The 72089-nt window shown below is 44.8% G+C and overlaps 1 protein-coding gene across 2 annotated transcripts; it reads right to left on the bottom strand.

Moving 5' to 3' along the window:
- Positions 1–11900: 11900 nt before the first annotated feature.
- SERBP1 (SERPINE1 mRNA binding protein 1) lies at positions 11901–59288 on the bottom strand. Of its 2 annotated transcripts, none has more exons than XM_029618810.1 (8): positions 58903–59288; positions 49108–49324; positions 42202–42345; positions 41983–42054; positions 41091–41165; positions 24680–24857; positions 13333–13506; positions 11901–12310 (listed from the first exon to the last, which is right to left on the bottom strand). In XM_029618810.1, exons 1-8 carry the CDS (start codon positions 59159–59161, stop codon positions 12254–12256), a joined length of 1176 nt encoding a protein of 391 aa, XP_029474670.1. In that variant the 5' UTR covers positions 59162–59288; the 3' UTR covers positions 11901–12253. The 2 variants fall into 2 exon arrangements, with proteins under 2 accessions (XP_029474670.1, XP_029474669.1); XM_029618809.1 differs by having other exon boundaries at positions 41983–42069; positions 58903–59287.
- Between the last annotated feature and the right edge of the window lie 12801 nt (positions 59289–72089).

The following is a 72089-nucleotide window of genomic DNA, read 5'->3' as shown; positions in this document are numbered from 1 at the left end:
CTGCTCCTTCCATCGTGAAGAACAAACAAGCGGTCCTGTCTTGCGCACTGGTTCTGAAACTTCCAGATACCGCACCAAATGCCTACTTACATTTAAATGGCAGGGGAGGCGGTATTCTTCCATGTCCTTGTGCCTATTTAGGGATGGCAACGAAATGGACCGATTCAAATGAAACTCAGAGACTACTTTGGCAAGAAGGATGGAACGGTACAAAGTTGTAATGCTTCTGGAGTCATCTGGAAGGATAGTTCCCGACACATGTAGTTCAGACATGTGACAAGCCGAGCATATCGCCACCAGGTACACCGTTTTCAGGGTTAACAAGCACAAAGAAAGACTGCACAGCAGCCGAAAACGAGGGCCCTGCCAAAAATCCAATATTAGATTAAGATTCCATAAGGAAACTGGTAACCATAGGGGTGGCCAGAGGCCACCCCTATGTCCGGATGCACCGACAGGCAGGTTCCATTCACTTCACCCCTGAAACAGGAGCGCGCTGCTACCTGGAACGTCAAGGAGTTAAGGCCCAACCCTTTATTCAAGCCATCCTGTAAAAATTCGAGAACCAGTGGAATTTTGACCGTCCGAGGGGGGCAACACTGCGTTCCTCGCACCAGGCCTCAAATACTCACCAGAACTGCACATTCGCTAAGGATGTAGAGAACTTCCACGCACAGAGCAAGGTGGTAATTACTGCCACCGAATATCCACGCTTCATCAGGTGAGCCCTCTCAATGGCCAAACCGTAAGACAGAATCGAGTCGGATCCTCATGAAGGACCAGACTTTGCTGGAACAGGTCCCTGTGCAGTGGGAGGCACAGGGAGGTCTCCACCAGGAGTCTACGCATGTCTGCATACCATGGACGCTTGGGCCAATCCGGAGCTACTAGGACTAATCCCCTGTGGTGTTCCATCCTGCGAATGACCCTGCCCAGCAGGGGCCACGGAGGGAAGGCATATAGTAAATCCTCTTCTGGTCAGGACTGAACTAGGGCGTCTATCCCCAGGGACCTCTGATCTCTTCTGCGACTGAAAAATCGTGGAACCTTAGCATTGTGAAGGTTCCCGTTAATTGACTTGTGGCTCACAGGTCAATTGACGGGAGGCCCCAGCAATCTACCAGAAGCGGAAAGGCTCTGGCCGACCACGCCCATTTTCCTGGATCCAGACTACCCCTGCTTAGAAAGTCTGCTCAGACATTGTCTTTTCCTCCAATGTGGGAGGCTGAGATCATCTGTAGATGTAATTCCACCTATTCCATAAGGAGATTTATCTCCAGTGACACTTGCTGGCTCTTGGTTCCCCCCGGCGGTTGATGTAGGCTACCATTGTTACGTTGTCTGACATTACATGGACCACCTAACCCTGAAGTATGTGGCTGAACTGTAGACACGCCAATCTGACCACCCGGGCTTCCAGGTGGTTTATGTTCCAGAGTGCCTCTTCCTTGGTCCAACAGCCCTGGGCCGTCAGTTCCTGACAGTGAGCTCCCCAACCCCGGAGGCCTGCATCTATCGTAAGGACCAGCCAGTTTGGCGGGGACAGGCTTACACCCTTGCCCAGGTGAACTTCCTGTAGCCACCACTGGAGCTGAGAGCATACTTCCATCGGTAGGTGGAGGTGAATCGAATAGTCTTGAGACTGCAGGCTCCAAACATGACAGCAGGGAGCATCGAAGTGGTAGCATGTGTGCCCTCGCCCATGGTACCACTTCCAGGGTTGACGCCATCAAACCAAGGATCTGACGATAGCTCCACACCTTGGGGCATTATCAACTTCCTTATCCGGGATGGCAAGAGGAAGACCTTGCCCTACTTTGTGTCGAACCAGACTCCCAGATATTCCAAGGACTGGGAGGGCTTGAGACTGCTTTTGTCCATGATTACAACCCCAACCAGGCTCCTGAAGCAGGGATGTCACCCGGAGATTCTCTTCCAATGACTTCACCCGGATCAACCAGTTGTCAAAGTACGGGTGCACCAGGATTCCCTCTTTCCTCATTGCCACTGCTACCACCACCATAATCTTGGAAAATGTTCTGGGGGTAGTGGCCAGAGCGAAGGGCAGCGCCCGGAACTGTTAATGGCGGCCCAGTACCACAAAGCGGATACGCTGATGTTCTTGCCGGATTGGAATATGAAGGAAGGCCTCGGAAAGGTCCAGGGAGGTTAAGAACTCTCCCGGTTATACAACCAGTATCACTGAGCGCAGAGTTTCCATGCAGAAATGAATTACTCATAGGTGTCTGTTGATACTAGAGGTCCAAGATGAGGTGAAAGGAACCCTCCCTTCTTGAGTACAATGAAATAGATGGAATAATGCCCCGTATTTTCCTGGGGCGCAGGTACTGGAATTATAGCTCACAAATTGAGAAGCCATATCAAAGGTAGACTACCGCCTACTTCTTGTGCTGGGCATGGCAAGACATCATAAATATGTCCTGAGGAGTGCTGTGGAACTCCAGCACCTATTCTTTTTGTATGTCATCCAATAGCCATTTGTCTGACGTGATCTCGACCCACCGCTGGTAGAAGAGGGATAGTTTATCTCCTATCGCCTCGTTCTGTGGATGGGTTGGAAAAATTTCAAAGGGGAGTTCGGGCCAAACCCAATCCTGCTCCTCTCTCTTGGGCTGTCTACTCCGAAAGGACAGAGACCTCCCCAAGGAGAGAGACCTCTGAAATGTCAAGTTTCGGTAGGGCCAAAAGCATTGGGACCCCTGGATAGATCCCTCATAGGCAAGGGGCGCTGTAACTGCTTTCTCTTATCCGGTAGCTGGGGCACTGGAGATTCACCCCACTTACTGGCCAGCTTTTCCAATTCACTTCCGAAGAGGAGTTACCCCTTAAAGGGCATCTTTGTGAAGTTTGCCTTAGAGGTCGCGTCTGCTGACCAATTTTGCAGGCATAGCTGTCTTCTGGCTGCTACCACCGAGGCCACTCCTCTGGCCGAGGTACGGACTAGGTCAAAGCCCACATCAGCTAAAAAGGCAGCGGCGAGCTCCATAGCTTCTCTGGAATATGCCCCTGAATCATCCACCTCTCTAGAGAAGAGCGGCATGAGTCACCAGGGCACAACAGGAAGCAATCTGTAAAGTCATTGCTGTCACGTCAAAGGCTTGCTTAAGGATGGACTCCATCCGCCTATCATGTATATCCTTTAAGGCCGCTCCTCCCTCAAATGGGATAGTTCGCTTTAAAACAGCTCAGACCAGTGCATGCACTTTAGGGAAATGCAGGTGTTCTCTCAACGCTGGATCCAGTGGGTAGAGCTTCTAATGCTCAACCACCTTCAAAATTTGCTTCAGGGGCATCCCATTCCAGGTCAGTTAACTCCTGTATGGCTTCCAGCACCAGAAAATAGCAAGAGGCCTTCTGTAGAGACACCAGAATGGGATTCTTCTTTGGTTCTGTCACAGAGTCTGCCCCAGGAACTCCCAGTGTCTTCAGGGTCTAGGAAACCAGGGCTGGCAATTCATCTCTATGGAAAAAATGCAATATGTTCCGATTTGACTCCAAACCTGGTGGGATTTCCCCATCTTCCAAAGAATCTGGATCCCCTTCGTCCATGCCGTCTGGGTCCCTGCCAGGGACACCCTTGGTGAGAATAGGCATGTCTCGAGGCATGGAAAAGGGAGGCCCCGCCGGCTGTGGTTCCATCTGGACAGGGGCAAGTGGAGCAGACTGCACCTGTACGAAGGCTTGAAAATATTCCACCCAAGGCCGCCGGGTCCATGCTTAGTCCATGAGGTACTGGGGTGGGCACCATTTGATTTCCCTCTCCCATGGAAGACCCAGCCCTGGGATTACTCAGATTGGGGGTACTTCCAGTTAAAGTTGTAGCTGACCCATCCTCAGAGTGGGAGGATCTGGGCATAGTAAAGTCTGGGGAGGCCAACACGCCCTGGACCTCCTCACAGTGCTGACAAAAGTAAGAATCAAGGTCACAGAGAATGGCACATATTTCTTTGCTGCCGGAGCCATTAGGGACAGTAACTGTGTTCAGGCAGCTTGCACTTAAAATTTTGTTAACTGATTTCGGGTGCCGATGCGGGCTGCAGAGGCACACGCACAGCCCATGCACCTGGCCTTACCTAAATTCTGCGCCTAGAGATGTGCGCGTACGGAAGCGCACTATGTTGTGCATGTTCGGATGCTCACATTACGCACACAGTACATGCGCAAAGCTGGCATACACCGCACGTACAGACGCTCTATGGAGGGGGCAATAGAAGATGCACAAAAATGCATGCAAGATGGCGCTGCTGAGGCCTACCATGTGGTATGCTGATTGAGCCTAAAGCCCACTTCCCCTTACCCAAACAAGATCAGGTACAGCGCACCAAGCAAAGAGACTAGAGCTGCAAGTCTTACCGAAACCCATCCAACGTCTCTGAATTGGAAGAAATCTATTTTTTTTTTTTACACACTTATCTGGGCTCAGCTCTTACTGGCTGTGTACAGATGATCTCAGGCTGCAGGGCGAGAGGGCTTTGGCAGTCAACGCTGCGCTCTGCATCCTGCACCCATTGCCTTTCAGCTGCTTCAGAAGCAAAGTTCATGCCAGGAACAGTCTACCAGTCAGCAGAGTTGCTTACCTGTAACAGGTGTTCTCCCAGGATAGCAGGATGTTAGTCCTCACATGTGGGTGATGTCACTGGATGGAGCCCTGTCACAGAAAACTTTTCTGTCAAAGTTTCTAGAAAGCTTTGACTGACACTGGCACATAGAGTGCACTGAGCATGCCAGCTTGCCATTATCCCTGTGTCCACAGGGGTCTCCCTTCAGTCTCGTGTGCAGTAAAAAGTGCAAGCGAAAAATAAAATAATAAAATGTATGTGGACCCAACTCCGCGGGGTGGTACCTGAGAATGTCAGTGAGTCCGTGATATGAGACTGACCTGTGAGCAGGCGAATTGGTTACTGGTGTGATAGGTTGAGAAGTATGGGAAACCATACTTGTCGTGGTCAGGACGTGGGTCTGAGAAACCCATCCTGTTGTAGCATAATGAAAGTTTTGGCTATGAGAGGCATCAAAAGAGACACATATAAGAGGCCTTTGTTGCAGAGCTAGTAAAGGCATCCATGGGAACGCATTCCAATACGTATGTAGGGAGTAGAATCTGTCCACCGTATGGTTTGATTCTGACACAGAGGGCAAGGTCGGTTGACCTCAGCGCTAGACTACTTTGCTCGCTACACATGTAGTCAGAGACCATTCGAGAGGATGGAAACATCTATGGAGAAGGGCTGCCAGTGCGTTTGGTAAATCTGTTAGACAAATGGCCCAGGAATGCATGGTGTGTGCAAGGGCCGCAGACTAGAGCTGCGCAGCTTCCTGTCAGAGCAGCTAAGAGGTTGTGCATGGTTGTGTGTTGGAATACCACATTGCCACTATGTTGTCTGTGTCCACAAAGGTTTGTTGCAGAGGCAGTATTTTAAGGCATAACTCATGGCTTGAAGCTCCAGGAAGTTGATGTGAAACTCTGTCTGGAGTGGAATAGACATGTCTTGGGTTGGAAAGATGTGGATTCGAACACTTCAACCCTAAGTAAATGCGATCGTGACCAGGATCATCTGAGGATTTGGGTCTAGATCGGTAATATGTATCAGGGACGAAAGCTGTTGAACAGCTTAGAGCTACTGATAATTGAAAATCCACTGAATGTTACTCATAGCCAATCTGGGCATATGAGTAAAGTGGATAGTGAAAAAACCCCATGGCCCATCAATGAAAGAATTGAGGGGCTGAGGCTATGATGCATGCACGCAGAGAAGTGTAGGAATTTGACAGTATGTCTGCGTGGTTGTTGGGCAGGAAGTTCGTTGCGACTGTAGTGTCCAGAACTGCTCTATATGGGATTTATGGTAGTTAAACAGCAATCTCAGGTAGTAGATTCATAGTGAGTTGTGGAGAATTTAGAGCTCCTTGCTTGGATTGACTCCTGTTAGGCAGTTGTCCATTCAAGGAAAAGCGTGAATGATGTTTTACTCAGTAGAGAAACAGCAGTCACTGCTAGGCATTTGGTGAAATACACAAGTTGTCGAAGCTAGTGCGACCGGCAAAACTTGGCATTGGAATATTGTTGACTTACTATGAAGCACATAGAAAGACTAGAGGAGAGAGGCAACCCACTTACTGCGGTAAGGGAAGCACGGTGACGAGACACCATTTTACCTGTCCCTTCTGAAGAAAGTTATTGACATTTCTGAGGTCCAGGATGGGCAGAGAGCATCTGCTTTCTGTTGAAAGAAGGAATAGTGGGATTAAAAACTCCCCCCCACTCCGTGCCTTGTAGCGGGGGGGGAGTACCAGGCCCTGGTACTAAATGGGATGGCCGCTCTGATATCAGGCAAGGTTGAGAGACCAGGTGTCGTCCAACTGGTGGAACTGATGTAATCTGGATATCAGCTGGTCTCCCGTGGGAGCGTGAGCAGTAAAAGTCTTACTCGCATCTGTCTGCTGTGCAAGAAAACGTCGAGAGCTGTCGCCAGGTCTCGAGGTGGGCTTGCAATTGAGGCAGTGTCTGCTGGATCTTGTGTTTAGCAGATCAGCTAATGTAGCTGGGACTTCGGGCCTTAATTAGGAATCAGAAGCCAGAGTAATATCAAGGACGGAGTCCCATGGCTGACAACGGGAGGATGTCTCGATGCAATCCCAAATTATTGGTAGAGAAGTTCTCTTGGTGGCAATAGCGATATGTGACATTAATACGACCTAGAACCTTCCGAAACCATGTGGCCCGATTTAGTGACCAGGCCTCGATGGGATTGTTGCTGAAGCGGGATTAGAGTACTTACCGTCCTTCGTGGTGGATTGCAGAAGGACGAGTCAGTGAATATCAATGGCTTTATGGATTTCAGGAGGCATCGAGGACAGCCTGAGGGACGTAAACGTCCGGCTCAACTCTGTAAGCAGGTATGGTAGCGCAGCCACAGAGACAGGCTAGGCGTTTCTGGTGCTTCAACATTATTTTGTGGTGGCTCAGAACCCGGCACCGGTGTCTGTGGGGAACGCCTCAGAGCACAGGACTCATGAACCCAGACCTGCTGCTTAGCAACTGGCTCAATGAACATTGACGCCGGTGCAGAATGAGTATCCCTCGGAGCTCGGCCTGGTCATTCTCCAGCACAGAGTAAGATACCACAGATGTCCTGGAGTGCGTTGGTGGCGGACGGTCACTGTGCTCAGCCCGGTCTTTCCCCAGCGCAGAGGTGGAAACCCTCGCTGTTTTGGATGGTGAGTGGGGACGGACTGTCAGCATGCCTGTACTGCTCCTGGCACTGTTTAGTGTCCTAGGATGATATGGGGCTTTGGTTAAGAACCCGAAGTATGGAGCATTTTATTTAGTTGAGGGCATTGCGTTTAGGTGCTACACTAGTATTGAAAGTAGCGATTGCAGCATTGAAGGCAGCATCAAGGGTATCGTCAACCTGGGCATCGACATTGGCATCGATGGCACTGACAGAATCGATGCGGGCATCAATGTAGGCCGGATGGCATGGATGGAGGCACAGATCACAATGCAGGTACAGAGGGAATCGATGGAAGCATGGATTAGACAGCGGCCCTGGCGGCAACGGTAACCATGGAGGTCCCTATCTCTCTAGCCCTAATAACCAGGTGGAGGATCGCAGGAGGACACTCGCAGGCTTTGTGGGGCTGAGGATGAAAACATAGGAAGAGGGGAGGCCGCAATTCGGTTGGTAGGCTGGGGAAACAGTGAGGTGACAGGAACAGACCAAAAAAACAGGGCATAGTACTCACCGAGCGCGAAGTGAGACCCGTGTAGGGAAAAATTATTTGTGAAGTAAAATTTCAAGTGTTTCTGTGAGGAAAAGTTGTGAGAAATTTCTCACAGAGCTCCTGAAAGCGATGCTAACTGCAACGCAGAAAAAAGACGACTGAAGGGAGACCCCTGTGGACACAGGGATAATGGGATGCTCAGTGCACTCAGTGTGACAGTGTCAGTCAAAAGCTTTCTAGAAACTTTGACAGAAAAGTTTTCTGGGACAGGGTTCCGTCCAGTGACGTCACCCACATGTGAGGACTATCATCCTGCTTGTCCTGGTAGAACAAGGAATACCTCTGAGGGATCTCAGAAATCACCTCAGGAATTCTCAACTTGGGGGGGGGGGGGGGGGGGAGGGAGGGGCCTTTATGTATCACCGGAGAGTGGGGCTCAATCTTTCTCCAATTTAAAAGTAGAATTTCTTCTTCTAAAGGGTACAGCAATCCTGATAGGGAAAGCTCGTCCACATCTGCTAGGAGTCTGAGAGATACTAAAGGGCTGAGGTCACTGCGAGGGTGTATCTAGGGTGACGTCAGCTTTGAAAACTGACTCCATCTCCATCTGCTAGCAGGGGAGCATATCAAAGCTGACGTCACCCTAGATACATATAGTCATTTATATATATAGTCCATCTGGCTACATGCTAGGAAAGCTTGCTCTGCCTGAAAGGATCATCCATTCTGCATGCAGCTCCCTCCCAGAGTTTACATATGTGAAACCCAGAACAAGTTCTTGGTTTACATTCTGTAAAGCACTATATAAATGTTACATTTACTAACCTATGTTTTACTTCATGTTCACAATTCACCAGGGTGATTAAAAAATAAAATATAGTACAAACTTTACTTGCAATAAATTAGACTTCAACCTTGAAATTGTGAAAGCCAGCAAGTATTCTGACTTCAAATAACTGATTAGTACATGCTTAAAGGTTCAGCTTTAGGCCTATGACCCGCATTTATTAAAACAGTCATGGGTATGCCATTCTCAATGGGCACGAGATTAAAATGTAAAACTCATTACATAGTAGTCTTATCTCTGCAAATACAGCTGCCAACACCATAGCCACACACAGACTTCAAACTTTTAGTTTTTCCAAAAGTGGCCCTCAGAATAGTTTTTATCCTTTTCCAAGAAACCAGTTTTCGCATTTATCTATCAATCTTATTTTTCTTTCTCCAAGAACAGTGGTGCTCATTTTAAAAGATAAACTTTCATGCTCAAACCTGTCACAAAGGCTTCTGACAACAGTTTTTTTTCTTTTCTATGACCTCTAAAATCTCAGTGGTTAGCACAGGATCCTTTACTGGAGAGATTCTCTAAAGCCACGCATTATAATTAGCTAAATTTATACATACAAGAAAAGGCCCTTGGGAAAATAGTTTGCATTTCAAATTTTCTTGCACTACGTCAGAGCATGAGAAGTTAATCTTTAATTCAACATCCACCAATATCAGAGACAGATATTTTCTCACAGTTTTAGTTCACATATAGCATGAACTGGAGGCAAATTTACAACTATCAGAGAGAGCACATGAACCAGCCCTAAAGTACAAGATGAGTTAAAAGTGGAATACATCTTGATATGATACTCAAAATATTGCTCTACATTCTAATGCACTAACAGGAAGAGAAGCAAGGCAGATTGGGCTCTTGGGTTTAAAAGGGGGTGGGTGGGGGCGGAAAGGAAGCATTCCTTGCTGGCCCAGGAATATATAATGGTGGAAGTACTAGTGCAGCAGTAGAAAAGTTACTGTGAAATCAGAAAGGAGAGAACAGTAATAAACCTGTCAAGGTTTCAAGGATTTTCTTAATAATGCTGCTACAGCAGGATTGTTCCTTAAATGGATGATGGGTCCCAGAACAGTTTAACACTGCAGTGCCTCCAAACCACTACAAGTTCAAATTTGCTGCAAGCAAGAAACCAACAGGAGTCTGGGGAAATGAAGACTTAACACAGACCTGGAAAAAACCAAAACAAAAACAAACACAAAAAACTCCCACCTCCGTTTACAGTATAAACTGGTCTCAGAGAAACTGCTTCCCCCTCCTGGGCCTGAAGCTTTGTTCTCCATCAAGCGATCTTGGAAGAGCAGTAAGGAAGCAAAAAACACAATGGCCTGCTTTACAGCACTCTTATTTTAAACTGTTGTGGTCTGTGTGTAAATAGCTTTTAACAGACTTTATTTCCTAGGACACCCGTTCTCAATCCCAGTCTATATAATGGCAACAGCACTGCTACTTTAAATAGATGCTCATGTGATGTAAAATCATTAGCTTCGTCATTTTTTACAATTTAACATTAAAATTCCTATGAAAAGCACATCTACCCTTCCCTCCAGTGTCGAAAGATATCCACTGTCCATATGCATTAAGAGCTGCATTTGATCTTTACTGCCAGAATGTATTCCTGAGTACAGAGTAATTAACCATAAAAGAATAGCAGAACGAAGGTGAACAAGGCAGGAAGTCTGGGTTGTCTTCAAAGTTTTACAAATAAATTCCCCATACACTGTCATCTGATGGCGATTTTACTTTAGGTAACAGTTTCAGTCCATTAGAGGCATGCTAAGTGTTAAGCCAGAAGACACCTTTATAGAAGCAGGGACAATCCCAGAAAAAGCGATCAGATGAAGTGCCTGGTGCCAAGGAAATAGTGTGAGACACTAAGCACCAATCCAAAAACCAATCTCAGTGTAGGAAGATCCAAGCTACAGGTAATCAATGTATTTCGATCCAATGTTGGAAACTTGCCTCCCCCTTGTGGAGACTCTTTTTAATTGATAGTTGAATGCTTGAGTGGATCCACTCCAAATACTAACACTTGTTTACATAAAAAATACTTTCTATAAGGCAAGCCAGCTGAATAACACAACTATAAAAGTTTGCTATTTTGGTACTCAAAAGATCTCGAATACTTTGTTGCCTGTCCTGTACAGCTTTTAAAAAAATAGGGCAATACCATTTTATCCACTAACCTATGTAGTTTAAAGGCTACAAGTATGCTATCAGCTAAAAAGTGTAAAAACATTAAATAAAATGATAATCCTATTCTAACAAGATGAAAACAAAACCCAAGAAATCTTATCAGTTATTCTATTAAGTCCTTTTATGCTCCAAAAGTTGTAATGTTCACAGGGATAAATTAAATATGCTTAAAAATCTTCTGCTGGGTATGGTCTTTACATTCATGCTCACAAAAATAAAAACAAGAGAACTCCTTAAACACATTCATCCAGCTAGTGATCAAAGGCCAGATTCTGCCAATAGAGTTCAGATCCTAAAGAAGCTGGCTTTGCTTTGTATCTCATGCAGATTGTGGTTACTCTTTTCTGAAGCAATCTGTTCCTAGCAGACCAAGGGATCAAATAATTGTCTAATGTCTAACTTGCTCTTTGATTCCCCACCCCCTTTCCAGAAGGGTTGCAGCCAAATGGAACAGCATATAAATCAAGTTTTACTTCCAAGTTGGTAAAACTTGCTGCATGCTAGGGTTTCATTTTTACCTATGAATTTTAAGGATGTCACACAATTATCAGTGCCATTCTTCCCAGCACACATCACCTGAAGCATTTAAAACACAATCCCAAATCTATAGCGGGTGTTACCTATAAACAACTTGCCATAGTTCAGACTGCTTTAACCAACAAAAAAGTGAGTGTTCTAGAGGGAAGACAAAGAATTATAGATGAATGACAGGTATAATGCAATACACAAAGTGAGTGCTCCAGACCTGGCAAGGGTCAGTACATGCAAATAGCTGACTGGGTCCCAATGCGCTTTGAATGTCTTTCAAGTACTGATATCAATTTTGGATAAAGATTAGGCACAGAGAACTACCACCAAACAGCAGAGAAATTAATTTTCCAGACTGAATTGAGGTATCGATCCAAATTAAACTATTCTGTAAAGTTAGTATTGCACACAACTTGCCCAATTAAGTTGAGCTATCCCAACTTACCAAGTGTGGGTATTGACTTGTATAGCAGAAAACAAAGTGTTGTATATATATTTTTTGTAAATTCCTTTTTGTAGTTTTGAAAGAAAACGTCTAAAATCCTTAATGGCAGACAAAAACACAAATGAAGTGAAAGCTTTAACCGGTACACACTGTTCACACCTATATTTCAAGTTTGGAAACGCATATTTTCAAGCAGCAATACAAAAAAGTATCCATGAAGAATGCATAATCTCTGAAAAAATTATGAAAACATCCCTGCTACCATTACATTTCTAAATACAAAACTGACTACCATATTGTTGCTTCTGTGTAGCGAGAGAAGTCCATTTTTAAAACGGATAAAATTCAGTCTTTAGGTGTGAATGGTATGAGTGACAGTCTCTCTCTCTCTCTTTTTTTTTTTTTTTTTAAATTTGTTATAGTTGTTTAGGATCCTTAAGCATGCAAGCCTCGTAGAAGAGGGCCCACCAGGGCACCAGGGTCAGCTTTCGACAACCACTTTAGGAAAGAGCTGGGAAAGCCTCAGGGTCATCTACATCAGGAGCAGAAGCGCTGGACTGAAAAAGAAACAAAGCTGTTAACAGCTCACCAACTAAAAGGACAATGTGAACGAATGTACCCATTACAGAAACTGAGTGCATGTTTTACCGGAATTTGGAGCTTTTACAAATCTACCTTGTGAAACCATGAACAAGCATGAAAACTGAAAATAGAAAGTTGAAACCTAATGCTAGACTAGGCACAGGCTTGGTGTACACTGGCCAAGTATTATGGCAATCCCAATCTAGAATTGTACAGTCGTGCTACTTGTTCATTATATGCATGCCTTGCACCTTGGCTACAAGTGCTTCAATATGCATACAGATATGGTCGCATATTAGTACAACCGAATACTAAGTTAATGCCAAAGTACCTAGAAACTGCATGCTAAATTCAATTCAATTCCATAAAAATATGAGAGAAACGTTTCAGGCACTAACTTTCAGCAAAACAAATGGCATGCAGCAGGCATTTTCAATGCTTAGACAAAACGCAACTACATTAATTTTACATCACACAAAAAGGAACAGTTAATAGTTTTGGTACATCATGACAACTGATGCCCAATAAATACATTAGCTCTGAGAAAGCAAACCTTGACTGTGGCCTGGTTATTGGATCTCTTATACGACAGTTCTAACATACATTACCTTCTCTGATTGTGTAACTCCTTGGTTCATGAGATATCTAGGCCCATATCCCATTTCTATCAGGACAACACAACTGTTGGCACCAACTACAGGAGCATTTGTTGCTGTCAATATTAGTCCCAGGGCTATACACAAATGAACTGAAATAAACCTTCCAACTGATACAGATCTCTCCACAAAGAAGAGTGGCCAATTTATTTTTTCCTGGAATATTAATTACTTTTCAATGAAAGAATATACTCTGGCTGAGGAAGTCTCTCTCAGGCTCCAAGTACTCATCAGACCACAGCTACTGCTGCAGTTATCTAATTTTTTTTCAGGGTCCTTCCTATAAGATATAGGAAAGCCAGAAGCACCAATTCTAGAATTAGGTTGGATCAAATGGTTACCCTGTCAGTTCTGCTCCCACGGCTTGGCCTTCCACCACGCCCTCGACCACCTCTGCCTCCTCTACCACCACGTCCAGGGCGGCCAAGGTCTCCAAAATTGATTTCAAGCTGGGATGTGATGTCGTTTGCCGGCTTACGGAAGTGATGATCCAGATCAGAAGATTCAGCATGAACCTAGCAACAAGGCATATGACAATTAATAAATTTGCTGTTCGAGTGTAAAGCAGAGTTGCTTACCTGAAGCAGGTTTTTTTCTGAGGACAGCAGGATATTAGTCCTCACACGTGGATGACATCATGAGATGGAGCACAGACACAGAAAACATGTCAAAGTTTCTAGAACTCTGACATTTTGAGCATGCCCAGCATACCCTATACAACGTGGGGTCTGTCTCCAGTCTTATAACAAGAATTATATATATAAATGAAAAATTAGGAGAAACCCAATTCTACAGGGTGGTGAGGACTAACATCTGCTGTCCTCAGAGAACACCTGTTACAGGTAAGCAACTCTGTTTTCTCCAAGGACAAGCAGGATGGTAGTCCTCACATGGTTGCATCCCTAGCTACAGGCTGCTCCTTAACACAAAAGGGGACCAACAGATGCCCAATCAGGTGCCAACAGGCACAACAGTACCATTGATAACGAGGGGGGGGGGGAAGAGTATGGACTGGTTAAGATGGAAGTCAGTCACCTTCTTAGGCAAGAACTTAAGATGTGTACGCAAGATCATTCTGCCATGATAAACAGTATAAAGGTGGATAAGTCACTAAGGCCTTGAGCTCGCTAACCCTGGGCGCTGAGGTGACCGCCACCAAAAATATGACCTTCCAGATCAGGTACTTTAGGTCACAAGTGCTCAGCTGAACTAATACCACATTGAGTCCCAAGGTATGGTGGGAGGCATCAACTGAAGCAGGTCCTGTTGTACAGACCGATGAGCGTACCATCTACACCATGGTGGTATATGCCAATTGCACTGAGATGAACTCTGAGTTGTTTTTTAAGCCAACTTCTGATAGGTGTAGAAGGCAATCAAGCAGTTTTTGTGTGCGGCAGGAGAACAGAACTAGGGCCTTCTGCTCACACCACACAGAAAGCCTCCACCTCAATACATAGGACTTTTTCATGGAAGGCTTTCTAGAAGCCACCAGGACCCGAGACACATCCTCAGAGATTGAGTGGTTGCAGAATTAACCTCTCAACTTCCAGGCCGTGAGCAACAGGGCCTGGAGGTTGGGATGCTGCAACTTGCCTTGATCTTGCATGATGAGACCTGAGGAAGCACCGAGACTGATCGTTCTTCGGATGGACAGCTCCTGTAAGAGTGGAAACCAGACCTGTCTCAGCCAATAATAGGCAATGGGGATCACAGTCCCCTTGTCCTTGCAAAACTTCAAGAGAGTCTTTGCCACCAAGGGAATCTGAGGATATGCATACAGAAGACCCTTGCCACAATGACGGGCAAAGTCATCCGAGGCTGGTATGCCATCTGACTGGTACAGAACCTAGGCACCTTCCTGTTGCAAGGGGACACAAACAGATCTATGTCCGGGCTTCCCCAGAGGCAGAATATATGATTTGCTATCCACGGTCCAGGGACCACTCATGGGGTGTGAAGGCATGACTCAGTCTATCCACTACCATGTTCTCTGTTTCGGCCAGGTACATGGCCCTGAGCACAATCCTGTGTAACACAACACACGACCAGATCTGGACCACTTCCTGACACAGAGGTATGAGCCCGTACTCCCTGCTTGTTGACATACCACATAGCCTCCTGATGGAAGGTGTGAGGACTACTCTGTTGGACAGCTGAGCTCTGAAAGCCCATAGCACGTACCTTATTGCCCAAAGCTCCAGGAAGTTGATTTGACAAGAATGTTCCTGAGCGGACCAAAGACCATGGGTACCGAACCCATCTACATGAGCTCACTACACCAGGGTAGATGTATCCGTAGTTAGGACAATTTGAGTAAGAAGACTCCGAAACAAGATCCCCTGTTCCAGATTGGAAAGTATCCGCCACCAGGACAATAAGTCCCAGAGAGACGAGAGAAACATGGACGTTGTGGCCATATGGCCCAAAAGCTTTAACATGTGCCAAGCTGACACGGACTGTTGAATCTCTGCTGTGATGGCAGTCAAAGTGATGGCCCTTTAGCGAGGCAGGAAGGCCTTGGCCTGAGCCCTGTCTAGCAGGGCTCCTATGAAGTCCAATTGAGGTGACAGGCTGAAATGGAACTTCAGTAGTTGATAACAAACCCTAGGAACTCCAACACCCAAATAGTGAAGAACAGGGACTTGATGGCCCCTGCTTGAGATGTGCTCTTTACCGGCAACTGTTTAGATAAAGGAAAACAAGCATCCCCAGCATGCTGAGGGTATGCTGCCACCAACAGCCCGGCATTTTGTGAGGACTCGTAGGGCTGATGCTAGCCCGAACAGTGACACTTGGCACTGGAAGTGCTGTTTTCCCAGCACAAATCGGAGGTACTTCCTGTTACTGGGGAAGATCTTGATGTGAGTATATGCATCCTTTAGATTGAGGGAGCATAGCCAGTCCCCTTGTGGTAAAAGGAGAATCAAGCTGCCCAGGGAAACCATCTTGAACTTTTTTTTTTTTTTTTTTTAGAAATTTGTTCAAGGCCCTTAGATCTAGGATGGCACAGATTTATTCTGTTCTCTTTGGAATCAGCAAGTACCTGGAATAGAATTCCCATCCTTTTTGCTCTGGCCATTAAAAAGGGAGGAGAATTCTGCTATTAGTACTTCCTGATGCACTACTGGCCCCCCCAAAACAGGCTTGGAAGGCAATTTGGTGGGACACTCAATTGGTACTCTTGAAGGATGATGGAGAGAACCCAGTGATCTGAGGTTATACTGGGCCACTGGTTTGCGAAGAATTGCAGCCTGCCCCTGACTGGGAGGGCCCAACGTCCCGGGTACGGGCGAGTGGCCTCACTCCCTATGATCCAGTCAAAACCCCGTCCCCAGAGTTGACTGAGGCATCAGCCAGGGCTTGGGGGTTCACTGCTGCCTGGGTTGGCCGCAAGAGTCCTGATGGTGTTGATGGGAGCGAGGGGGTGGAGGATATCACTATCAGAAGAAAGTCTTCCTCTGTCCCGTTCTCACCGGCCTCCTAGAAGAGGAGGATGGGTCCTGATTGCTGGCAGAGAGTTGTTAGAAGGTTTTCATGGTGGTTCCAGAGCTGGAAACTGCATCCCTGACCCTCTCTCCAAAGAGATTCTCCCCAGTACACAGCACGTTGGCAACTCATTCCTGTACCTCTAGTCGGAGATTCACGACCCGCAGCCATGCCATTGTGTGGGCACCAACTCCTGCTGCAGACCCTCAAAGCAGTCTCGAAATAATCATAAGTTTGCTCAAATATTGTATGCCTTCTGTAAACCGTTATGAAGGAACTGCTCTAAATGACAGTATAAAAAAGCCACTAAACAAACAAACATGTTTTTCGCACTCCAGGCGCTTACGCAACAACCTGAGGGTGTCCACCTCCTGGCACCTGCTTCCAGATGTCCTTCAAGTATTGGCCCATGTAGAGCTGGTAGGAAGCAATGCAGGCAAGGAGCATGCTTCGGGGGCATCACAGCATGAGCAGGTGCATCCCCTTGCCTGGCACCATGCACAGACAGGGACCAGCGCTGATGCTTTTTCAGCTTCCCTCAATGCTCGGCTCGATCTTCCCAGGTGTCGAGGCTGATGAAGAACCAGACGTCCTCGGCCCGGAGGAGACAGACGGCGGTCCATCTTCAGTGCGACTCAGAGGTCCATCAATGCCAGTGCCACTGATGCCGATGGCTTGATCTTCTTCGGCCCACAGAGTTGCTCCATCTTGTTGAGCCAACTATGATGTCCCTTTGGGGTCATTTGTGAGCATAAGTGACAACCCTGGACGTCATGTGATGCCCCCAGGCATAGGACACGTGTCTCATGGGGGTTTGTAATGGACATGGTCCTCTGGCATCGGGGGCATAGACAAAAAACAGAGGTGGCCATGACAGGACGAAATAAAAGGGCCACAAAATCAAAATACTTTGTGACGGGCGCAGATGGCCAGCGAGCACTGAAGCATCACCGCCATGGGGAATAGACCGCGAAAGGAGCCTTACCAGAAATGTCGAAAACCCTGACTAGGAACAGTATGGGGAAGCACCAAGAGGGACCTGGTGAAAACTGTGAAGATAAACTGCGGAAAGCGAGAAGAAAAAAAAAAAAAAAGTTTTCCAAAGGCCAAAAAGCCACAGTGAGCTCACTCACACCGCGATGCTTACAGCTCCGCAGAAAGAGAGACTCTGGAGAGAAACTCTACATGGACACGTGATATAGGGCCATGCTCAGTATGCCAAGTCAAATTTCTAGAAACTTTGACACAAGGTTTCCATGTTAGGGCTCCAACTGATTTCACCCATGTGTGAAGACTACCACCCTGCTTCTCCCCAGAGAAACCAAGCATCCATAAACAGTGAAGTCAAGCTAGATACAGTGAACCTGTTAGTTTAAGTGTATGTATGCATGTACAACAGGGTTTGTTTTAGACTGCTCCACAAAGGAGAAAAGATGGATTTTTAAAATATTCAATTCTTGTTACATTTTAGCGAATTAACTGGTTCTAGATTTTTACAACAATACCACTTTAAGCACTGTATGTGTGTATGAGAGTCTTGAGTACAGAATCTGTAATATGTCCTGGACACAAATTCCAAGGACATGTATTAATAAAAGGTGCTGGAATGGTTTCCCATATTAAAACAAAATAAAGCATCAGTTTTCCTTATAAAAACAATTTACAGAGACCACTATAAAAAAAAAAGAAAAAAAAAAAAGATAAATCCTACTGAAAATATTACTAGCAAAATTCAATAAATATGGCCTCAAATATTTGAAACAAATATCTATTTGTATATAATGTCAGAAATGAGACCAAATAAATGTATGAAGACTTAAGGGAAAAAAAAAAGTTTTGTTTTTCATCCTATCCACCACTTCCTCTGATGACCTGTTCAGACAACATGGGTTCTCTCACTGACCAAAAGCTGTGGTTGTCAGAGGTGGAAAGTCTCCAACCACCTCAATCATTCTTCTGCCAACCGTGATCATATGCCTGACCCCAGTCACCTCTCTGTACTGCAACCTGCTCCCTCTCGATCCATCCTCAACAAATCTGAGGATTTGAATCAAGTTTCTTGTGCCACACAGATGCCAACCCAGAAGAATGGTCTTTAGTCTAAAATATTACAACTTGTAAAACGCACTTGTTTTTCCCCCATAAATGGTGTTTTGAATGTTGTAATAAATACCAAAAAGATTTAATGGAGAAATTACTTACCTGATACTTTTGTTTTCCTTAGTGTAGACAAGATGGACTCAGCATCAATGGGTATTGTGCTCTTCTGCTAGAAGATGGGAGACTGAGTCAGATTTCAAAGCTGATGTCATCCTGGGTACATATACCCCTGCACTGACCTCACTTCCTCAGTATCGTCTTCGAAAAGCCAATGAGGTTATATCTTTGCTTAAATAACTTGCTTAAAACTTGACTGGTTCAACTGATTTCCAGACTGGAGACCGCCAGTGCACTCAACCGATTAACGCCAACACCGGATAACTGTGGGTGTCTTGAACTAGGGGTAGGCCGTGGCTTACTCGTATTTGTTTAGTCTCAAGGTTTGCCATCCGAGGTTCTCCCTTTTCTGGGGCAGCCGTGGGCGGGATGCTGATTCCATCTGTCTACACTAAGGAAAACGAAATTATCAGGTAAGTAATTTCTCCATTTCCTAGCGTGTAGCCAGATGGACGCAGGACCATTGAGATCTACAAAAAGCTACTCCCGAACAGGGTGGGAGGCTGCCCGTGGCCAACTTAGTACTGCCCTTGCAAAAACTGTCCCCTCCCTGGCCTGAACATCCAGGCGGTAGAACCTGGAAAAGGTGTGGAGGACCATGTCGCACCCGACAGATCTTGGCTGGCGACAGCAGCTTGGTTTCCACCCAGGAGACTGCCTGGGCCCTCGTAGAATGAGCCTTAACCTGTAGAGGTAAGGGCGTTCCTGCTTCTATGTAGGCTGCCTTGATTACTTCTTTGATCCAGCGGGCTATGGTCGCCCGCAATGCCGCTTTCCCTTCTTTCTTCCCGTTGTGAAGAACGAACAGATGATCCGTTTTGCGCACAGGTTCAGATCTTTCCAGGTATCGGACCAGAAGTCTGCAGACATTCAGATGGTGAAGGCGGTGCGAGTCTTCAGAGTCCTTATGCTCATCTGGAGATGGTTTGGTACATGTGAAACCACTTTCGGTAAGGAGGAGGGGACAGTGCGCAGTTGTATTGTTCAAGGCGTGAACTTAAGGAATGGTTATCGACAGGATAGTGCCTGAAGTTCGGAGATGCGACAAGCTGAACATATTGCCATCAAGAATGCAGTCTTTAAAGTTAAGAGGCGTAGTGACAGACCATGTGTTGGTCTGAAGGAAGCCCCTGCTAGGAAGTCTAGTACTAGACTGAGATTCCAGAGAGGCACCGGCCACTTTAGGGGTGGTCAGAGTTAACTCCTTTCAGGAAGCGGGATACTTCTGGATGAGTTCACAGTCTGATACCATCCACTTCGGCTCTGAAGCAGGCCAGTGCGGCAACTTGGACTTTGAGGGAGTTGAGTGACAACCCCTTCATTCCGTCCTGCAGGAAGTCCAGGATCATGGGAATTTTGGCTGTCCGTGGGGGGGGGGGGGGGGGGGGGGGGGGATCCTGCAGTCCTCACACCAGGCTTCAAATACTCTCCAGATCCGTATCTAAGACAGGGATGTAGAGAACTTGTGTGCTCGGAGCAGGGTGTCAATCATGGCCTTTGAGTAACAGAGCTTCTTCAGGCTAGTCCTTGCAAGAGCCATACCGTAAGAGAGACTCGAGACAGATCTTAGAGGAGGATCGGGTCATGCTGGAGAAGGTCCCTGAGTGGAGGTATGCACAGAGGGTTCCCCGCAAGTAGTCTTCCCATGTCTGCGTACCATGGTCGTCTTGGCCAGTCCGGAGCAACCAGTAGAACTAGCCCCCTGTGATGCTCTATCTTGCGGATGACCCTGCCCAGTAGTGGCCATGGAGGGAAGGCGTACAGAAGGTCTTCCTCTGGCCAGGTCTGGACGAGAGCGTCGATTCCCTGGGATTGTGGTTCTAGTGAGCGGTTGAAGAACCTGGGAACTTGGGCATTGAGACGGGTTGCCAGTAGATCTTGGCTGGGAGGCCCCAGTGATTTACTATCAGTTGGAAGGCTGTGGTCGACAGTGTCCATTCCCCCAGGTCTAGGCTCTCTCTGCTGAGGTAGTCTGCTGAGACGTTGTCTTTTCCCGAGATGTGGGAGGCCGAGATCCTTTGTAGGTTTATCTCCACCCATGCCATGAGGGGGTCTATTTCCAGAGGCACCTGCTGGCTTTTGGTTCTTCCCTGGCAGTTGATGTAAGCAACTGTTGTCGCATTCTCCGACATTATCCTGATTGATTTGCCAGGGAGTCTGTGGCTGAATCGCAGGCACGCTAGTCTGACTGCTCGTGCTTCCAGGCGGTTTATGTTCCATTCTGCCTCTTTCTTGTTCCATTGTCCCTGGGCGGTCAGTTCCCGATAGTGGGCTCCCCACCCTCATAGGCTCGCATCCGTGGTGAGCAATATCCAGTTTGGTGGGGATAAGCTTACTCCTTTGCTTAGGTGGTCTTCCTGTAGCCACCACTGGAGCTGAGTCCGAACCTCTGCTGGTAGTTGGAGGTGAATTGAGTAGTCCTGGGACAGTGGGTTCCATCATGACAGTAGGGAGCACTGGAGTGGTCGCATATGGGCCCTTGCACACGGGACAACCTCCAGGGTTGATGCCATGAGGCCGAGGACTTGAAGGTAGTCCCATACCTTGGGATGTGCTTTGGTCATCAAGCGTCGCAATTGTGCCATCAGCTTTCTTCTCCTCAGAGAGGGAGAAGAAGATTCTGTTCTGTTTGGTGTCGAATCGGGCCCCCAGGTACTCTAGCAACTGAGAGGGCTGCAGACTGCTCTTGCTCCTGCAGTAGGCTCTTGACTCTGCTGGTCATCTACCGGCTCTCCTCTGGAGATTTCGCCCTGATCAGCCAGCCGTGCAGGTAAGGATGTACCAGTATTCCTTCCTTTCTCAGAGCTGCCACCACGACCACCATAATTTTAGTGAAGGTCCTGGCGACGGTTGCCAGGCCAAAGGGAAGCACCCGGAACTGGTAATGGTGACCCAGCATCGCAAAGCGCAGGAAGCGCTGATGATCCTGATGGACTGGGATGTGAAGATACGCTTCGGAGAGGTCCAGGGAGGTTAGGAACTATCCTGGTTGTACTGCCATTATAATAGAGCGCAGAGTTTCCATGTGGAAGTGTAGTACCCGCAGATAACGGTTGACGTTCTTGAGATCCAGGATGGGCCGCAATGATCCTTCCTTCTTGGGAACGATAAAATAGATGGAATAGTGTCCAGTATTTTGCTGGAGCATGGGCACCGGAATTATTGCCTTCAGACTGAGTAGTCTTGTTAGTGTGGTTTCTACTGCTAGTCTCTTGGAGTGGGAGTGGCAGGGTGAACTCATGAATGTCAAGGGATGCTGCGGAGTTCTAGAGAGTACTCTTCTCGAATGATGTTTAGGACCTATTTGTCAGACGTTATCTCGACTCATCTTTGGTAGAAGAGGGTTATTTGACCACCTATGTTTTCCTCCTGTGGATGGGTCAGCCTCTTCTCATTATGGGGCACGGCTGGAACCTGCCCCTGGTCCTGCTCCCCTCTTGGTCTGTCTGCTCTGAAAGGACTGGGTCCTTCTGGAGGGGCAAGGTGTCTGGGACTGCGTGTTCCTGTAGGGTCTAAAGCGCTGTAATTATCTGCCCTTAGCTCTTCTGGGAGAGGGGCGCCGAGACTTTTATTCCTATCTTCAGGTAATCTAGGCACTGGAGATTCACCCTATTTGTTGGCTAACTTCTCCAATTTGCTTCCAAATAAGAGATCCTTTATAAGGCATTCTCTTGAGATTTGCTTTAGATGTTGCATCCACAGACCAATTTCGTAGCCACAGTTGTCTTCTGGCTGCCACAACAGAGGCAACGCCCCTGGCTGAAGTGCGCACTAGATCTGAGCTTGCGTCAGTGAGGAAGGATGCTGCAGGTTCCATCGATTCTCCGTTATGAGTTCCGGAGGTGTCAGTCTCTCGAGAGGAGCAAACAGGAACGGGCCACCAGTGCGCAGCAGGATGCAATCTGCAGCGTCATTGCTGTTGCATCAAAGGATGGATTCCAATAGTCTGACCTGCGTGTCCTTCAGTGCCTCTCCTCCCTCTACGGGGATCGTTGTTTGCTTTGAGACGGCACAGACCATAGCGTCAACTTTTGGGAAACGCAGGCATTCCTTGGCCGTAGGTTGCAGGGGGTATAAGCCTTTCAATGCCCGCTCCCCTTTAAAGTTGGCCTCCGGGGCATTCCATTCCAGGTCAATCAGTTCCTGGATGGCTTCCATCATTGGAAAGTAGCACAAGGCCTTACGAAGGGACACCAAGATGGGGTGGTTCTTAGGTTCTGCCATATGGTCCGTGCCCGGAATACCCAGCGTCTTTAGGGTCTGAGAAACAAGGGCAGGTAATTCGTTCTTGGGGAAAAAGTGAAGCATGGTTCGGTATGATTCCATCCCTGGAGGGATTTCTCCTTCTTCCAGGGAGTCACTCATCATCTGAGGTGTCTGGATCTGTATTAGGGAAGTTCTTAGTTAGGCGAGACATGTTTCGAGGCATCTGAGCCGGACCGGGAGGATCTAGAGCTCCCGTGGTGGTTGAGCCTGGTGTTGATCCCAGGGAGAGGTGGAGTAGGGGGCCCCCAGAGGCGCGGTCATGCCGTAGATACCTGGATCCTGGGAGCAATTGTCTGTAGGACAATTGCTCCCAGGATCCAGTAGCTATCCAGGATCCAGGATCCTGGATAGCTACTGTCTCCCGACAGTAGCTATCCAGGTTTTGGTTCCCCCTGGGCTTCTTCGCAGTGCTGGCATAGGCAGGACTACAATTCAGGCTGTGCGGCTCTTATGTGGCAAGTAGTGCAAAGGAAGTGTCCCTTGGCCTTCTTGGGCGGCGGTGCCATTGTAATCCATGAGTTTGTGCGCATGGTTATGCGCCAGGGTGCGCCCAGTTGCACGCGCGGGGTGCGAAAGTTGTGTGCACGTTTCAGTTTGTGTGCGTCGCTGTGTGCGCAGCTATGCGTGTGGCTATATTGGGCGCGCACAAGTTAGGCGCATCAGCCTGCCCCGCGCATATCGCTGGTCGAGGAGGGAATATGGCGCAGATGACCCCTCTTGCAAGATGGCACCCCCCCCCCCCAGGGGTCTCCATGTCGGGCTGCTCAACCCGATCGGTGTCCCTTTAAACCTCGCTGGGAGAAATGATCGGTACGGCAATCCGAGCTCTGGAGACTGGAGTCCTCAGTTAAAAGATTTTTACCTTACCCTGGTCTTTGCGCTTACCAGCTGCGTGCCGGGTGGTCTCCAACTGTGGGGGGAGAGGGAAATACCCTTCACCGCCGTGCTTGATTCTGCACCCGCTGCCTTTCAGCCACACTGGGGGCTAAGTCCACGCTGGGAACCGGCTACCGGACCAAGGCTCACTTCTGAAGGATCTCGGAAATCACCTCAGGAATTCTCGACTGGGGGAGGGACCTTAGGTTTCACCACAGGAGAGCAGGGCTCGATCTTCTTAAAGGTAAATTTCTTTCTTCTTGCTGTAAATGTTAACACTATTCTAGTATGTAGTATAGTGTCCGCATCTGCTTAGGAGACGAAGCGATACTGGGGAAGTGAGGTCAGTGCAGGGGTATATGTACCCAGGATGACGTCAGCTTTGAAATCTGACTCCGTCTCCCATCTGCTAGCAGAAGAGCACAAGACTCATTGGTCCTGAGTCCATCTGGCTACATGCTAGGAAACTTTTTTTTTTTTTTTTTTTTTTAAGACATCTAGTGCTATATACAGTAGCAAAGCAGCAGATCTCTTTCAGTCTGACTCCCAAACTTATGCATTCTCCTAAGACTATTTCCCTGATAGCTCAGATGAAAAGTACTTCACAAAAACAAAGAGAAGAAAACCTTTGCTTTGAGAGGTACAATGGGTTTAGGCAACATGGCTAGGTTTTAAAGCTGAAAAACAACAAATAAAGTCTTCAACTTTAAATGAATTAGATATTGCGGCATTTCGCACTGGGAAAATTTTTTGTGGTCACTGCATTCAAATGTACCAATAAAAGACTAGGTATGTATTTTGAAAATGTACAGCCATGAACTCTATGGTTCATTTCCTTACCTCTTCACTCTTAGACTTGTGAAGAACAAAGCCTTTCTTCCACTGCCCATCAGCACCCTCGTTAGGTTTTCGAATGTTAAACTCAACTTTTGCACGGTCCTTATCTTGAATAGCTTTCCATTCATCCAAAGTCATTTCCTTTGGGCCTTCTTCCTTCACCTCTTCTACCTCGTTTTCCCTGAAAACAGAACGAGATGATATAGTATTGGGCAATACTGCTGTATTTACTCAGCTTTGGTAAAACGGCTGCAGCTGAAGAGAACCCATAACCTAAAGCACTGTGCGAAGATTTCATTTTTAGTGTTGTCCTTGAATTCTGTTGACTTATTTATTGCCAGCTCGACAGACCGGTTTTTTTATACATTTTAATATTATATTACATATTAGTCAATATTAAACAGCAAAAGCCAACAAAAACTAATTTGTATATCACAATTAAAGAGATTCATTTACAGCATGTAATAAAACTGTGGAGCAGTAACATGAGGTATGCCACCATTCTACACAGTAAAATAGTAACAGATGACGAAAGATAAAGCTCATTTGGCTTATCTAGTCTACACTATTAAACAAATATCCCAGCTGCCAGCCATAGAAGCTTGACCACTTGTAGACGTTACTCCTTCTCCAAGACAGTTTTTGGGGGGTTTGTTTTTTTTATTTCCTCTTTGGTTCTCTACCATTCTGGGCAGATGCACATGCAAGCTCCCATATTAATGCAACATTCAAGACCCCCCACGCTCTATAGTCTAAACTGCTATCAAAACTAGGCTGCTGCACAAAATTTGCGAGGCTATTGCTTTAAAACATTGAGTTCCCTTTGTCCCTGTGGTCTTGCTGGATGGTACCAGGTCATCAGCAACTGTCAGCATATTGTTTTCTCCTTATCACCTCAACACACCTCTGCTCTTAAGGGAGCAAAGGGTGCGTTACTGCAGTACTAAAACCTCCTAATTTCGTTTCTATCTCTGTCCCCTATCTGTTCCAAGAACGCCTGAATTCTGTCACAGTATGGCCACCTCTTCTAGTAACAGGTTATTCCAGGTTCACGAACCTCTCAAAGTAGTATTTTCACTTTTCCTCCAAGCCTTCCTCTCTACAAATTTCAGATCATGACCCCCATCCGTGAATTTCCTTTTCTATGGAAAAGTTTCATCTTTCCTTACTTTACTGAAGTCTGTCAAACATTTGTATGTTTTTTTATCATATCCTGTCTTTCCCTTTCATCCTGCAAGGATATTTTGAGTGTCTTAAATCTTTTTATACAGTGCATATTACAGGGCTTGTTTTATTTTCATAACCCTCTTCTGAACAGCATCCATTACTTGCAAAGGGCCAATGTAATACAACATGTGCTACATTTTTTGCACAAATTGTATTTTACTCATGCACTAGAAACCCATGGTGCCACAGGATATAAAGAAAACAGGAGTAAGAAAAACATGCTAAAAAGTAAAATTAAACCTTGCATGTTAATTTTTTTTCCTTCAGTCCTGCTGGACCAATCTAAACTAGTGGGAAGGTCCCGCTCCACAGCTGCCAGTCAGAGGATGCACCCGTTATCCCCCCCTTGTGACTATCAGTTGCTGTAACAGTGAGCATGGTCTTAGGCAGTTTCCAGTAATCTTATGTCAAAGCAATGATACAACCACCACCACTCAATTTTAAGGGAAAATTAATCACAAACTACAAAGAAAAAAGGGGAATATTCCTTAATTTCTTTTTGCACTTATGATTGGAAAAAAAAAGTTTATCCTCTATTTTCTGAGGCTATAGAGGGAGTTTGACCTCTACTCTGAGGTGGGAGAGAAGAAAGAAGAGAAAGGAGAAACAAGATCTCTCCGAGGCCAATCACATTCCAGCAGACCCTGTGTTCCTGGGCAGGAACTGGACTATCAGGACTCAAGGAAAGGAAACAAACAGGTATGGTTTAATTTTAAATTCCTTTTTCCTGCTAGACCAGACTAAACTAGTAGGAAGTACTTAAGCTATGTCAATGCCAAACGGGAGAAGACCAAGCTGCTTTAAGAACCCCTACCCTAAAGACTGAGTCTCCTTTGACTCCTACGTCTAGCCTGAAAAACCTTGTAAAGGAACACAAGGATAACCATGCAGTTGACTTGCAAATTTTGTCTAGGGGAATTGCAAACACTTCTTCCCATGATAATACCTGAGCCCTTGTAGAATATGCTCAGAGTTTTGCAGGTTCCTGTGATCCTTTGAGCAGATAAGCAGACAATTGTCTCCTTGATAATTCCAGTTAGCATGGCCTTGAATGCTGCTTCCCCTTTCCTTGGTCCTCCAAAGACAACAATCAGTTTTCTGGAAGATATTTGTGACTTTAAGGTATCTTATTAAGATGCATCTTACACTGAGGAGATGAAATTTCCTGCAATTCTTCCAATTTTTATCTCTGAAGACTGGGAGAGTGGAGGAGAAACCACCTTTTGCTGGAAGGAGGGGATCGCTTCTCTTGAAACCGCTAAATATGGTCCCTGCATGAAAGGACCTGTAGTTCCAAGTTATATCTAGCTGAACAAATAGCGACTAGGAAGGATGCCTTTAAGGAGAGATCCTACAGGAATGCATGTCTTATTGGTTTGAAGGGAGTCCTGGAAGAGCATCCAGTACAAAATTAAGATCGCATGAAGGAACTACTGGTCTGAATGGGGGACAATTTCATTTTACCCCTTTCATATAAGAGACAATGTCTGGATGTGCAGCAGCCTGGCGACTCTTGGTGCCCCTTTAACAGGATTTGGCGGTGACTTGTACCTTTTAAGAGTTAAGAGCCAGGCCCTTATTTAACCCCTTTTGAAGGAAGCTCAGGATATTTACAACACCTGCATTCCAAGGTGACATTTAGAGACCACAAAAAGTCCTCAAACACGTGCCAAATGTGTATGTATGTTAGGGATGGAGATTCTTCGTGCCTTAAACATGGTCACTATACCTACCGAAGAATAGCTTTTCTGAGTAGTCATCCTTTTCAAGGGCCAGGCCATAAGCAAGAATCAATTGGAGTCTTCTATCATGATTGGGCCCTGATGCAGTAGGCCATATACCCTGGGCAGCACTGAAGGAAGATTCTCTACCCTCTTTTACTCAGCCTATGAGTGGCCAGGAAGGAAAAGCATAGAGTAGAACTTCCTATGGCCAGGGTTTGATTGGCACGTCTATCCTGCTGGATCTCCATTCCCCTTCTTCTGCTGAAGAACCTGCCGGTTTTGGCATTTGCTCTGGTCGCCAATAGATCCACCAATGGGAAACCCACCGGTCCACTATCGGTTGGAAAGCTTCTTCACTAAATTCTTACTCCCAGCCTGTTCCTGCTAAGGAAGTCTGCTTGTATGTTTTCTCTTTCTGCAATGTGGATTGCTGATAGGTGCAACAGATTTGGTTCTATCCTTGAAGAGGAGACTTGCTTCTTTTGCTAGTCTCCTTTATTAGCAGCAGGAACTGCTTTAGGGCCAATCTGATAGCTGTTTCTAGTTTGTTTATTAAACAGGCTGATTCTTCCATTGTGTAGCAACCCTGATCTGTCTGAATCAGACAGTGAACCTCTCCATCCAAACGTTATGGTGATCTAATCAGACGGCTCTAATTCCACACCTTTGAGTAGGTTTGCGGTGACTAACCACAGTCTAGACTTTTCTTCACATGCCAAAGCAGGGACAGTTGGTCCAAAAAATCCTTCAAGGGTAAAGAACATTATAATGGGCACATGTGCATCCCAGCTCAAGGGACTAAACTCCAGGATGGATGTCGTAAGTCCCAAAAGTTGAAAATAATGTGGACTCTGGGTCCCTCTCATACCTCAAACATCCAAACACAGATATTCAATCTGAGGATCATCTTGTGGATCAGGTTACCCATCCGATCCTGGTATCGAAGAGTATCCCTAGAAATTCTATGGACTGCAAGGGTGATATGCTGCTCTTTGCATAATTCACCACCCACCCAAGCGTTCTAAGAGCTGGACAACTGCAGCTGTTGCTTGTTGGCTCTCCTAAAAGGACTTAGCCTCAATAAGCCAGTCGTCCAAATAAGAGTGCACCAGGGCCATGTTTGTATAGGGCCACTGCCACCACCACCATTACCTCGGTGAATGTTCTTGGGGCAGTCATAAGCCCAAAGGTAGAGTCTGAAACTAAAAATGCCTGCCCAGAATGCAGAAAATGGTGATACTTTTGATGTGCCTTCCATATAGGAATACAGAAGTAGGCTTCTACTAGATCTAGGGAGGTGAGGAATTCCTCTAACTGATCAGAGTGCTTCCATTCAAAAATGAAGTATATGAAGCACTTGTTGACCCCTTTCAGGTCTAATACAGATTGAAAGGAGTCACCTTTCTTTGGGACTACAAAATATAGATTCCTTGCCCTGTTTGGTGGTGGGGGAGAGGTACTGGGATTCTAGCTTGCAAATCCTGTTTTCTTACAGTGGTGTTTTTAATCTCTCTTCTGGCCAGTGAGGTGCAAGGGGAAATCATAAAGGCACCTGTCTTTGCAAATTCCAGGTGATATCCTCACTGTACGATGTCTAGTACTCAGTGGTCTGTGGTAACGTGTGTAAATTTGTGGGTGAAATTGCAAGAGACAGGCACCAACCAGTATTAGTACCGGAGGGGGCCACTAACCAGCATTCAGAGTAGAGACGTTAGAAGTGTCACCTTTGGCTTTTCTAGACCCTCAAAACGGGTGGGATTTTGATTTTACTTAGGAGGGACCTCTTTGCAAGTCTCAATCAGAAGTCATTCAAAGAGTTTATTTGCATGCTCAGATGGATTTCCTTGGTTTTGAGGTTGTTGCCTATTTAGTTACTTCTAATGCAGCCTTTGGGCAAAACATGGACTGTGTCAGGGGACATACTGCTTGTTATTTGGATTTATACTCTGAAGTTTGCAACTTCTGAAACACTCAAATTTCCATAGTAAGTTACCTCTAGTGATCTCTACACTGGAGGACAATTTAAGGTGTTACCACGCATTTCTTTTTTCATTTCATGATTCATAGGCTGATGCAATATTGCGGCGTGAAAAATGGGCTCTCGTGATTGAATGCCCGCTTTCCTAACACGTGCCCATCTACCTCTCCCAGGCACTTTCCATCGCCTGCCCTAAAATATGGAACACTCTTCCAAAAGATTTAAGAACCCAACCTAACCTCAAAACATTCAAAAAGGATCTAAAAACGTGGTTATTTTACAAAGTCTACATTGACAATCAAGCATCTCAACATCCAAACACCCAAAAGAATTACCAACCGGAACAACGCAAAAACAAGTCAAATACCACCAAGCAAACCCTTCTCACTCAAAAATGATTTTATTCTGGACTATAAAAGAATAACTTTACGCTTATATTTGTATCCTGTTATACCCTTAATTCACATTTGTTAAGAAAATACCTTTTGAATCTTGTAAACCGTTATGATGGTTTCACCGAATGACGGTATATAAAACTCAACAAATAAATAAATGTAGTACGCAAATGAGCTGCTAAGGGAAACTACGTCCCTTACGTCATTCCTGCATCGGGTGCCCAGGAGAAGTGGCTGATTGCGGGTTTAGGGAAACAGACTCTCAATTTTACAAACGTCCATTTTCCTAACTTGACCTCCAGCAAGACTTTTTTTTTTTTTTTTTTAACCTTACTCTTTTTTGGTTCCACTGACTTAATATTGCCACAATATTAAGACGGAGGAACTATAGAAAAGCAATATTTTCTGCTTTTCTGTTATAACTTTAGGAGCTCCTCAAGACTTAACGCCAGCTCTGGGGAAAGAAGCAGGATATTAGTCCTCATAGATGGATGACATCAAATGAATCCCGGCACGGAAAACTTGTCAGAATTTCTAGAACTTTGAATGGCACTCTGAGCATGCCCAGCATGCCACTATCCACATGTTCACGCAGGGTCCCCCTTCAGTCTCGTAATACAGAACTGATGAGCGAAAAAATAAAATAAACCATAGGAGAACCAACTCCGCGGGGTGGCGGGTGGGTTTCCCGAGACTAACATCCTGCTGTCCTAGGAGAACACCTATTACAGGTAAGCAACTCTTTCTCCTAGGAAGGGCAGGATAGTAATCCTCACAGATAGGTAAATACCAAGCTACTGGCTGCTCCTTGTCACAACCATGACCAACAGGCGCCAAAATGGGTGTCAATAGGCACAAAAATAACTGCGGTGCTGTTGGTAATGTAGGGAGCCAGCCTGAACCAGAACAATGGACCCTAGGCAGGGAGAGTTGGGTTTAAGCCTGGAAGAGATTGCAAAGGACAAACTGGCCACAGCTACTGTCATGTCAATGGTCCCTGTCCAAGCAGTAGTGGACAGTGAATGTGTGTAGGGAACTCCATGTTGTGGCCTTACAGATTTCGGCAATGGGAACTGCCGATGCCGCCATGGCTCTCACAAGAGAAAGCTTCTATGCAACTTCCAAACTGAAGGCCCACCTGCGCATAGCAGGAGATACAATCTGCCAGCCAGTTGGACAGAGTTTGCTTGCCCACTGCATTGCCTAGCCTGTTCCTGTCAAAGGATATAAAGAGCTGTGTGGACTGCCTGTGGCCTGCTATGCGTTAGAGATAGAAAGCTAAGGCCCTCTTGCAATCTAAACTATGCAGAGCCCATTCGCCCTGGTGAGAATGGGGCCTCAGAAAAAAGGTGGGCAGAACGATGGACTGATTAAAATGAAAATCAGTCACCACCTTAGGCAGGAACTTAGGGTGCATACGCAGGACCACCCCATCATGAAAGAATTTTGTGTCGGGCAGATACATAACTAATGCCTGAAGCTCACTAACCCTGCACACCGAAATGACCACCACCAGGAAGAGAACCTTCCAGGTCAAGAACTTCAAATCGCAGAAGTGCAAAGGCTCAAAAGGGTCACACATGAGCCGCGCTGATACTACGTTGAGGTCAGAGGATGCCAAAGGGGAGGCTTCATTTGAAGCAAGCCCCACAAAAATCGCTCCAAAATAGATTGCAAAGATGGGCGAACCACTGACCCATGATGGTAAGCACTGATGGCACTCAGGTGCACACTGACCGAGTTGGTCTTCAACCCAGCCCCCAAGAGGTTCCACAGACAGTCAAGCAGCTTCAGAGTGGGGCAGGTGAAAGGGTTCAAGCCATGACCCTTGCACCAGACAGAGAACACCCTCCACTTCAAACAATAAGACTTCCTGGTGGAAGGCTTCTTGGAAGCTACCAATATCTGATCCAGGCCATCAAGGCTAACACCCAGAAGTTTGGATGGCATAATCTGCCCTGATCCTGTGTGATCAGATTTGGAGAGGTCCCCAGATGGATGGGTTCTCTGACTGACAGGTCTCGAAGGAATGGGAACCAGACCTGTCTGGGCCATTAAGGGGTCACGAGGATCATGGTTCCCCAGTCCTGCTGCAGCTTCAAGAGAGTCTATGACCAGCGGAAGAGAAGGATACATGTACAGGAGACCTGTGCCCCAATGTCGGGAAAAGGCGTCTGACGCTGGACGTCCATCTGTCCTGAACAGGGAGCAGAATTTGCCCACTTTGCGGTGGCAGGGGCAGGCAAAGAGATCTACCTCTGGAGTTCTCATGAGAGGCTTCTAGGAAAAGTAAAAAGTCATGGGATAGGTGGCGATGTCCTTTCGTGGATTGCAAACTGGCTAAAAGACAGGAAACAGAGAGTAGGATTAAATGGACAATTTTCTCAGTGCAAGGGTGTGGGCAGTGGAGTGCTTCAGGGATCTGTATTGGGACCCTTACTTTTCAATATATTTATAAATGATTTGGAAAGAAACACGACGAGTGAGAATCAAATTTGCAGATGACACAATTGTTCAGAGTAGTTAAATCACAAGCAGATTGTGATAAATTGCAGGAAGACCTTGTGAGACTGGAAAATTGGGCATCCAAATGGCAGAAGAAATTTAATGTGGATAAGTGCACGGTGATGCATATAGGGAAAAATAACCCATGCTATAATTACACAATGTTGGGTTCCATATTAGGTGCTACAACCCAAGAAAGAAATCTAGATGTCATAGTGGATAACACATTGAAATCGTCGGTTCAGTGTGCTGCACAGTCAAAAAAGCAAACAATGTTGGGAATTATTAGAAAAGGAAAGGTGAATAAAACGGAAAATATCATAATGCCTCTGTATCGTTCCATGGTGAGACCGCACCTTGAATACTGTGTACAATTCTGGTCACCGCATCTCAAAAAAGATAATTGCGATGGAGAAGGTACAGAGAAGGGCTACCAAAATGATAAGGGGAATGGAACAGCTCCCCCTATGAGGAAAGACTAAAGAGGTTAGGACTTTTCAGCTTGGAGAAGAGACGGCTGAGGGGGGATATGATAGAGATGTTTAAAATCATGAGAGGTCTAGAACGGGTAGATATGAATCTGTTATTTACTCTTTCGGATAATAGAAAGACTAGGGGGCACTCCATGAAGTTAGCATGGGGCACATTTAAAACTAATCGGAGAAAGTTCTTTTTTTACTCAACGCACAATTAAACTCTGGAATTTGTTGCCAGAGGATGTGGTTAGTCCAGTTAGTATAGCTGTGTTTAAAAAAGGATTGGATAAGTTCTTGAAGGAGAAGTCCATTACCTGCTATTAAGTTCACTTAGAGAACAGCCATTGCCATTAGCAATGGTAACATGGAATAGACTTAGTTTTTGGGTACTTCCAGGTTCTTATGGCCTGGATTGGCCACTATTGGAAACAGGATGCTGGGCTTGATGGACCCTTGGTCTGACCCAGTATGGCATTTTCTTATGTTCTCCACCGGCTGAAGATCTGGGCCACCACTGCTGGATCCAGTTACCACTCGTGTGGGTGAAACGCTCGATTCACATGGTCCACTATCACATTCTCTGTTCCGGCCAGGTACATCGCTCTCAGGAGCATGCCCTGCGACGGAGCCCAGGACCAAATCTACACCACTTCTTGACAGAAGAGGAACGACCCAGTGCCTCCCTGTTTGTTGATGCACCACACTGCCACCTGATTGTCTGTTCGAATCAGAACTGCCTTGTGGGACAAACAGTCTCGAAATGCCCAAAGAGCATAGCAAATTGCTTGAAGCTCCAGGAAGTTGATCTGACATAGAGCTTCCTGAGCTGTTCATAGACCTTGCATATAGAGGTCGCCCACATCTGTCCCCCAACACAGGGGGGACACATCGGTGGAAAATACCACCTGAGACGGGAAACCCTGAAAAGGGACCCCCTGCTCCAGATTGGACAGATCCTCCCACCAGGACACAGAGTTGGAGAGGCGGCGTGACGTGGACATGCGCCCCAAGGTCCTAGAATGCCTGTTGCCACTGTGACCACAAGATCCATTGTCACAGGCGGGCTAAGAGGGTGACATGGACAGACGCAGCCATGTGACCCAAAAAATGAAGCATTAGAAGAGCAGAAATTTGCTGACAGCTGCGGACCAAGCTTGCCAGCGACGAGTGTAATGGCTCGATCATGGGGCAGAAAAGCCTTCACCTGAACTGTGTCCTGCCTGGCCCCGATGAAGTCCAGGTGTGGCAACGGGCTGAGGTGGGACTTGGGGTAATTGATGACAAACCCCAGAGAGTGTAACACCTGAATGATCAGACGTAAGGAACGCAGCGCCCCCTGCTGAGTGGCGCTTGGGAATCAGCCAGTCGTCCAAGTAGGAAAACAGGTGAACTCCCTGATGTCGGAGGTGTGCCCCTACATCCACTAGGCACTTGGCAAAGATCCGGGGGGCTGACGCAAGGCCAAATGGCAACACGTGAAACTGGACATGATACTTTCCCACCACAAAGCGAAGATTCTTCCTGTGACCCAGGAAGAGCACAATGTGAGCATAGGTATCTTTCAGGTCGAGGGAGCAGAGTCAGTCTCTTAAGAGCAGGATCAGGGTACCCAGAGAGACCAACCTCTCTTTCTGAAGGAATTTGTTCAAGGCTCGCAGGTCGAGAATAGGGCATTGGCCCCCAACTCTCGGTATCAGGAAATACCGAGAGTAGAACCCCCTGTCCCGCTGGTGGAGGGGGGACGGGTTCCACCACTACAGCCATTAGAAGGACGGAGAGCTCTGTTAGAAGTATTTCCTGAGGAGCAGATGAAGTCTACGGGGTTTTAACTAGGAGCACAGGAGTGTGAGCCAGATTGCCTCGATGGTGAGAACCCACTGGTCTGACGTAACGTAGGGCTAGTGATGTGCACAGTGATGCAGTCTGCCTCTGACCGGGTGGTAGGATGCCAAGGATAAGGAAATCTGGCTCACGCTCTCTCACTCCCAGTCAAAACCCTGTGGTAGGGCTTTGCTGGGGGGCCTGGGGGCCCACTGCTGATGGGAGGGACCTCTGGAACCAGTGCAGGGCATGTGGGCCCACGAGGCTGGAGAATAGTATTTCCTCTGGCAATAGAATGATTTCCTCAAGCATTTCCTGACTGAGGATGGTGGGTCGGAAGCAGTAGCTGACAGATGTTGCAGGGTCTCATGGTGGTCCTTCAATTGAGCCACCACTTCCCTGATCTTACCCTGAACAGATTTTCACCCGTACAGGGTATTTCTGCCAGCTTTTCTTGGACCTCCGGCCAAAGGTCCGAGGCACAGAGCCAGGCCATCCTGCGGGCGCCGATACCCACTAAAGCCACCCTCGCTGCTGTCTCGAAATCATCATCGGTGGATCTCACCTCGTGATTTCTTGCCTCCAGACCCTGTTGTACTGCTGTTGAGATAGGCGCTCTGACAGCTCCTGGACCCACTTCCACAGGTTCCGGTTATATTTGGTCATATATAGTTGGCAGAAGGTGATATGGGTGACTAGCATAGCACCCTGAAACACATTCCTACCCAGGATATCCAACACCCTGTGCTCTCTCCCTGGCATCTTGGAATGTGACGACATCAGATATGGCCTACCTCCGGTTCTTCTCTCTTGAGACGGGCCCGCTGGGGAAGTGGAAAGGGACGGTGTATCCAAACAGTTCTTTTCGGCCTCTAAGAGTTGAGACCCCCGATGCTAGAGTGGATGGATCAGACTTTTTGGATCCAAAAACGTTTCCATCTTATCCAGTCGGGCACGATGGTCCCTGGGGGGGGGGGGGGGGGGGGGGGAGGCATCTGATCACACAGATGGCACCCGCGGACATCGTGCGATGCCCTCAGGCAGAGGATACAGACCTTGTGCAGATCAGTAATACAGTACACTGTTAAAAACTGGACGCCACCATAAAAAACAGCTGGCGAGTGGTCGATGGCCAGCGGCCACCAAGGAGTGACACGCCAGGAATAGACCACAATGAAGGGGAAAAAAAGCAGCACCTACCATGCCACTGGATGGCACTGACCGGAGAAGAGGGGCCTGGCGCAGGAAAAAAGTCAATACACATCCAGGAACAGTTTTTTTGAGAAAAAACAAAGAGCAGAGCTCCAAAACTGCAAGACAACTACTTCGTGGAACAGAGAGACTGAAGGGGGACCCCGCGTGGGCGCGCGGATAGTGGCATGCTGGACATTCTCAGTGTGCCAATCAAAGTTTTAGAAACTTTGACAAAAGTTTTCTGTGCTGGGCTCCATCTGATAATGTCACCCATCTGTGAGCACTACCATCCTGCTTATTCTAGGAAAATAGCTAATAACCTCATCAACATGAATTTACATGTGATGAGCGCTATTAGCTGTGCACTGGGTTAGGACAAGTGTTTTGGATGCACTAATCCCCTTACTGCATAAGGGGTTATGGACGCACATCCAAAACATTGGTTAACTAGTGCGCTAGCCTGAGCACATGGTATTGTATCAGCCTGAAAGATATTACAAAGAACCAGTCTCAGTACCAAGCCCAGGGATAGCACTGCTCACTTTGCCTTCACAAAGGTGGACTATTTGCCATCACTCTGCCCTGCTCCTCAACCAGCTCTTCACCCAATTTAGTTTTCTAGTCTATTCCCACATTGTCTAGCATGCTTATCAGTCTTCTCTGCAGAACAGTTCAAAAGCTTTACTGAAGTCCAGACAGACAATGTCTCCTGCACCTCCCTGAATCATCACTTTTGTCACCTCATTAAAACTAGGCTAGAGCCAGTGGGCCATGTTGTAGCAATAGTGTCCAGGCTGGGCCCTGCACAATAGCTACAGATCCTACAGCTCCACTGAATTTGCTGCTCTGAAATCTCAACCCAGCTTATTTTAGTCTGGAGGAGAACCTTAAGAGGTGAAGTTTGAAGCCTGGCGCGTGCATTAGAGGACGAGTGAATAAGTCTGGCTCGCACACGTCGAGTGGATTTTAAAAGCCGCCTGGATATGTGCGTATATCCCACAGCGCACACATCTCCAAAGTTTTCAAAAAGCGGCAGGGGGTGGTCTGGGCAGGGCATGAAGCAGAAATGTGCATGTAAATACTTGCATGCTCCGGCACAAACCAAGGTTCTCTGCCATGTAACTTTACTTCTGCTATGGATGATGTTCAAGTTATAAAAAATAAAAAAAGGGCTGAACCAATCCTGAGGGGTTTAAAGGATCTGGGTTATCTGCAGGGAGTGTAGGCTATCAAACTGGGGAAGGGTTGGAGGACCTGTTAACTGGATGAACTGGTAAACGTGTGGGTGCACGCCTCTTAAAATCCCCCCCATTTATGCAGTAGACGCAGAATTTGAATGCACATCATGTGCGGCCAGGCTATTTATAACATGCACAAATGTTATAAAACGGCCGAGGCCCTGAGTGCGAGCCAACGTATGTACACAAATGTGAACCTACGTTCCGGTTTGAAAGTTACAGTCCCTGTGTGGTGTTTTTTTTATTATTTTGAAAGATTAAAAGATTTTAAATTGGATTGTGTAAATCTGAATTGATTTTAAAGACTTAGAATGCTTTGGAACTTTAATTAGTAGTTTTAATAAATGTTAGATCTAATATTTTTGTTCTGTTCAGTTTTTGAATGCATGTAGTACAGTTCAATCATTTGTATTTCGCTGTTTGTGTTTGTAAACCACTATGTGCAGTTTAATATATTGGAAAGGTGGTATGAAACATAGTAAACAGTTCTAAAAGATTACTGCCTAATCGAACACCACAGGAGTTTAGGAAAGGCAGCAAAGCTTTGTGAAGTTGAAATTCAAACACCTACCACGTCTACTTTCTGCACAAATGTGGATTGTCAAACTAACAAAGAAACCTTTGCTGTTCCATCATTTGTTTTATAGTAGAAAAACCTCAGCAGGAGAATATGAGCAGTAATGACCAACTTTTTACAATGAATACACAAGTATGCCCACACTGACTGCAGCCTGTAGTAAATGTTCAGAGATGGTAAACTTACTCCATTCCTAACTGCAGCATAACCTGCAATAAATTTGGAACACAAAGAAGTGATTGAACAGTGCTTCTCTGTAATGCTACTTATTCCTGATCCTCAAATGTAATATTTAGAATCTCCCACTGTCACCAAATTATACTACATCAAATAAACACTATAAATTTAAAAAAGCTGAAACGAGTCAGTCCACATGTTATAAAAAGAGAGCACTATGGACAATGAAATCAGTGATTACAGCAAATATCAATCCGTCCTGCAGGGAGTTTCATGTCCTATGCTTCATTTCACCCATAAATTAATAGCTACAAACAACTGCTGAGAAGTATACCAGGAGTGTTTGTCATCAGCTGTCAATTTCTGATACTATTATGATGCCAACGAGAGCTGTCATGTCATACTGTCTTTAAATATTAGCATGTCATATGCTCCATCGGTCTTTAGATAGAGTTGAATATTCTTTAAATGGATAATCGTACAAGCAGGTAATAACAGGCTATCATTTTTAGGCAATATGTTACTCCACACTTTTTCCTCTCTTCTAATAAAGCTTGAACTTCAGTTAAAGTGCATCACCAGCAGCGTGGTACAAAGCAGCTGGCTGCCAAGTGGAATTTTTATTACAAAACCAGGAGAAGAAAAAAAAAAACTCAAGTTGGGATTTCATACTCAGATTTCTGTAAACATGCAACATACACACTGTCACGCTGGAATCCACAAGCTGCTGAGCTCTGAATTTACCTTTACAGTATCTGACAAACAAGTGCAGGATCAGTACAATAAGCAAACTGGCCACTACCTGGAAAAAACAGACTACCAATTGGGTTAGTTCTTACAAGTAAAGATTTAAAAAATTGGCTCTACAATTAGAAAAAAAAAAAGTTGGTTTACTAAATGCAATCTTTTTTTTGATAATTCAAGTATGGGAAAAATGATTAAATGCCAAATTTAATCCCCCTCATCTAGAACAGTGGTTGTCAACATTTCTTCCATTATGACACACTTAACAGATACTCGTGTGTGACAGCACACTGCATTCTGCAGTGAACAAAAAAAATTCTAAATATTTAATTTAAAATGATAGGAGAGAAAAAAATATTCTTTAATTTCACTAACTTTGTAAAAAAAAAATAAATATATATATATATATAATAATTACATTTTATTTTTTCCACAAAATGAATCTTTGCTTACTTTGTCAGTGAGAAATCTAGGCCTGCATACAGTTTTTCAATACAAAGTTGAATAGTAGATACTCTTGTGCATTTGTCAACCTCAAGAAGTACCTGCCATACATGCAGGACTCAAATAGCCACAACCCTTCCTATGAAAAGGCAATACTGCAAATATAGAACAATATATTTCCTGTTGGAAAAACAAAACAAAACCTGTAGATCCCTACACAGAACCTACATGTTTGTTAGCAGAATCTCTCATTTCTGACACACATGAAGACCATGGATTGACTCTTACCTATTGCAGAATAAAGGACCATAAATTAAAAAAACAAAACACATGCAGACAAATACTGAAACCATGAGAAGCCAGCCTCTCAAACTGTGGGCAGAAGTGTCAAGTTTTACCTGCAGACTTTACACCAATTTCCAAAGGGGAAATGTTCCCTTTTGAAAAACGAGTTGGAAAAAGTAGATGCAGAGTTGCAGCTGCCATATTTTCAGACCTAAAAAAGGAAAGCCCCACACAGATAACTCCTTACTCTGCACAGTCCTCAAGCAGGAGGCACATATGGCTGGGGAGACAGCAGTCTCGCTGTAACAAATCTTTGGTGACAGACCTCCCACCTCTTGGTGACACACAGCAGTGCCCACTGACACACTGGTTGAGAACCACTGACCTAAACAGTACTTAACAGTGAGAAGTGACCAAGGGATACCTGTCCTCTATGTAACCAGCTCTAGGATCATTGCAAACCTGGGAAGGTTCAGTACAAGACAATCTATCCTGCCAGTACCAAAACCTTACACTTTTTACACAGAGTAGTACTGTTCTTTCTGCATCCTATGCAAGCCATAACAGCAGCATTTAGTATGAATTCTAGCTCAGAAGCACTATTTTAACAGAATAACTATGTGCAATAGTTTACTCAAGGAAGTATCTAGCTGTTACAAAGAAGAAATAAAAAGATATATTTTTTCTCTAAGGTATCTAGTGGGATACCACAATAAGAGGAACAAGAGTTTATTCAACCTTTTCCCATCTTAAGGCAGGATCAAGAAAGAGAAAAACAGAACCAAAATACTAAATAACCACATGCCTACTCTGACCCTCCTAATTTTCAAGGCAAGTACCGTATTTCTCGCTCCGTAAGACGCACCTAGAATTCAGAGGGGGAAAATAATAAAAAAAAAAAAACCTGGTGTGCTAAACGGGCTCTGTTCCCGGGGGTCTGTGCGTCTTATGGAGCAAATTAGGGGTAATCCAAAAACAGAAAAGGGGAGCAAATCCTGCACTTAAACAATACACAATTATGGGAGAAGTGCAGAATTTGAATATCATATCGAAATCCTTGTGTGGACTTTTACTCTATTCTGCACTTCTCCCATAACTGAAAATTAAGGGTATGCATACAATTTTTTTGTCCCAGTTTCGTTTTCTGGACTGGGGAGGGCCATTTCGGTCCACTCCCCAGATCAGAAAACTTTTATCGTTCTTTCGTGGGGGGGAAAAAACCCCCCACCCAAACCTTTAAATGTACTTAACTACAACCCCCCACTCTCCTGACCCCAACAAGACTTGCCAAAAGTCCCTGGTGATCCGGGGAAGGTCCTGGGAGCGATCTCCTGCTCTTGGGCCATCAGGCTGCCAGTAATCAAAATGGCACCGGTGGTCCTTTGCCCTTACTATGTGACAGGGGCTACCGATGCCATTGGTCGGCCCCTGTCACATGGTAGGAGCTCTAAGACGCAGACATTTCCCCCCCCCCCACCACTTTTGGGGAAAAAAAGTGCGCCTTAAGGAGCGAAAAATACATTACTTCTACCAGCTTCAATTCATAGGATCCAAACATGTTTTTCATCATACCCAACACTATTTGTAGTAGAGAAAAGAGGGAAAAAACACAAATCCAGATGCACTCACTTGTTCTCAGAGTCAGCAACAGGATGTTCTTCTCCTTCTGGTGTTTCTTCCGTCACAGTTGATTGATCCAATTCACTGTAAACAAAATTGTGTATGATTTCAACCAGCGAACCAAAAATACAACTCTACTACTAACCTTGTCCAAGCTCATTAGTTGATTAATAATACAGGGACCTGTTTTACCGCATCATTCTTCAGAATGCATTGTGGCGTTAATGCACGGGATAATGTGTTAACACCATAATGCATACGAACAATGCTGTAGTGCAGTGATGGCAAACTCCAGTCCTCAAGTGCCACAAACTGGCCAGGTTTCCAGGATATCCACAGTGAATATGCATGAGATAGAATACAGGCAGTGCATGCAAATCTTTCTCATGCATATTTACTGTGTATATCCTGAAAACCTGGCCTATTTGTGGCACTCGAGGACTGGAGTTCGTCATCAATGCTGTACTGCATGGTGCGAATACAAATTATTTTTTTTTGGGGGGGGGGGGGGGGATTTAGTTAAATTAGAGGACATATTGCAGTTTTAACGCCAGAAAAAACTACACCTTTTTCCCTGGCGTTAAGCTGTGCGATATGCCCAAAATAACACAATTTGCATTAGATTTTTAGAATTGCATTTTGGCCTTTTCTGGGCTTGGGGAGGGAAAGGGAAGAGATAAATCCTACTTTTTGCATCCTGCGCGAGAGGAGAGAAAGGCAAGAGAGGCCTTTAAAACAGGCACCTTAAAAATGTTTCTACCCTGCAGTAACATTTAAAGAACAGATTAAAAGATCACAGTCTCAAATCTATTAATTTTGGACACTAGACAATAACAGATCAGCAAAAAGAGCAGGAAACCATTTTCCTAATGATGCGCTTTAACATCTACCTATTACTAACCTTAATTCATCTTTGACAGTTCCCCAGTTGTGGGATCCACTACCGCCGCGCTTGTCCTCATGCTTAGGGCCACTGAAATGTGAAGAACTAACCAAAATGAGTTACACAGTGAGCGTCTGGGTAGAGAAATTTGGGCATCACAGATTAAGAAATACGGTGAGTTAATGTAACAATATTAAGACAAATGCACTGCAACCATTAGTCATTTTAAAAACTTACGATCTATCACTGCCACTGTGCCTGTCAAATTCCCGTTTACCACGCGAATCAAAGCCATCTCCTCTGCCTAGCCCACGTCCACGACCTCGTCCTCCTCTGCCACCAGGACCCCCACGCCCACGCATGGGCCTGTCAACGATGGGTCTACGGAAGAAGAGCACATGTTACTCATGTCCTTGCACACTCCAGAGCACTCAGGGCTGCGAGTTCCTAGTTATCATTTAAACCCCAATCTCCAGACTCTACAGGCAAGCTCATTACCTTTTATTTTGAGTTGAACTATTGTTCTCTCACCTTGGGCATTCTTTGGAGGGGAGATTCAAAAATATGAACGAACAACCAAAATCTTCTGTCGACATTTTAACTCTATGCAATTACTATAATTCATTACCAAGATATCAAGCAATACCACATTTCAAAAATGTGCTATTCTTTTTTCTGTAATTCTTCTAACTGTTGCACTTCAGGCAAGGCCTCCCATGGAGCTGACTAGGGACATCAGATTCCTCAACTGCTCACTAGCAAGGGAAGAGCATCTGGTAAGAACTAATCCTTCAGTTATGGAGATAAATTATTTTTTAGTGGAAAGGTTCTCATTCTCCTTGGCAAAATGCAGAACTATATGCATGTGTAGGGAAGTATTTTGACCAAGGTCACTTCCATATCAACTAAGCTGAAATGCAGCTCAAAAGATGGGGAAAAGCCAAGTATTTCATCATCATCTATTAGGTTTTTGGTTTTTTGATCTGGCAGTTTCTTTCTGCTCCGGTGTACTTCCAAACTCAGGCGTAACCACACATGGGACCTGGCACCATAAGCCTTTGTTGCAACTGCTCTGGGATCTTTTTCTCTTTTTTATATTCTCTCCCACCATATGTTTGGCAGTCATTATAGCAACAGTCCTCAGCCAGAGGTCATGCACTGGAGCTCAAATCCAGCCACTAGGAATAGCCGCTGTTCCCAAGTTTACTCCTGGGGGAATTCTGCACCAAAAATTGGAAAATTCTATTAAAAAAAAAAAAAAAAAAAAAAAAAAGGTAAAAAACTGTGCGCACACATTCTGTAAATTCTGAACCAGAGTGTCCATGGCAGGGCCCCTTTTTCTGATTGGGCTCTGATGCAAATGCACCCCCACTACTTCCACCTCTAATTGCAGAGGAAGTGGCATGACCAATGGCCCAGTGGCTGCATCATGAACTGCCATATGAGACCTGGGATGAATCCCATACCTGCTCTCTCTCATATGCAATCACATGCCATCTCTCACACACAAGCTCCCAGGCAGACACCTACCCACCCACACCGGCTCACGCCCCCCCACTCTCAGGGCTTGGGGCTGGCCTTCAGCTGCCAGCAGGATGAGGTCCTCTGGTGGCCCCTGGATCCTCTCTCTTTTGCCATGATGGGAGTAGTGGGGGGGGGGGGGGGGGGGGGGGAGAAGAGGAGGTAAACAAGGACAGTAGCAGAGGTCACAGCATTTATATTTACATTTGCTCTACTCTAAGAGGTCAGCAACCTATGGCACACGTGCCATCAGTTGCATGGCAGCACAGCACGGCACTGAACAGCTGAGTGGATGCCGACCACCAGCTTTCTGATTCAGTACCGGTAATTTCAAACCTTACAAGTGGCAGCCGGAGTCGCATTTAACCAAGCGTTATCTCCTGCTGCTGCAGGGCTGGTCTTGTGATAAGAGCTATGAGGATGGCCCTGCAGCAGCAAAAGAAGACGTTTGGTTGAACTCGACTCCTGCTACTTCCTGATTCAGTAGCAGGGGCAGCGCTGGAGTGTGCTCAGCTGTTCAGTGCTGTGCTGTGCCACCACGCTGCCGATGGCATTCGTACCCATAGGTTGCTGACCCCTGGGCCTGGAACAAATAGAAATATGAATCCTTTGAGCTGTGTTACGGACCCTATTTTACCTCACTCCCCCCCTCCCCACAATTTATTCTCCTTCTGCCTCTGACCATCTTATACATTTACAGCCCATTGTTTTCCTTTTTCTCACAGTAATAATATACTGCATACCACTGTTTTATTTCCCTTTTCAAGCTGCCTGGTAGCTGTGCTTCGTTTATGAAGGCCCTGGCTCGCAAAGCTTAGCTGTAATCACATCTGCGCTGCCTCCCATGAGTCTGCCCTGTGCTGCCCTGCTTCCCATTCTTCTGGGGACCGTGGAGCCCTGCAACATAGGCCCCTCCTTTTCCAGCAGGCTCGCGGAGCCATTATTCCTGCAGTCTGGCTTGCAACTAGAGCTCAAAGAGGCGGCGGGGCCTGAATTCTGCGAGGTAAGTTTGAAAATCTGCACGAAAAGGGAAATCGGAAATTCTGCAGTAGCGCAGAACTCCCCCAGGAGTACAAGTGGGAAGATCTTACTGGCAGACCATGCACAGCACTATCTAAACTGTCTCATTTTCATCTCTCTAGGGCTTTTCATCCTGTTCACAAGATCCCTATCTGTTTTTGGCATCCTTTATTTTAATTTTATAGCTGCACACCTTTCACAAAAGGCCATGCTTTTTTTTTTTTATGAAAACCTTCTTTTGCATCCATTTCTTCAACCTTATGGACTGTATTCATATATTAGTGTCAAGACATTCATAACTGCAGCTCTCAAATTTACCTAAATGAATGCCTCCTGGAGACATAATCCAGAAAGGTCAAATGCGCAGTACAAGTTTTTTTGAATTTCTTGCCTCCATTTGTTCCAGTTTTTAGTTTTAGAGCATTGTTTTGTCCTGGCTGGCGCAAGGGCTCCCCAGCGTCTGTTTCTACCAAGTATCTGCCTTATTGCTGTTCAGTCAACAACTCCCATTCCATAATGCCGGGTTGTTGAAAATCGGTCCTTGCCCTCTCCTTCTTCCACCCAACTTGGTTTTCAGAATATTCAATTAATATGCATGAGATTCATTTGCATACACTCTCGCCAAATATTTCTCCTGCGTATATTCGTTAGGGATATCCTGAAAGTCTGACTGGCTGGGAGTGGAGGGGAGCATCTCTGCCAGTATGTACAATGAGAAACATGGCCACACAGCAACCAACATCCATAAGATGCGGTAGTGGGCAGATTCAATACTCCGTTCTAAAAAAGCTGGTTTTCTACTAATTCTGAAAAACATGGGTGGGTAAGAAAGAACTGGTGAACCTGCTTAGCCTGACTGACATCCAACCAAAACAAAGCAGGCAGGGGAAACTGCTGCTTTCCATTCAGACTAGCAGAGAGTTTCCAAAACCTTACCCCTCAGAAATGAGCTAATCACAAAACAATCAATGCTTTTACACATTTTGCTTGCTTACTGCATGCAGTATGTTCTGAGTATTTTTCTGCTGGCAATACGTTTTATTTGTATAAACACTGCTAAATAAATAGATGTCAATGAGAACAGTACAAAAAGGGTTTTCAGGCTGAATTTCTGTTTCTATCTACTTTGTACAGGAACATGCCAGTAAGAAATGTTTCCTGATTGAATAAGCAAGCAGGTGCTCCTATAAGGTATAAGGCTATAAGGACTGCATATTATGGGGCGGATTTTAAAAGGCCTGCACGCGTAAATCCTTCCGGATTTTCACGCACCAGCGCGCCTATTTTACATAGGCCGCCGGCGCGCGTAAAGCCCCGGGACGCGCGTAAGTCCCGGGGCTGTTCCCGAAACGACACAGCGTTTCGGGGGCGTGCCCGGGGGCATGGCACCAGCCTGGGGGCGTGGTCGAGGCCTCCGGACCAGCCCCCGGGACCGGAGGACGGAGCGGGGCTGCCGGCCAGCGCGCGCAAAGTTACGCCTGCTTTCAGCAGGTGTAACTTTGCCGACAAAGGGGGGGGGGGGGGGGGGTTAGGTGAAGGAAAGTTCCCTCCGAGGCCGCTCCGAAATCGGAGTGGCCTCGGAGGGAACAGGCAGCGCGCACTGGGCTCGGCGCGCGCAGGTTGCACAAATGTGCACCCCCTTGCGTGCGCCGACCCCGGATTTTATAAGATACGTGCGTATCTTATAAAATCCAGCGTACTTTTGTTCGCGCCTGGTGCGCGAACAAAAGTATGCGATCGCGTATTTTTTAAAGATCTACCCCTATGTGCATTTTATATTGTGTATGTTAGACTGTGAACTGCCCAGAAGACATCTGGTACCTGGACAGGGTATAAGTACTATAGATTAAATAAATATTAGATGGTTATACTATAGTAAAAAGACTTCATACTCCTGAAGTTTTACTGCTCTCCAACTCAAGCTTCCTGATTTATGCAAGCCAGGAAACAAAACAGTATCAGACAACCAATACCCATTCCCTATCAATTATGCAAACATGCTGCAGAAAAAGGGTGGCATATGATCATCTGAATGTTCTGTAGCCATTTAGCAAACATGAGTATCACTGCACAGGTATTGAATTACAGTCATATTGAAATTTTGTAGTTATTGGGCTGATGAAAACAAGGAAAATAAATCTTAAAAAAAAAAAAAAAAAGCCAGCCACATACATTTCTTCCCTTCCCCTTTCGAAAAGCACACACACTGGTCAGTCCTCCTCTCCATGCACACACATTGACTCCAGGCTCTCAGCAAGGCCCATGCTTCCAGTTACTAAAGCTTCCTAGCAAGGTTTCCTGCCCGTCAGTGCCATGCAACCAAGAGACAAATCGTCACAACACCACAAGCTGCTTTGGGGGGAAAAAAAAAAAAGAGCTTTCCATGCTCTCTACAATCCTGCTGCTGCACCAAGCTGGTCAAATGTCACTCTCTCGCTTGTTTCAGTACCCAACTTAACAAAATAAAGGGTAACCACATACCTCTTGGCCCCTACAATTTTTAAATCCCGTCACCACTGCCAAACACTGGTAGCATCATCTTATGAGAAAAGGCTACGTGCTTCTCATGACAACTATCAGAAAACACTAACAAAACGTCAGGAGCAGGACAAATTAAAATTTTCAAAGCAGATTAGACAAGAGGCCACAGGCATAGATAATAAATGAGCAGGGCAAACCATGACAAGAATAAACCAAAAAGAAACTAACTCATCTCCTTCTGATCTTTAGTTGTTTGTGTGTAGATAAGAGCATTGCAAGCAGAGGACACGTGAAAGGTATCAAAACCGGACTGAAAACTAGTCATCCATGCAGAGAAGACAACTATGTTACCGATACATCAGCGCCCGCATCTCCAGTACCATTCTGCCAATGAATCGCCAGTTAGTTCAAAAGGCAGCACCGCTAGGCTTATGATGCTATCCCAATTCAATCACTGGCTAAGAGCATGCTCATTGGTGCCATTCTGATGGTGGCTTTAGCAATGTGGACTCTGAACAGAGACCATTAATTCTCTTCATACTGACCAAGCAACTATCAAATGGAATGGTTTAATTCACTACTGAGGAACTAGATTTCACCCCTGTGCCTTGCCTACCAGAGGTTCCCTATTCTCACTACGCCATCCATTTCCGCTTCCTTTCTACCTGGATTCTTTTCTTGATGTTGGAAAGGTAACCGAAACCACCTGCCATTCCCAGGAGAGAGAAGGGAAGGATAATTAAAGATGGTTGCCGATGACTAACCATGCACACAAGACAGAAATAAAGCCTGCATTGCCACTAATGCTGCTAGAACGTATAATTACACCAAACAGCTATTAGCAGCCATACAACAGAAAACAAGTTACAACAAAAGTAGTTTAAAAAAAAAAAACAAACATCCATTAGTAATTTTCCAAATACTTGCTAGATTTGTCAAATTATTTTGTAATGCTGCTTCATGAGTGCTTGCATTAAGGTCATAAATCCCAGAAATGTAGCAAAGCTACCAAGTACTGTTCTTACCTAACTTGACAGTTCCTGTCCAGAGTTTATGAATTCCTCAACTTTAGGAGCTAGATTCCTGAAATGTGCACCTGTCTTGAGTACCAGAGAAAAGCTAAAGAGAGGCATTCTGCATCAGCACAGACACTGCCTTACCGTTTCATCAATATCTCCTACCAAGCATCCCCCTAAAATTATCAATTTGTTACAACACAAAATGAGTTACTAATCTTCCTAAAACAGCAATCCTCATATGCAGTCTATGCACATGTATTTTTCTGGATTACACAGACAAAATACTATAGAGTGAAAAATCTTTCAGGGTAAGTATGGTTATTTCAAGTTACCAAAATTTAGCTGCCGGTATCAGTATATGCCATTTAAAATTAGTCAAATTGAAGGGATACAAAATGTTTTTTTCTGAAATTCAAGCTTTATATAAACGTTTTGTAAATTACAATTAAGGACAGTAAACTGGGAATACAGAAACCTGCAGCTCAGCATCTTTCATAGCAACATAGTAAATGACAACAGAAAAAGACCCTAGTAGTCCATGCAGTCTGCCCAGCAAATTGATTTTATTCAGATTTTTTAGGATAGTTAACTGCCACACCATGCAGGATACCCCCATGCTTTCTGTGAAGGGTAGTTACTGCTGATCCATGCAGATTACCCCACAGACCAGGGCTGGGAGTTAGGGAATGAGCACATTGAGCTCCAGAAAAACTCTTAAAGGTGCCCGGCACCTAAGTGTGCAGAATAAGAGCGGAGGGGGATGGAGCTTTTACCAGAAGGGAATTTCTGTTGGGGGGAAGGTAGTTAAAGGCTTGCATCAGACCTTCGGAGCAACACTGACAGCATAATGAGGACACTATGCTGCAGCAGGAGGACTAGATGACTTCGCTGTGTGTGTGGGGGTGGGGTGGGGGACGGAGGCTATATTAACTTCAAGGAAATAGAACACAAAGAGATGCAATCCAAATGTTAAGAATCTGAGCTATCACTTCCAGTAAATTCAGATTTCAGCTTTCAACTACATTTGTATTTTGTAATTTAGAAGCAGAGGGGAAGAAAAAACCCCAAGTTCCGGCCATTAAAGAAGGTAAAAAAATCTTACTTATCCACAGAAAATTCCCCTCCTTCACCCTTTTCTTCCGCAGGTCTCTCAAAGCGGCGCTCCCGAGGTGGCCGTCTGTCTGGTCTCCTTTCATTGGGCTTGCCTTCCCCCTGAGGTGGCTGCTGCTGCTGCTGCTGCTGTTGTTGCTGCTGCTGCTGCTGCTGCTGAATCGGCTGCTGCTGCTGCTGATCAGGCCTTCTGCCAACCCTTCTTATCCCTAAAATAGGAGCCAGACAATCTACATGGGCAAGCTGCAAGTGTGACTCTAGCAGCAAAGCGGCTGTGACTCTTGTCAGAAACCAACAGGCTCATAGCGATAGGCTGTTCTTCCAAGCTTCGGTGCTACTGGAAAGGGCATAGTATAAACAGAGAAAGGATGCTGCGACAAAAACTGAGAAGCCAAATCAGAAACATTCACCCCCAATCCAACATGTTAAAGTATCTGCCAGGTCATCCTCTTACATCGTTTTCTGTGGGGTATACGCGTCTCTTGACAATACAGGTATGCAGCTGGTACCACCATGTACACTATTCAGAATTCAAAAGGAACATACTGCAGAATCTAGTGTAAATGAAGAAAAAGTCCAAACAGGAAGGGCTAGTAGAACAATACCACATAAAAAGGCTGGTCCCTTAAATGCATAAATATCAATCACACCTTCCTTAATTGTCAATACTGACCCTAAAGCTAAAACCTGATCAGGAGATGGAGATAGAGCAAGTAACTTCTGCTGCTCTTATGTAATCCATATATAATCATAGGCAACACTTGTCCCTTTTTTTTTTTTTTTAAGATACTGCTATAATACTGGTTATCTTATTCTCTACTCACAACAGCTGGCCAATGCATATATTCACATCTGACATGGACCATGTTTTGCTAAGACCTCTGACTTTGTTATGACTCTGCTTCCAAAGATGTAGCTTTGCCAAGATTCTCACCATTTTGGACACAATAAGATGAGCATTACTGTAGCAATATTGTAAAAAAAAAAATAAATAAAAAAATCTTGCCTATGATTAAACATGAGCACTACAAAAAGCGTAGGCAGCAGACGTTACCTGTTCAATGTCCATCTCCTATTATGATGAAGACAAATTGATCATCTGTTTGTAGCTTTAGGGTCAGTATTGACAATTAAAGAAGGTTTGATTGATATTATACCTTTTTACATGGTAATGAATGAAGAAAAAATACCAACAGATCAGCTCCCCACTATGCAAATATCTGCATATTCTCAATAATTACAAGCACATCCTTAGAGCTTTGAAGTTTGTCTAGGTCTGGTAAGAGCTGCCATTTCTTTACTATAAGTTATTAAATAAAAAGCACCAAACTGTTTTAAACTGCAGTTATGGCAAAAAAAAAAAAAAAAACCCCCAAAAAAACAAAACAAAAAAAAAAACCTAACTGCTACACAGGAGCATGTTGAAGGAGCACCAAAGTTAATAAAAACAGCAGTTTCCATTCTATACCTTAAAAGAAGAGTTTAAATATATTGCAGCTAAGTTCTATTTAATCAGAACACAAAAGTGCACAATGCCATATCTAATATGCTGCTAACTACCAGCATTAACTCTTTGGAACAAATGCTGCCATTTCTGGGTGAGGCTACATAGTCAAGACAACTTGCAGCGAACATAAGCCAGATACATGCCAAACTGGCTTCCCCACCCAACCAACACACGACCTGACATTTATCTGGGGAGAACAAACTCCCTGAGCTGACCTGACAAGCCACAAAAGCTGAGCACTCGGTTCACTTTATTTGGATGCTAGTGTAGAATGGTACAATCAAGGGTGCATTTAGATACTTCACTTTGGATTGTTAAAGGCACAGCACAGAAAAATACCCTAAATTAATGGAGCAAAATGCACCCTATTCCCCAAGTAGCTTCTCCAAGTGTTTGCACAATAAAAAATTCCAATTGAAATTTAAGAGCATGAAAAACATGATATGCAAACTGAAAGGGGGTTTCCAGGACAAACAGTTCCCACTCTACTTGGGTTTAGTACTATTCCAAATTTGATAAAACTGCTCCTTTAATCCAGCATGTGACAAGGCAACACTTCAGTCCTGTAATCAGCTCATCAGGCTACTTACTGCATTTAAGTACAGCTTGAAAGTGCCTGCCAAAATCGATGCATGATGTCCAGCATCAGCCCAAGTCACAGATCTCTGATCCACAACAAAAAATAGAAAAAAAAACAACAAAAAACAAAAAAACTATACAGGGCCAATCAGTAACTCAATGGCAGCACTGCCATGTGGAAGACCTTAGTTCTAGTCCCAAGTCTGGTTAGAACAGTAGAAGCAGCATTCACAGTCGCTTCAGGGAGGGAATCTCGCCGCAAGCACCGAGTAGCCAAACTTAGGGTTCACACTACCTGAACACCAGAGGGAACTGAGGTTTGTGGCCCCTAGCTAACTGCCCATAAAAGCAGGAATCCCACCCCCTTCCCCTCCTCAAAAATAAATATGGCATGAAATCACAGCTAGACAGTACCTGTCCCAGTTTCAGAGATGCACACACGTCAATGAATGTAGCTGTAGACCAGGAGCATCTTCGACACACAGGACTACTAAGGCCAATCAAAGATGAGGACAGTGCAGTCAGGTCTGAGACCGAGCCAGATAGATTTGGTTTTCAAGCTCTTCGCTCACTATATCTCAGATCCTCCCACACAACTCAAGCTTGAATTTATCTACCTACCCTTCTATTTCTCATCTATCACTAACATGAAATATGTAGTGATAGATGTGGAGGAGAGGGGGGAATAGAGGCACTGAAGCCCACTGCAGAGAATACGATGACTTCATTAGCCACTGCGCACCAGAGGCTGTACTTACTACTTTCCAAGTCTTTGATGTATAAACTAAATAAAGCACATGAGAGATTGTCTCGTATTGGTCATACAACTAAACATGTTTCCATCTACATCAAAAGAGGAGGAATGATTGGGGGGGGGGGGGGGGGGGGAAAAGGGAAAAAGGCATCAAAATTGTAATCAAAATAATCTAAAAGGTACTTTATCAATAACTCACTGTCCTCTCATTAGGAAAGAAGTTACAGAAAAATCCCCCAACTGAGCCAAATCATGCTTAGCTAACTTTATATAACAATCTGGATTAGCTTTGGTCAATAGTAACTTTACTGACAACACACTGAACGAAGGCAATATTTGAAGACGTGTATGTTGCCAAACCACTTTGCTAGATGGACTGCAACGGGTTATATAAAATTAGCTTAAGCAGATTTGACTGAGTTGTAGTTTGGAAGGGTGCAGTCAAGAAAATTATTTTAGTCAAAGTCATTCAATTCTTATCTAGTGGAAGAAAATGAGTATGTAATATATTTGATATTTTAGCCAGCTGTTTTCTTTCAGCATCTCTCAAAACATACATAATTGTATCAATCAGATGAATGTTCTTTATGTACATTCTTTACTTTTCCCATAAAACACATGCAAGCTTGGGATGTGCAAGATGATCTGATGCAGTGAGTGAAGAGCTCGGAGACCTCAACTGCCCAAATCCATCTCGGACCTCACTTTGCTGGTGCTATGCTATTTCATCAGGCTTGCCAGCTGGTAGTCCTGTACGGTAGAGAGAGCTCCTGGACTACAAATATTGATGTTCATAATCGGAAATTAGAACAAATACTGACTTTCTAAGAGATTTCATTCCATGTTATAATACTTCGTAGTCACATATACAGAAGTGGAAACATTTTTGGAAACATGGACAGCAGTCAAATTTTTAGGAGCTTTGCAAAATGTATATTTTTTTTATCATGTTTTGCTCTCTCCCCCTTATTCCCTTCTATCCACCTTTCTTCATTTCAATGGCAAGCAACAGGTGCCAAATTCTCTCCCTTCCAGTCCAGCTGCTCTCCATCCTGAGTGCTGGGCCCATATGCAGGTACCAAATTTTATTTACACAGTGATTTACTGTTCACATGAGATTTAGGATTTTGGCCATCAGTGGGCACCAAGATATGTACATATCATGCAATAATTTTGGCTTTTTGCTTAAAATCTTCGTACATAAAGAGTAGCAGGAATAGCCATTTTTACAGCTCTGGAAATTCATTGCTAGAGGATGTGGTGAACACTATTAGTGTAGCTGTGTTTAAAAAAAATGTTTGGACAAGTTCCTTTAGGGAAGGTTCATTAACAATTATGAAGGTAGAGTTGCAGAAATCCACTGCTTATTGTTGGCATAAGCAGCTTGGAATCTATCTACCCCTTGGGATCCTGCCACGTACTTGTGACCTGGCTTGGCCACTGATGGAAATAGGATCCTGACTGGGCTTGATGGACCTTTTATCTGACCAAGTATGGCAAGTCTTGTGTTCTTATGTAATAAGTTGGTAATTGAAATAAGGATTCAATAGGACCAAAACATTGTTTATTTTCACATGCTAGATTAAAGAACATTTTCATAAGATTTGGACTGCCCAGCACTTATTTGTTTCCAGATCATAGTGGGATTCAGGTTTCTGTTGTGACTGTCTGTTCCCATACTTGGATTAAGGTAATAAATAAGGTAATAAATAAATAATATTGACTACTAGTTCTATGTTCCCTATCTTCTCTCCCCTATTTATCTCAAAGTAGAAGAAATGTTCAAGTGCAGTTTCATACTGTCTGACCCTTCAACTGTCCTACAGTATAAAGTATCCGTATTGACCTTGTACCAGATATAGAGATTATACCAAGTTAAAACAGCAGTTACCTCACATACCTACTGTGCCAACTTGCCCGTGTCTTGATTCTACTGATCTTCTTACTAGAACTAGTTTCTTGTAAGTTCTCATTTTGGTTTTGTTTTGTTTTTTAATAAAAAGCATATACCTTTTATGGTCACCATGACACCTCCGCCTGCTGTACTGCTGTTTTTGTCAACTATATTTACTAGTATTTTGCTGTATTTCCCAAAGAATATTCCTTTTCAATATTGAGCTTTATTTCTCTGGCTGGAAATGTGTGAAAGAAATAGATGACATGAATTATTCCTCCAAAACTATTTACTGTATTTTTCGCTCCATAAGACGCACCTAGGATTTAGAGCAGGAAAATTAAAAAAAAAAAAAAAAATGGTGTGCTAAACTGGCTCTGTTTCCGGCCATCTGTGCATCTTATTGAGCAAATTAGGGGAGGGCATAACATTTTTTGTCCCCATTTCATTTTCAGATATGGGGAGGGCCATTTCTGACCACTCCCCAGATCAGAAAACTTTTATCGTTCTCTTCCTTGAGGGGGGATAAAAAAAAAAAAAGCCACCTCCATACCAACCCTTTAAATTTAATTAACTATAGCCCCCCACCCTCCTGACCCACCCCAAGACTTGCCAAAAGTCCCTGGTGGTCCAGAAGCGATCTCCTGCACTTCGGCCATCGGTTGCCAGTATTCAAAATGGCGCCGATAGCCTTTGCCTTTACTGTCACAAGGGCTACCGGTGCCACTGGTTGGTCCCTGTCATATAGTAGGAGCAATGGTGGCCATGTGACAGGAGCTGACCAGTGGCAGCGGTAGCCCCTGTGACATAGTAAGGGCAAAGGCTATCGGTGCCATTTTGAATACTGGCAGCAGACGGCCAGAGTGCAGGAGATTGCTCCTGGACCCCCAGGGAATTTTGGCAAGTCTTGGGGTGGGGGGGGGAGGGGTCAGGAGGGTGAGGGGTTGTAGTTAGTTGGTTTTTTTTTTTATATTCATTCCATAATACGCACAGACATTTTCCCCCCAGTTTTGGGGAAAAAAAGTGCGTCTTATGGAGCAAAAAATACGGTAGTTCATTTTGGACAGTAGGACAGGGACTTGAGCATAAAAAGAAGTATTACTAACAGAGACAGGGAAGTAATATGACCTCTCTATAGGTATCTCCTGAGACCCCATCTTGAGAACTGTGTTCAGTTCTGGAGACCCCCACCTGACAATGTAGAGACAATTCAAAGCAAAGCCACCAAAATGGTGCATGGCCTTTAGTGTAAGCCATACTCTTTGCAAGAGAGAAGGAAAGGGGAGATATGATACACACTTTCAAATATCTAACAGGCTTCAATAAAGGACCAGAAGGAAGAATTTTCCATAGAATGATACATTCAAGGACAAGAGGTCATGATATGAAGCTAAAGGGATGGAAGTCTACCAGGAATGAGAGAAAACACTTTCACTGAGAGAATGGTGGACTCCTGGACCAGACTTCCAGCAGAATTTATAGAAGTCAAAACAATAACAGAGTGCAAGCCTGCACTGGATAGACAAACGTGACTTTAGTGGCAGAGGAAGGGAGAAGATTACAGATTCAAGTGGGGTGGAGGAGTAGCAAGCTGTGAACCAGGAAAGCTGAAACTCTTAGTGACCTTGGGCAAGTCACTTCACCCTCCATTCTGTCAGGTATAAACTGAAGGCCTCATTTAGTAAGCATTTTTCCTCTAGACGCAGAAGGAGAGAAAAGCCTTAGTAAATCAGGCCTTCTGAGGACAAAAATACCTAAAGTACCTGAATGTATCCGCTTTGAAATGGCTGATCACTAAAGGAATATAAAAAATAAAAAACAATTTTTAGTGTAGTAAGCAGGTCCAAATGGGCAGACCAAGTGATTCTCCCCTGCCAACAACTTCTGTCTGTCAATCAGTTAGTTAGGATTTTTACCTTTTACATGACTTCCCCACCTAAAAGAATTTAGCAAAATCAGGGTACTTCTCACTACAATATAATTGTTTAAACACAGTAATAATATTGAGACAGCTTTAGTTTCCAGTTAAAAACAAACAAAAAATATTCAACTTTTCCATTCTGACTTTTTGTTATTGAGGATATCTTAATGCATACTTTTTTTGAATGCCACCCTCACTGGTATGAAGTCAGTAGACTACATTTCTTGCAGAACAGTTAATATTTCCGGATAACGGGAGGCGAAATCAATCAGTTTTCTGATAATGAAATTTGGGACAAAGGTGTCATACTGTAAAATGGGATGCTGTTGTAGTGACCCTTGTCAGAACTCAATGAAATCATTAGTATGGCCAAATAAAGAGCAGAGGAGGGCATGATAATAATAAACCATGCACATATTTTATTCTAAGAAGTGCAAAAGTAGAAGACAAAAAATATTAGAAAAGAAAGAGAAAGATGACCTAAGAATAAGATAAAAAAGTTGCAAGATGGCCTAGAAAGTAAGATATGATGCTAAATCTAGCTAGCAATATTAATTCTCAACTGTCTGCAGCTACCAAAGTAGTTATCTAAGAGTTTGTGTTAAGCTTAGCATACATTTTTATATACTAAACTTTACTCACTATTTAATATGTTTTTAGTGCTCAAAAAAGGTGTGCCAAAACAGGAGTAAAAATGTGCTCACATCTCCATGCAAATTCAAGGTTAATGAAGAGATTAAGGTATTACTTCTCCCAAATGCAGGAAGGTGCGTTAAAGCCCTGAAGGCTTAATTCACTTTTCTTCTTACACACTGGAAATTTAAATTCTGGGTTAGATATGGAATAAAAATAATATTTCTGGGGCTGTTAGTCTATGGTGCTTTGCTAGCATGGTCCCAGACCTGGAGTTCCTGGGTGCAGGGGCTTGCAGTTGAGTCTCCCAGATCTGGGATGGACCATGCTGGCACAACATCATACCAACACTAGCCCCAGAAATATTGAGTTAACTTTAATCCATCTTTAACTGTGTACCAAAAAAAAAAAATAATAATAATAATGCTGAACAGTGGCTGCCCAAGCTGAACCAGAGAGCTTCCAATTTTTTTAAAGTTAAAAACTAATGTAAAAAAAAGTTATTGCACTTTTTGTTTACAATTTTTAACTAATGTACAAAGTTGCGCTAAGCTTAGTGCACTTTTTGTCTTAGCAAAATTCGTAGTAACTGTCACAAAAAGCACTTAATTTCCAGAATAAAACCCAAACTTGGCATGTGAAAGAGGAAGGCAGAAATCTGCCATGCCACCAAAAAACGTTTGTGAAAAGAAAACCAACAAATTTGGGAAGAATAATACTGCTATTAGGAAAACTGTTTTACAATAAAGGAAATGCCATACTGGGTCAGATCAATATCCATCACATCCAGCACCCTGTCTCCTATGGTAGCCATGGCAGATCCTAATGAATAGATTCCCTTTTATTTCAGGGAGTGAACAGGAGGTGAAGGAACCCCTAATAATTAATGGACCAATCCTCCAGGACCTTCTCCAAAGAATTTTAAAACCCAGCTATATTACTTGCCTTGGTCTCATCCTCCAGCAACAAATTCTACCAAACTTCCTGTCTCAGACAATGCAAGTTATTTGAGCTAACAAAATATAGAAGAATTAGCTCAAGTAAGTATAACCTTAGAAGTTTAACAGGAAGGCGCTACAATAGAAGGCAAAGAGGATCCTTAGACATGAAGAACTAAAGGAAAAGCCTGAGATCAACTGGGGTCTATGATATTTTGCAACATTAAGAGTTATTCACCAAGGTGTGGTAAACCTGTGCTAACTTTAACATGGCTTAACATGCTCAGCTTAGTGAATCGGCCCTATTAAATAAAATGGGGCTGCAGAAATTGAGTATTAACTTTGTGTAGGTTACTGCTCTATAGTGAATGACCGGTGAAGTAATTTGGGTAGAAGAGGTGAGCCCTAAGGTTCTACTCTGCTACCATATTCCATATTATAAAAATAAATGTTAGTAATCTGTCAGATAAAAGACTTTAAACCAGGACCTAGTAAAATCTGTGAAACAAATAGTAAAATGTTATGTTTTTACTGATGCATGTTTTATGTCCATGTGGTTTTTCTTATTCCATTTAATTATGAATGTTTAACTGTAATCCACAATGAACCATCAAGTAGGTTATATTTTTAAATAAATAAGTCTACACTCATTTAAAGGCTACAAAAACCACTTTGACAGTGAATTGTTCAACTATATAATATAAAATTGCTTTTTATAAACATATTTGAATGTACAGCTTGATATTTTTCTGTGTTATCTATATCTGAAAGACTTGAGCTTTTCTTCTTGTTTTCTGTGAAACAAAGCATATTGAACATTTAGAATTATGCTTTTTTATAAGTACATTATCCTGTATTTCAATTACTATTATCCTAACAAAAAAATGAGCTAATGCAACCATTTTGTTACCATGTTTCAATATATTTATATATACTTTTCTCTTAGCCCTAGAGAAATTAAAAATAATACTAACCATAAAAGAAGATTGTCAACAGGAACCAAAAGAAAACTGTACATTAACAACAAATAAAGTAATGTATTTATCCCATATTGAATTATGTCAGCTAGATTCACTGCGGGATAACACAACTGAAAGCAACCGGTCAAGGTATCACCACAGGGAAAATACCCTAAAAAGAGTTTTACTTGCAAAGTCTATGCAGCTATAATCAGCACCAACTACGTTAACCACAGTGGCTGCCAGGCCTTCAACCATTCCAGGGCCAGTCACAAGGCCCAAGCCACAATAAACAAGGCGGGATCGGGGCCCGGATAGCACCTCCACCTCTGGCCTCCATAGCCACGTGCTCCGCGGCCCCATCTGTGTTGTGACAGCCCCAACCTTGGTTGCCTGCCCCCGGCCCCACTCGGTTGGCACCCAGAACCAGCATTGCATCACACAGGCAGCGGAGCTCGCCCAGCCAGCCCCGCAGAAGCATGGCTTAGCCAGCGGACTTGGCTGCAGAGCTGGGACCCGCCAGAGAGGGGAGTGCCCAGTTTGGAGCCCGCGCTGAGCTCACGAAGAGGGAGCTGTGCGCAACCCGTCCCGCGTTATTTCACCTTCTTTCTTCAGGGGGACGGGTGCTTGGTTCTCCTCTTTTTTGTCGGGCAGCGGGTTTTTCCGGTCCTTCTGAGACTCTTTTTTCGGCTGCTTGGCGGCCTGCGCAGCGGTCTTAGCAGCCCCTTGACTCCCAGCGCTCTCCTTCTTCTTGTTTTCAGCGGCCTTTAATACCTCGAATGGGTCTGACTCGTCGTCAAGTAGCTGGTCGAACCGATTGGTCACGACACAGCCAAAACCCTCCTGTAGATGTCCGGGCATGATGGCCCTTTTCCAGTGGGATGCTCCTCCGATTCTACGAGGCTTGCAGCGAAGAGCTCGCTGTGAATGGCCACAAGATGGCTGGGAAAAAGACTGTCTTCTCTTCCGGCGGGATAGACATCCGGGACTTAGAAGCCCAGAGTATCACGGGTGGTGTAGGCTTGTGACGGCATTGCGCACCGTCGGAAAGAAGAAAAGCGCCAATTAAATAGACTACAAGTCCCGGTATACATCTGCTGTATATTGTGTGGGCCATACAGCGTTGTTTTTGCGCGGTTCCTGGAGTTAGGCAGGTCGGGGAAGCTGTGGGAGCTTAGCCACCCCTGCTCGTTTATTTATGTGGCATGTCGAGTTTCTTTTCCTGGTAGTATACAAATACTATCAATAACTTCTTCAGCTTTTCTAGATGTACACAATGCGATACAGATGCATATAAAAGGCAGTCCCTGCCAAACGAAGCATACAAGCTAGGGGCGGGAGAAAGGCAGAGGGCAAATACTGAGAAAGGGGGCGGGGACAGGGTTGCCAACTTCCAAGAAATATTGTGTTCGATCATAAGAACTCTTGTATTGGGTTCATCAAGCCCAGTATCCTATTTCCAACTGTAACCAAGTCAGGTCACAAATTCCTGACAGTATTCCAAAAGGTTGATGGATTCCAAATTGCTTATCCTAGGGATAAGCAGTGGATTGTCCCAAGTCCATCTTGTTATGGCTTTTTCTTCCAGGAACTTATCCAAACCTTTTTTAAACCCAGCTACACAAACAGCATTTACCACATCCTCTCGCATCAAATTCCAATTTATTTATGCATTAAGTAAAAAAAAGTTTTCTATTTCGCTTAAATTTATATTACCTAGTAACTTCATTGTGTGTCCACTAGTCTTTGTACATTTTCAGAGTAAACAACTGATTCATGTTTACCTGTTCCACTCCACTCATTATTTTATAGACCTCAGCCATTCCAATCTGAAAAGGACCTAACCTCTTTAACCTTTTCTCACAGGGGATCATTTCATCACCTTTAACATTTTAGTTGCCCTTTTCTGTATCCTTTCTAATTCTGCTATATCTTTTTTGAGATGAGGTGACCAAAACTGCACACAATACTCAAGATGTGGTCTCACCATGGAGCGATACAGAGACATTATGACAGCCTCTGTTTTAGTCACCATTCCTTTCCTAATAATTCCTAACATTGTTTACCTCTTGACCACTGCCACACACTGACCAAAGAATTTCAACCTATTATCATAGACACATATGGCCCTTCTAGTTTGCCCATCCACCCAATTAATTTAGCTTTTTAATTCCCATCATTTCCTTAGAGATCCCCTACTAGAAACAGACTCTTAGATCGTTTCCTGGGTGGGTACCGACTGTGGTAACTTGCAGCATGTAGCTATAATTTGGATTGCACTTATGTACATTTCTTTGCACTTGTCTACTTTAACTGACATCTGCAATTTGGGTTACACTGGCCACCCTCCAATCTTCAGGTACTGGAGATTAATTTTAATGATATTTTAGAGATTACTAATAATAGGTCTGCAATTTCATTTTTCAGTTCTTTCAGCACTCTGAGATGTATACCATCTGGTCCAGATGATTTGCTGCTCTTTAGTTTGTCAATTTGCCATTTACATCTTCCTCTGAATCATCACTTTTAAATATCACTTATAGCAGGCGTATCTGCCTTATTTCATCCTCAATTTATTTATTTATTTTATTTAAATTCTTTTTAATATACCGATGCTCAAGACAAGGTCTTATCGTACCGGTTTACAATGAAACTAAGGGAAACCAATTAACAAAATATAGAAGGTAAAAGTTACATTGAACAGGGGGCATAAACATGGGCTTTGGAAGAAAGGAAAGATTTCAAACTAATACAACTGAAGAGTACCAAAATGGTAACGAGACAATTGGAAATTAACATAAGGTTGCTGGATTTGGCTGGAGAGTTGTCTCAGGCAGATGTTAGCATAACATTTCCAGAGGAAGGAAGAGCAGGGGAGGTAACGTGGGGGGGGGGGGGGGAATAGGGAGAGGGTGGGTATGTGAGAGAGTCAATAAAGGTTGACAGAGGCTTCTTCAGCTGTATGCTTGGGCGAACAGCCAGGTTTTCAGTTTCTTTCTGAAGGATAGATGGCATTGTTCCTGGCGTATATCAGGGGGAAGAGAATTCCAATGGAGTGGACCCGCTGTCGAAAGTGCTTGTTTATGAATGGAGCTGTGGACCAAGGATTTGCTGAATTAATTTAATTTAATTTAATTTAATTTAATCATTTATTATTTAAATTCCCAAATAAAACAGATATCAAGGAGAGCTTTTTTTTAATTGAAGATGTTGAGACCTCTTAAGAAGCTATTGTCTGCTGACTTGTTTAGGTCAGTTCTTCAAGCATTAGTTATTAGCCATTTGGATTATTGTAATAGTTTGTTTTCTGGGTTACCAGGCAAACATCTTCAGAGTCGTGCAATTAATTCAACATGCGCAGCAAGACTCTTGACATAAGATATAAATAGTTGCACATTGTGAGGCCCTCCCCAGAGGTGTGCTCTCTCTCTCCCCCCCCTCCCTCCTCCCCTTCTCCCTCCCAAGCTCAGAAATAGCCAATGGGCATATCGCACAGCCTAATGGCAGGAGAAAAGGTGTGGTTATTGCTGGCATTAAAACTGTGCATATTGCCCCTCATTTTCTTAAATCCCGCCCAAACTCCTCCCTGATCCCTCCCTTCCCAAAAATTTGCATTTGAGCCATGCGTTATGGTGTTAATGCATGCATTAACACAATAACACATTTTGATGAATTACCCTATTAGATTGTGAGATCTCTGGGGACAGGGAAATACCTACATGACCTGAATGTAATCCATTTTGAAGTGGCTGAAAAGCATAATATAAATCTAAATTAAAAAAAATAGGTATGTCTCTCAGTTTTAGGGTTTTTAAATTATTTAGTGTCTTTTACATCTAAGGCTTTAAGAACATAAGATATGCCATATTGGATGAGACCAAGAGTCCACCAAGCCCAGTATCCCATTTCCAACAGTGACCAATCCAAGTCACAAGTACCTGGCAAGTACTCACACATTAGATAGATCATAAGCTACTATTGCTTAACTGAAGAAGCTTAACTGAGAGGGGAGGAGTAGCCTAGTGGTTAGAGCAGTGGGGGTTATTTATTATGCTGTGAGATTTTACTGTGGGTATCGTGTAGGGGTATTCCCCTCCCCAGGAATATATTGCCGCTGTTTCCCCATGATATTTTTTATTGCAGAAAAAAATCCGCAATAAAAAATATTGCAGGGAAAAGGCAAAAATGCATGGGGCTGCCATTTTCTAAAAGGGGCAGCTTTGGCCCTAACCACCCCCCCCCCCCCACCAATATGCAACATTTCCATCCCCTAGAATTTTGAAAGACCCCCAACCTCTACAGGCAGCCTAGAAATTTAAAAAAAAAATTCACAAAAAATTCACAAAATTCAAGTATAAAATTGTGACATCCGGAGGTCACGTGATGCATGGTTAGAGCGTAGAAGCAAAAAAGCACTGCTCCCCAGGCCTGTTTAAAACATCTAGGAAGAAAAAAGTGAGATTTTGGTGACGAACAATGGCGAATGTTAATAAGGAATCGGAGCGGAAGTCCCTGCCGGCATTATGGGCTGAAAAGTCCTCTAAACCGTCCAGGCAGAACAAATTTAAACTGCTGGAAAGTAGCGGCCTAGGAGAGGAGTCAGCATCTGAGAAGGAATGGCCGGTACCTGCAACTCCTATGGATACCGCAAAAATGCTACAAGAGATGCTCAAGTAGTTTTCAGTAAAACTTACCTCTATCATTAATAGTAAGCTTGAGGTGGTTGTGGAGAAAGTAGTGCAGCTGGTATCAACTGTGCAGGAAAATTCAGTGAAGTTGCTGGAGACAGCAAGCCGCATGGACGATATGAAGATGACACCTACACCAATCAGATAAGTGAGAAACTCGACGATATTGAAAATAGAGGCTGCTGAAAAAATATTCGAATTGTGGGCATTTCCCGAGCAGACAAAGGGAATGCATGTGTTTAATTTTTTTGCAAAATGGATACCTGAAATTCTTGGCCTGAAAACCAAGGGTGGCCACGGGAAAATTGAGCAGGCGCAAAGAGCTTTAGCTCCCCCACCAACCCAGTGTGGCAGGCTGCGGACAGTGTGATGGACAAAGCTGGATCGATGGCAGATATTAAATATCGGCAGATTCGTGTTTTTTTTCAACAACTGTTCGCAAGCGATGCAGAAGAGGAGAGCATGTTTTGTGAGATTAAAAAACAACTAAGGCAGCACAGGTACACGTATGCCCTCTTGTATCCAGTGAAGCTGAAAATTTTTGTTAACAATAAGAACATTTTTTTGATACGGTTGAAGCCGCACAGGCTTCTTGGCTGAAGCAGGAGATTCTTTGTTTCAGAGTGGCTCGGTGGATCATTGTTAGTGAGCCATGTATAAACTAACTGGCGGTGGACCTCTTTTTGGTTATCTTTTTTTATGTAAAGATTTATCTTTGGGGCAATTTTGCCTATATTATTTTATTCTTCGGGGACTTCCTGGGGACTGACTAGATAAGTGGCTGGCCTGGGGAGGCTAGCACTGTGACCCTCGCCTCTTGGGAATAGTGTCAAGAGAAGGCTTGGTTAGCAGGTCGTCTGTTTTTGTTTTTCCAGTGCTTTTTTTGATGATTTTGTATTTTTTGATTCTGGTGGTGAGACTGGGGGTTGTGAGAGATTGTTTCAAGTGTGCAGTTACATTGCAAAATAGCTGGCAGAATTGCTGGCATTTATAGGCCGTAAGAAATGGAGACAGTGCAGGAGACTTTTTCAACTTGACCACGTGGCCCAAGATTACTTTTACTGCCCCCATTCTTTGGTTTGGCATATGGTCTTTTGGGGGACTTATTGGAACCATGGTCTCACTGCACTAATTGTTATACAGAATTTTGCTGTATTTTACAGTTTTTCCCTTTTTATTTTTGTTATTTTCTTTTAGTGGCTGCAGAGCATATTTGTCTTGTTTTGTGCTCAGTGATGCACTGCGAAGCTGGTGCTCGATTTGTGATGTTTCCCCCCTGGGCACTAAGCTTTGCTCAACTCGCAGACAGTGGATTTTTTTTTTTTCGTTTTGTACTGTGTGTTCATCAAGGAACTGGAACACTGGTTGGGTTGGGAAGGGGGAGAGAAAGGGGAATGGGGGAAAGAGTTTGGGGGGAGGAGGGGAGTTGGGAGAGGGGGTTGTTGAAATTGGGGGGAGAAAGACAGTTACACCACAGTGATGGGTTTGGAGGTTGATATGTAAATGGTTCACAAAAAATATCTTTTGAGAAGCCGCTGTTACTGTATTGATTTGTATTTCCTATGTCATTATATAAGAACATAAGAAATTGCCATGCTGGGCCAGACCAAGTGTCCATCAAGTCCAGCATCCTGTTTCCAACAGAGTCCAAACCAGGCCACAAGAACCTGGCAGTTACCCAAACACTAAGAAGATCCCATGCTACTGATGCAATTAATAACAGTGGCTATTCCCTAAGTAAACTTAATTAATAGAATAATAGAGGAGCGAGTTAAGATGTATTACGACTTAAAGATAGTTTTTCTAAATATTCGGGGAATTTCCTCACCAGTGAAAAGGTCTAGAATTCTTCAATATATTAAAAAACAGTGTTTTGCAAGAAATGCATTTAGTGGCTAAGAAGCATGAGAAATTAAAAAGGTCCTGGGTGGGTCAAGGGTATGCAGCTTTGGATTTCTGGAAGCCCTGAGATTGTCATAGATTAGCAGGGAAAGAGGAAGTGGGGTTGTTGCACACAAACTTTCTCCTCTCTTGTGCGCACACATACATGCTCTCTCACACACATATATATATATTTTTTTTCTTTTTAATTTAAAAATATTTATATTATGCCTATACTGGAACCCTGTGCTAGGCAGATCACAACCTAATAAAGTAATCAGCACAGCACACTTAAAATATAATAAAACAATATCTAAAACAACTCATTTACATAAAAACAAACTAATGAAAACTGGACAATAAAACAATATCTCCAAGCAATCATAAATACAGCACTGTACCTGCTTCCTGGGTGATTATATGTTGAAATAAAAAGATAGGTGGAATCAAGATGGCTGCCTGACAAAAGGCACATGTTTTTGGAGCTCCTCATTTCTTTTGCTTTTTCTCTGATGCCTCATACAAAGCGGAAGGTGAAGATTAGGGAGATGGTCCCAGTCACTTCCAGGTCTGACCCTACTCAACCTAAGTTTCTCTGGTGGCGTTCTTGGCATCTCGAGCCGTGGAGCGGGCAGCTCCTTCGCTGGAACTGGAAATCACACTCAGCCCCGGTGCTCTGTCGACCCCGCCGCTCCTCCTTTCGGCGGTGATTTCAGATGACTTCACACCGCTGTGTGGACTTACCGGCCCTAGATCGGCAGTCTCTGGGGAGGGTTCCTCCGATTAAGCTGTGATATGCTTGGCTGTCGCGTCAGATGCCAGCCCAATGTCCTTGGAGCAGATTTGTGAGTCCATGAGTAAAGAGGATCTAGTGGTCAGGCCCTGAGTGATTACTTCGACACCAGGAGGGAAAGTCAAAGAACAGTGAGAGGCGAATACTTTGCAAAATAGTCAAGGTACAGAATCTTTTCTTCGTCTCGCATTGCCAAGAACTTCTGTGATTACTTTAGACTCTGTTTGGTCTGCATTAAAGGTTCTTGAGAAATCTATATCTACTTTGGTTGATGTTACTTCAACATTTTCTTCTTGCATCCATGCTGTTGAAACCGAGTTGGGTTCTCATTCCCAGAAAACTGATGTTTTGGACAAACAATTTTCCTCTTTACAACAGGTTCAAGAGACTTTGATCAAATCTGATATGTTTCATTCAAGAAAGTTGGAAAATACTGAAAACCCTCTTTGCTATTTGAATCTCAGGATTTTGAATTTTCCTCAATCTAATTTAATTTCTATTATTGACTTGTTTAAAAAGTATACATCCAAGGTTCTTAAAATACCTACTACAGCTAAAGCCTATATGATAAAGTCTTCGGACTCCAACTTAACTGATCATGCTCAAGAACTGGATTTAAATTTGACCCAGATGCTGGAATCTTCAATAGATGCGGTTATTTCCAAAACATGGGACTCTCTTTATTTTCTTTGTTTTTTATCAAGATAGAGATCTTGTTTTTAGAATATTCTTTCAACACAGAGGGGCAGATTTTAAATGCCCTGCACGCGTAAATCTGGCTGGATTTACGCGTGCAGGGCCCTCGCGCGCCGGCGCGCCTATTTTGCATAGACCGCCAGTGCGTGCAGAGCCCCGGGACGTGGGTAAGTCCCGGGGCTTCGTAAAAGGGGCGGGGAGGGGGCGTGTCGGGGGCGTTCCCGAAACGACACGGCGTTTCGGGGGCATGGTGCCGGCCCGGGGGCGTAGTCGAGGCCTCCGGACGAGCCCCCGGGTCAGGTAATGGCGTGCGCAGATTTACGTCTGCTTTTAGCAGGCGTAAATCTGCCAACAAAGGTAAGGGGGGGGGTTTAGATAGGGCCGGGGGGGTGGGTTAGGTAGGGGAAGGGAGGGGAAGGTGGGGGGAGGGCGAAGGAACAGGCAGCGCGCGCTGGGCTTGGCGCGCGCAGGTTGCACAAATGTGCACCCCCTTGCGCATGCCGACCCCGGATTTTATAAGATACGCGTGGCTACACGCGTATCTTATAAAATCCAGCGTACTTTTGTTCGCGCAAATTTAGAAAATCTACCCCAGATTGTCTTCTTTTTATGGCCAGTGAGTTTGGATATATCCTGATATTACACGTTCTACTCAAGAATGTCGTAAAAAATTCCTTGCTATGCGTTCTGAGACCTTGGTACTTGGTGCAAAATTTATTTTAAGATTTCCATGTCAATGGTGATTTCTCATCTTGAATCTAGATTTGATTATTTTGATCCTGCTCATCTATGTCTTTATTTGGACACTCATGCCCCGGCTATTTCTGCTTAGTTTTACACTAACTTTGTCAGACGTTTAAAGAATTTGTTGCGTCATTTGGTCTCAGATGGCTTCGACCTCTGTGCCTCAGCTTTCTTCCTTCTCTCTCCTCAAGCCTTGGGAAGATGGCTGCTGCCGCGTCTTCATGCCGCTCTCTCCGGTGTCCCTGGATCAGCAACGGCGTCGGTGTTTGCCATGATTTTCCTGAGGGCTTCCTAGGGTGCACATACGCACGCCACCCACATCTTTACCCACGTCATGGCGGGAACCTCAGGGGTGTCCCCTCCAAGTGATGTCATCACATCCTGGTATTTAGCCTGCCTTTCGTTTGCTAACAAACTGAGTTAGCAAGGATTGGATTGCCTCCGGTCTAAGCTGCTCTGCCACTTCCCAGCTGCCGCAGGAAGCTCTCTCTGCCCTTCGGGGTATTTCTTCACCAACCTGGGTACCCGCTCCTCGGGGGCCCTTCTGCTCTATTTCAGGTACCTATCTTGGGATACCAGGTACTCGCTCCTCGAGGGCCTGCTCTCCCTAATCTGAACGACTTCTGCCTGCCAGGACCTTCAACAATACATCTTTCTGCTTCAGTGAGTACTAACCCTTTCAGTCTGTCTCATCTTCAGCTTCAGCGCTCTGTGTCTACATCCAGAACCTGTCCCTGCTACGCCGCGCTGCCTATCACCTACTCGAGTGTGAGACTGGTCTCCTCTGCTGAGGACCCCTGGACTACTTCACTGGGTTACCTTCACTGCTGCCTGCTCCCCGGGCAGTACCATCAAGTTGTACAATAAATACTTCTCTGTGTCTGCGTGTATAGAGTCTAGCCTAGTACTGTGGTTCCTCAAGGGGCTCCTCCCTGTGGGAGTGGCCATCACCGCAGTACCCAAGAATCCACTTCAACACCTCATAACCATTACAGATTGCTAACTCCATGGATTTGGCTCAGCTCACCGCTTTGCAGGCCATTCCAGGCCTGGCCCAGTGAATCTCCGAACAACAGAATTCGTTAGACAACTTGACTGTTGCCTTTAATCAGCTACACGCAGAGATGAATTTACCGGCTGCCGCAGGTAAAGAAGTTACACTGCCAGAAATGACGGTCAAGTCTACAGTGCCTCTCTCTGCTCGACACGCTTCGCGGGTGAAGTTTGGAAGTGTAGAGGATTTATTAATCAATGTTGATTGCACTTTTCTCTGCAACCTAACCATTTCCCTACAGCGTATGCCAAGACCACCCATATCCTTTCGTATCTGGATGGAAGAGCGCTGGCTTGGTCCTCACCGCTGTGGAAGCGCAATGACCCTATCCTGAATGATCTTGCAGGTTTCTTGAACTATTTGTCAGTATTTGATGACCCTGCCTGGTACTCAATAGCAGGATCAGCTTTGGTTCATCTAAAACAAGGTAACAAACCTTTACCAGACTTCGCCATTGAATTCAAGACGTTGGCTTCTGAATTACATTGGGACCCTAGGTGCCTGAAAACCCTATTTTTTGAAGGTCTTAACTCCCGGTTGAAAGATGAACTGGTGACTCGTGAGATGCCCGAGACCTTAGTGGAACTTATGCAGTTGGCAGCAAAGATTGATCGCCGAACTCACGACAAAGTTCAAGAGGTCAAGAGCCCTAGAAGACCACTCCAGGGAGAGATTCGTGACAAGTCTGTACCCAGGCTTACACTCCCAGGACTTGCTGCTGGCGAAGAACCAATGCAATTGGGCCGCAGTCATTTGACTTCTAAAGAGAGACGAGTCCGAAAGAGGTTGGGACTATGCATGTATTGTGGACAAGCTGGTCATGCTGTACAAACATGCCCTATATGTCTGGGAAACTGGCAGACCTAAGTCCTGTGGGAGGACTCTTCTTAGGTCTAACTGCACCCTCTCCTCCACTCTCTCTTCCAGTATCTTTATTCTGCGGACCTTTGGAATATCAGACCCTTGCCTTAGTAGACTCTGGGGCAGGAGGAAATTTCATTTTGAAACATCAGGTGGAACATTTGCAGATCCCTACCACTACTACCCTGTTTCCCCGAAAATAAGACAGTGTCTTATATTAATTTTTGGTACCAAAGATGCACTAGGCCTTATTTTCAGGGGATGTCTAATACCGTTGAGCTGCTGGCTGCCCCTGCGTCAGCCATGCCTCACCAGTGTGCTGTCAGAGAGAGGTAAGAGTGTGCAGCATTCATGGTAGTCAGCTTGGGCTGACTCTGCTGCTTTTGAACCTCTGCACACTGCTTGGAAGGGGTCCCCCGACTGGTACTGCCACCATCCCCAGATGTCTGTAATCTTGCTGCCACTGTCACTGCTGCCACTTGGCTATTGGGGAGGCGCCGATTGCTGCTACTGACACTGAAGCCCATTCTGCTGCCTCCTCTGTGCAGGCCCCGTGGGCTTCCACTTCCTCCATGCTGATCTCGTACATTGTGAGATCTGCATAGAGAAAGTGCTATTCTTGCACATTCCCAAAGATCACATGTGCCAATCACTAAAAAGTAATTTTTATTTATTTTTTTACCTTTGCTGGCTGATGTTAGTTTTCTAATCGGTTGGTCACAGGCTTTTTTTTTTTCCACCTTCCCTTTCTTATTTTTTTGCCAATTCCTTTTATATTGTCCTTTTTTCTTCCGTATTTCTTTTCTCTCCGTCTTCTTCCCTCAAACACAGTCAGGTTCTCATTCTCACATGCATTTCTCTCACACACACACAGTCTCTCACTGGCTCATGCTGTCTGACGCTCACACACACAGGCTCTCTCTCACTCCCACATGCTGTCTTGCTCAAGCATAGGCTCTCACCGTCACACGCTGTCTCTCTCACACACACACACAGAGGCTCTCACATGCTGCCTCTGCAAACATTCAGATCCTCACTCTCACACACAATCTCTCAACTCATCTCATACACGCACGCACCCTCTACAGACCCTCAGCCTCTCTCTCACCTCTGGGCCTCCTCTTCGCGGGTCGCCGCAGGATCGGCTCTGCAGCGGCCCTGAACTTCTCGGGCCTCTTCCTCTTCTTGGGCCGCTGCGACTTGGGATTCGCAGCAGCCCGCGGCGGCTCCTCTTCTTCACGCGCTGATGCTCTTTCTGCTTCCTGCCCATGCGGCTCCGGCAACGTTTACTTCCGGGCCGCACAGGCAGAAAGGAGGAAGAGCATCAGTGCGTTTGCACGCAATCTTTTTCTTCGGGCAAGGAGGCTCAGCGGCCGCATGAGCCTCCTTGCGCCCAGGCGCATCGGCTCCCCTCCGGATACCACTGCAGGCCTCCTCTTCGCGGGTCGCTGCAGGATGGGCTCTGCAGCGGCCCTGAACTTCTCGGGCCTCTTCCTCGCTACCGGGCCTCTTCCTCTTCTTGGGCCGCTGCGACTTGGGATTCGCAGCAGCCCGCGGCGGCTCCTCTTCTTCACGCGCTGATGCTCTTTCTCCTTCCTGCCCATGCGGCTCTGGCAACGTTTACTTCCGGGGCCGCACAGGCAGGAAGGAGAAAGAGCATCAGTGCATTTGAACGCGATCTTTTTCTTCGGGCAAGGAGGCTCAGCGGCCGCATGAGCCTCCTTGCGCCTGGGCGCATCGGCTCCCCTCCGGATACCACTGCTCGCATCTGCTCCTAATACTTTGGAAACTTTATTTAAAAAAAAAAAAAAATAAATAAAAAATGATGTCACAGGATTGACCGGCCCACCGGGGGAAGCCTGATCCCCCGATAGGTCAATCCGCCCCTGTTTACAAGGGATGTCTTACTTTCGGGGGAGGTCTTATATTTAAGAATTCGGCTAAATCCCTACTAGGTCTTATTTTTGGGGGATGTCTTATTTTCGGGGAAACACGGTATGACGCCTCTATTACTATTGTCCTCTATTCATGGAGAGCCCTTACCGGGTAAAGTAACTCTGCTTACAGAACCAGTGAGCTTGCGTACCGGTGCTCTTCATACAGAGAATATTTCCTTCTTTGTGCTAGAGAAGGCCATGCACCCTTTAGTACTTGGGCTACCGTGGCTGCAGAAACACATGCCACAATTCAACTGGTCCACTTTGGAGCTTTCACGTTGGGGTCCAGACTGTCATGGCAAATGCTTAATGGAAGTCTCTCCAATACCATGCATGCCAACTATCCCGTTGTTGCCTGGGTTGCTGCCTTAATATGCATCTTACCAAGATGTATTCTCAAAAGAAGCTGCTGATGTGTTACCTCCACACAGATCATACGACTGCGCAATTAATTTGAAGCCAAATACGGAACCACCCAAAGGAAGGGTCTACCCCTCTCCATAGTGGAGAATAAGGCGATGTCGGAGTACATCCAGGAGAATCTCCAGAAAGGTTTCATAAGACCTTCTAAGTCTCCTGCTGGTGCAGGATTTTTCTTTGTGGGGAAAAAGGACGGAACGTTACGTCCGTGCATTGACTACAGAGGTCTGAATGAGATCACCATAAAAGACCGGTACCCTTTACCACTCATCTCGGAGCTATTTGATAGGTTACAGGGAGCCAGGACATTCTCCAAGCTTGACCTCAAAGGAGCGTATAATTTAGTTCGCATCCGCTCTGGCGATGAATAGAAGACGGCTTTTAATACCCGGGATGAACACTTTCAATACCTGGTGATGCCCTTTGGCTTGTGCAACGCCCCAGCTGTCTTCCAAAACATGATGAACGATATTCTGCGTGATTTACTCTACCAATGTGTTGTTGTCTACTTAGACAACATCTTGATATTTTCTCAGGACCTGCAATCCCATCAGGAAGATGTCAAAAGAGTTCTGCAGAGACTTCGCGAGAACTGCTTGTACGCCAAATTGTCTAAATGTGAATTTCATAAAGAATCCGTGCCCTTCTTAGGTTACATTGACTCAAACAATGGTTTCCAAATGGACCCTCAGAAGCTTGAGAGTATTAAAAAATG

Source organism: Rhinatrema bivittatum, chromosome 10 (genome assembly GCF_901001135.1).
Source record: "Rhinatrema bivittatum chromosome 10, aRhiBiv1.1, whole genome shotgun sequence".
NCBI classification, from domain to species: Eukaryota; Metazoa; Chordata; class Amphibia; order Gymnophiona; family Rhinatrematidae; genus Rhinatrema; species Rhinatrema bivittatum.
Note: the sequence above shows the minus strand (reverse complement) of the source record. Positions and strands in the feature narration are given on the sequence as shown.

Coding starts and splice junctions, on each gene's coding strand:
- SERBP1 (XM_029618809.1), bottom strand. CDS start 59,161: ATGCCCGGACATCTACAGGAGGGTTTTGGCTGTGTCGTGACCAATCGG. Junction 49,325..58,902: donor CGTCCCCCTGAAGAAAGAAG/GTGAAATAACGC, acceptor CTCCTATTTTAG/GGATAAGAAGGGTTGGCAGA. Junction 24,858..41,090: donor GTTGCTGACTCTGAGAACAA/GTGAGTGCATCT, acceptor TTCTGTTTTCAG/GGAAAACGAGGTAGAAGAGG.